Source organism: Hyaena hyaena, unplaced genomic scaffold, assembly GCF_003009895.1.
Source record: "Hyaena hyaena isolate Hyena2069 unplaced genomic scaffold, ASM300989v1 scaffold_1493, whole genome shotgun sequence".
Taxonomy (NCBI): domain Eukaryota; kingdom Metazoa; phylum Chordata; class Mammalia; order Carnivora; family Hyaenidae; genus Hyaena; species Hyaena hyaena.
This window is the reverse complement of record NW_024082125.1, coordinates 10,582-82,670: the sequence shown is the minus strand read 5'-3', so window position 1 is coordinate 82,670 and position 72,089 is coordinate 10,582. Positions and strand designations below refer to the sequence as shown.

General features: G+C 35.6%; 1 long non-coding RNA gene across 1 annotated transcript; it reads left to right on the top strand.

The window, feature by feature from the left end:
* The first annotated feature begins 15,810 nt into the window (after positions 1–15,810).
* Positions 15,811–62,446, top strand: LOC120225726. Its single transcript, XR_005526876.1, has 5 exons — positions 15,811–15,832; positions 34,940–34,960; positions 47,385–47,405; positions 61,844–61,864; positions 62,426–62,446. It is a non-coding gene; the product is annotated as an uncharacterized LOC120225726 (long non-coding RNA).
* Positions 62,447–72,089: the final 9,643 nt, after the last annotated feature.

Sequence of the window (72,089 nt, the reverse complement as noted above, 5' to 3'; positions counted from 1 at the left end):
AAATCTCCCAAAATGTCAAGAAACAACTGGAGAGAAAAGAAAACTTTGAGTAGGAAAGCTCATATAATATTACTCAATAATAACATTATTTACATGGTCAACATTACTTACATGGTTATATTACTAACACAATATACTGACTTACCATAAAAAGTAAGCCAGGCTTATAAATAAGGAGAGGGGAAGTGAATTGAGAAAGGGTATAAAAGAAGGTAAATACTTGTTATTCGTAGTTGAAATCCAATATGCATTATCTAAATTTGAGGAATCATGAAATATCATACAGACATTTTATAACTAAATATTAGTTCTAGAGCCCCCTCCACCTCCACCACACCCCCAACCAATTAAGTGCAAGTTAAAAGGAAACAGGAGGTAAGAAGCAATGGGTCAGAGAACTGTTGGTTTTATTTACATTAAATAATTTGACTTTTAAAATAATTACATTTTCTTTGATATAAAAGAAATTAAATAATTCATGTAAATTTTGCATTCTACAGATTGATTTTAGGAAGATATTAAGGAAAGTTAATCTTTTAACAGACATTCAATGCAAATTTTCTTTTTCTATTTCAGTTGTGATGTCAAAACCTGTCAGTAAGTTCTTTCAAATCTCAGATATTCTATGCTGTCATAACATCCTACAAGAGATGTTTCGTGTATACTTTGGCTGTCATTATTAATAGCTTTGTAAATCTGCTGTTTAGAGAAGTGGAGGAAAACAGTAATAACATCTTTAAGTTAGCTTACATGTTTGTTTATGTTTGTTTCTGTAGAGACGATCTCAGGACAAATGGGTAAGTTCCTTTTCTATCTCTTACTGCTAGTACACTTTTTTTCCTAAGGAATGGAAAAACATTTTTGCTCCACTAGTAATTTTCTTAAGTTTATTTTTTAAACTTTTTTTAATGTTTTTATTTCTTTCTGAGAGAGAGACAGTGTGAGCAGGGGAGGGTCAGAGAGAGAGGGAGATACAGAATCTGAAGCAGGCTCCAGGCTCTGAGCTGGCTGTCAGCACAGAGCCCGCCACAGGGCTGGAACCCATGAACCGTGAGATCATGACCTGAGCTGAAGTCAGACGCTTAACTGACTGAGCCACCCAGGCGCCCCCTGTCCTAACAGTTTAAATCCCGTCATTGTAAGTATTACTAGGGTACTAAAAAACTTCATTTTCCTCCATGCACTCTTGGAAACACACGAAATTGAAAGAAAATATTTTTAAGGCAAAATTATGATATCTAAGAAATAGCAACAGAAACAAGCAGATGAAAATTTGAAACAAAACTATTAAAGCTAAAAAGCCAGATGGATGAGTAATTGATTTAGCTATCCACAAAACATGAATCCTAAGCAAATTCAAGAGGGCTAATGATAGATAGTAGAATGAAAAGGCTCAGGATTTCCTGGGTCGACGTAACATTTTAGTCAAGTGTGTGAAGGTGGATATTAAGACTATCCACCTATTAAGAAGGTGGATGATTAGCTGATGATTTGTTAAAATAACTCTATAAAATCATCTCTTCCATTCCTCTCACTCAAGCTTCTACTCTGGTCCCACACTGTAGAGTAGAAGAAAAATGCTATATGCCCAGGAGAGATTAGATCAAAGGAGCCCAGGATACAGGGACTTTCTATACATTTAAAATCAGGGTGATATCTGACAACAGAGGGACAAAGTAAGTCTAGTTCCTACATTTGTTCCCAATGTACTCAGAAAACTCAGAAAGTATAAATAACCCATGTTTGGAGAAAATGAACTACCGCAGAGAAAAGACTGATTCTCTTTTTTTTTTTTTAATGTTTATTTTCAAGAAAGAGAGAGAGCACGCAAGCGTGAACGAGGGAGGGGCAAACAAAGAGGGGGACAGAGGATCTGAAGTGGGTTTCAAACTCACAAAACATGAGATCATAACCCGAGCCGAAGTCGGATGCTTAACCAACTGAGACACGGAGATGCTCCAAAACTGGCTGATTCTTACATGAAAGATCGTTCAGAGAAATCTGACTAGCCCAGGTGGTAATTTGCAGCCATGCACACATTTAATATAAATGGACTCCCAAGGATCATAAGACTGTAAGACAGACTTTAAACCAAAAGACCAAAACTAAACCATCATAAAGTAAATAGGAAGTCAGCAAAACCAAGAAAGTTCAGAGAAAAATGTCAACTAAAAAAATATATTTAAGATACATGAGATAATTCGCTCATAATTCAAGGGTAAAGGTGATATAAAGTACATTCAAGGAAAAAGAGAGATAGGAAATTAAAGGTAAAAGTGACATAATAATCTGTAAAATGGCTGTAAGACGATACACATATTTACAAAGGAGCTTCTGGCATGTTGATGAACACAAGGAAGAAGTGTGGGAAGAACAGTGCGCCCCTTCCCACATACCTACGTGTCTCTTCCATCCAGACATTCATCTCCATTCAGTGAGGAAATGCAACAGCAGACACAATTTCATTAAAGAGGATACTGCAAGACTGATAACTCCCTGAGGGAAAAGATTTTTCTTCAATTCCAAGTGGCTACTAAGGAGAAGAGCAGTGTGGATAAGATTTCTTAACACACGTACTTGAAAAATCCTTGTAGTCAGCACTGTTATCAAGATTGCCTCTGCAAGGGGTGCCTGGGTGGCTTAGTCGGTTAAGCGTCTGACTTTCGCTTGGGTCATGATCTGGCAGTTCGTGGGTTCGAGCCCCGCATCGGGCTCTGTGCTGACTGCCAGCTCAGAGCCTGGAGCCTATTTCAGAGTCTGTGTCCCTCTCTCTCTGACCCTCCCCTGCTCATGCTGTCTCTCTCTCTCTCCTAGAAATAAATAAAAACATTAAAAAAATATATATATATATATATATATAAGATTGCCTCTGCAAATCTGTCACATAACAAATGAGCAGTCTTTGATAACAAAACAAAACAAAACTTCCAGGGAGGCAAATGAAATAAAACACAGAAGATGGGAATAAAACAAAGAAATGGCTCCCAAAAATCTGTTCTTCTTTAACGGGAGAGTAGGACACTTATGAATTAACAACAGAGTGGTATGAAAAGCATATTAGAAGAAGATAAGAGGTGTAGGATATTAAAAATATGAAAGAATTAAATAGAAATATCTGTACAATGCTTGGAAAATTATGTCAATCAAATTCGAGAAAGTCAACTGAACCAAACAAACAAAAAATAGGAATTAAGAGGAAAAAACAGAACAATTCAGGAAGATATACTCCACCTTAACAAGAGTACCAGTCTTAGAGCAAACATTTTTTGATCAAAACACACAATTTTTGTTGGGGGTTAGGGAACGAACAGTCACATAGATTTTCATACTATGAAAGTTAAAATCGAAAGTGTCCACCAGGGCTCTTCACAATAAGTGGGAAAAGGCACCAAGGCACAGCATCATGTATTTCCGGAACACTAGAAATAAAGAAAAGTTGACCAAAACCAGGGATCAGATTTCTCAATAGTAACAGTCAAAATTAGAAAACAATGGACCACTGTTTTCAAATTATAATGTAAATAATTCCAATGGAGAATTCTGTATGCCCCATAATCTTATCAAACAAATGTGGTCAAATGATGTTGTTTTCATAAATGCAAGGGAATAAAAATTTCATCTCCCATGCCCTTATTCAGAAGAAATACGTGAATGTACTCCGTGTAAAACAAAGAAGAGAAACTCAAGAGATAAAAAAAAAAAAAAAGAAAAAAACAAACAAACATGCAATTCAATACAAAGGTCAAATTGTGTCTTCTCAGCTTGTTAGTGACAAAAATCCCAAAATGACTATTATTCGGCAAAAGATGGAACAGTCCAGTTGAAATGCTGGGGAATTTATGGAAGATGTCTTTGAAGGATAAGAACCTGGACAGATGCTTGGATGTGTTTCAACAAACTAAAACACATTAATTAGGCATTAAAACATTAATTAGGCATTAATTTTGGAGCTATATTAGTGATTACTGCAAAGAAAATTAAATGAAAAGATAAAAATATAAATTCTGGGTAATACTAAAACTTTTTAAAGAACTAAAGTTCTTTACTGATAAATTGGTTGCACTTTAATAATATTTATCTGGTCACAGTAACCAAACACAGAATAATGATTTTTAGCAGAAGTTGTGATATGTATGCAAAATGAGAAAACTGAAGCATATGATGTAGTAAGTTAAAAAACCTGAGCTACACGGCATCATGTAGAACCTACTGAAATGTCTCATTTTTCACTCCTAATATTGGTAAATTTGTGTTCTCTTTTTAGCATTCTTGCCAGTGGGTTAATGATCTTCTTTAGTCATTTTTCAAAGAACCAATTTGGGGCCAAAAGAAAATATTAAGAATAAAGAGAAGCATATCAGAGTAATACCAATTATAGAGAAAAGTCAAACATCTGCGTAATTGATATGCCAGAGGAGAAAAGAGAAAGCACAGGGAACAGAGAATACTGTAACAAGGAATTTCCTCAGTACCAAAAAGATATGTTACCACAGATGTAAAAATCCCTATTAACTCCAAACTAGATAAATTAAAAAAATATAATATCTAAGATCCCAGAATAATACTGTTAAGAAACTTAAAAAGCCGGTCTTAAAAGCAGAGAAAATAAATAGTACACCTTCAGAGATAAACTATAAGATTGAGAGCTCTCCCCTCAATAGTAACTAGGTTAAAAGAAAATGAAACCTTCAACATACTGAAAGAAAAAAACTGCAAACATTTAATTCCATACGAAACCTACATATTGTTAATATGAAGCTGAAATAAAAGCAATTCCAGGCCAAAAAAAAGTAAAATTAATTACAAAATTCCTACTAATTCTCCTAGATGAAAGTTCCAAATCTGCTTTATGGAATATCAAATCTGGCAAGGTAAATACACAATCTGAATAACTACTGATGCAAAACAGTAACATCCTGAGGGTTTTTAACATAGATGCTGATGTTTATATTTGTGTATAATTAAAATGAGTAATAACATATAAGCAGAGACAGGGATAAATAAAGTGTGCTTATTTTCTACATAGAGATAAAAATATGAATTCTATCAGACTTTGAGAAACCAAGGTTACAATTTGTAATCTCTATAGTAACAACTAGAAAATACTATACTAATATTATATAAAGCTAAATATAAAGCTAATATAAAGCTAAAGAGGCAGAATATAAAAAAATTTAAAAGTCCACCAATATTATATAAAGCTAAATATAAAGTTAATATAAAGCTAAAGAGGCAGAATATAAAAAAATTAAAAGTCCACCAATATTATATAAAGCTAAATATAAAGCTAATATAAAGCTAAAGAGGCAGAATATTAAAAAATTTAAAAGTCCACCAATAAAAGAAGAGAAGAAAGGAGGAATGAGCCAGTAAGGGAGGGAAGGAAAAAAGCCGGGGAGGGAGAGAGAAATATTACAGGTATTATGGATGGAAAGCATGTAGTAAGATGGTTTTAAGTTCAATTATATCAATAATTCCTTGAATTACAAAATGGATCAACTGCTTACCTTTAACAGACAAGGATAATCAGACTGGATTAAAACACATAAAATAAAACCCACATATTTATTTACAAGACACAAATCTAAAATATGAGGACTGCAAAAAGTTAAATTTAAAGGACGCTGAATATCATAAAACTCTAACCTTTAGACAGTAGTTATTGACATATTAATTTCCGGAATCTAAAGCAAAAAGCATTAGAGATTAAGATGAATATCACACAATGATAACACGTTCAACTGACCAGAAAAATACAGCAATTCTAAACTTGTCTACCAGGTGACCCTTGAACACCTGCAGACCCGGCACAGCAGAAAATCTGGCTCCTAACTTCTGACTACCTAAAAACTGAATAGCCTGTTGAGCTGAAGCCTCATCGATGACATAAACAGTTACTCAAACACATATTGTGTATATTACATATATTATTTACTATATTCTTACAACAAAAGTAAGCTAGAGCAAAGAAAATGTTATTAAGTAAACCAGAAGGAAGAGAAAAACGTATACGTTACTCTACCCTAAAAATCCGGAATAGAGCCACGGCAGGCAAGGAGCAAAGCCGCTTCGAAACCACTGGGCCAGAAACAGCCCGGGAATTCCGGGGACTCCCGGGAGACTTCGCACAGAGCCCCACCTACCAGGAGGGGCAGAGCAGAGGCTCAGCGGGCGGTGAGGCAGCGGCGGAGGCCCTCATCTCCCGCGCGCAGGAGGCCGGCCCCGCAGCGGGCCCAGCAGCCCGCACGGAGCGGGCCCCGCCCCTCCCTGCGCCTCTCTGGCCGCGGCAGCCCCAGCAACCCGAACGACCCTGGTACCCACGCTACCAGCGAGAGGGCCGGGACGGGCGCTGGAAGAGGCAGAGGCTCACCTTGGAGGGTGTCGCCACGCTGTCGCTGGACACCTTGCATTACTGGGACCTGGTGAAACGCACAGGAGGCAGCCACTACGGAGCCGTCCTCTGAAATTTTGGCCTCAGCGCACCCGCACATCTTCACTGCAACTGCAGGATTTGCGAGAAGTAGGATACACACTTCATTGTTCCAGCTCCTGAAGGGGAGCCCGGATAGTAACTACATACACGGTCAACACGCTCAAAGCGCAGCACACCTTCTGTGTAAGAGATGTGACGATCAGAGCTTTTCCACTCACCACTCAAACCCGGGAGGTTTCCCAATCGTCCCACAATGCCAGATGGGGGCACCACCTGCAGTGTGGTCATTGAGGAATTCAGTAGTAGCAACTGGGAGAAAACCAGAAAGGGCCACAAGACCATGTCTAAACAATGAGCTCCTGCTTCTCCTTTACTGAAAAGGAGGAATAATAGAGGCCAACAGCTTTGATGTCCACACTGCACCCTGGGGGTGCTCATCCATATGGCTGACCCAGGCTTCCGGTGCCACTGGCTTGTTGCCATCTCAATTTTTACATTTTGCTCAAGCTATCAGTTTCTTTAGGCAGCACTTTGCCCTTTCTCAGCCCAAATTTTGATTTAGGCTAGTTGACATGCTTCTTTCTCTTCCTAACTTATATGTGACCTTTTAGAAAAATAAATATTTTTAACAGTAAAGCAAAAAAAATATGTAAATGGACCCATGTAGTTCAAACATGTGATGTTCAGGACTCAACTATATATAATAGAATAACCTCAAATATATATAAAAGCAAACCATGAAGGCATAAAAAGAGCAATCCAGAATCATTTGGGAGATTTAAATGTTCTTCTTTCACTGACTGATAAAATATGTACACATAGGCACAAACAGAATAGGAAAGATTCTAACACAATTAACAGATTTGATACCGTAAACGTATATAGAATCTTACATCCTACAACAGCAGAAGGTATATGATTTTCAAATAGAAACAGAACTTTTGAAAAAAATGACCATATGCTACACCATAGATGAAGTCTCAACAATTTTCAGAGAAAAAATTACAAAGTATTTTTTCTGTTACATATGTCACCAACTTAGATTTATTCCAATAATCCAAGATTGCTTTATTATCCAATATCAATCAATGTGATTCACTACATATGTTAAATAGAATGATGCTCCCCTTACCCCAAATATGTCCATGTCCTGATACCTGGAACCCGTATGATACATTGTATGGGAAAAAGGACTTTACAGATGTGATTCATGTGGGATCTTGAGATGGGAAGATTAGCCTGAGTTATCCAGGTGGGCCCAATGTAATCACAAGAATCCTTACAAGAGGGAGGCAGGAGGATCAGGGAAGAGACACAGAGAAGTAGAAATGATGCATTCTGAACATAGAGGAAGAGGCCATGGGACAAGGAATGCAAGCAGCCTCTAGAAGATGGAGAAGGCAAGGAAACAGATTCTCCCCTAGAGCCTCCAGAAGGAACACAGCCCTGTCAATGACATGATTGTGGTCCACTGAGCCTAACTTTGGAGTCAGGACTTCAGGGTTGTTTAAGTCACTAAATTTGTGGCAATTAGTTACAGAAGCATAACAAACCAATACATCACAGATTTAAGGGGGAGAAAAAAACTTGTTTAGCAAACTAGAAATAGACGAGGACACCCTTAATCTGAAAAAGCTTTTTTAAAAAACCTAAGGCAATCTCATATTTAATTTCAAAAACTTTAAGTTCTTCTCAAAAATAAAAAACAAAACAAGGATGCCCAGTATTATCTCTTCTAACCAAGTAGAGCTGGAGGTCTGAGCCATTCAATGAAATTTTTTAAATGAAATATAAGGCATTGACATTTGAAAGAAAAAATCAACCTTGTTTTTTTCAGACAATATGATTATGCATACAAGAAATCCAAAAAACTCCACAGATAAATTTTTAGAATGAATAAGACAGTTTAACAATGTTGCTAAATACAAAGTCATTATCAACAAACTACTATTTTATACACATGTAAAGAAAAATTTAAAAATGAAATTTTAAGAAATAATACCATGTATAGTAGCATTGTAGCAGTAAATACCTAGACATGAATCTAATAAAAGATGTGCAGAGCCTCTGCATAGAAAACTACAAAACTTCACTAAGAGAAATTTAAAAAGACTTAAATAAATAGTAGTCCTATTTATCAATTGGAAAACTCAATATTATAAAAATGATAATACTTCAAAACATAAGCTCTAGATTCAATGTAATCAAAAAGCAAAGAAGCTTAATTTTGTCGAAAATGACTGATTCTAAAACATACTTATCAAAAAGTATTGGTTGGGGGAAGCAAAGAATCATGGAGTACAAGACTTAAAGAAAAACAAGCAGGAAAACTTAGACTCTATCAGTTATTGTCTTATAAAGCAACTGTAATTAAAACAGGCTAATATTGGGGTGAAGACAAATAAATCAGAACAGAAATGTGGATTGAGAAACAATTCCATGAATATCTGGAAACAGGTTTATGAATAAGGTATTGCCTCACAGTATTGAGGCAAGGAAAGTCTTTTTTCAATAAATAGTACTGGATCAATTTAATATCAATATGGAAAATAAAACTTGACCCCTCATTAGTGTAACCAACTTGTCTCATTTGCTCTGAACTTTTGTGTTTTTTTTTTTGTTTTTTTTACAAATAGTTTATTGTCAATTTGGTTTCCATATAACACCCAGTGCTCATCCCCACAAGTGCCCTCCTCCATGCCCATCTTCCCCCTCCCCCGCACATCCATCAGTCCTCAGTTTGTTTCTCAGCATTCAAGAGTCTCTCATGGTTTGCCTCTCTCCCTTTCCCCCACCATTTCCCCNCCTCCCCCGCACATCCATCAGTCCTCAGTTTGTTTCTCAGCATTCAAGAGTCTCTCATGGTTTGCCTCTCTCCCTTTCCCCCACCATTTCCCCCCTTCTTCTCCCCCATGGTCCTCTGTTAAGTTCCTCCTAATCCTCCTATTCGGGCACCCTCCTACACTGTTGGTGGGAATGCAAACTGGTGCAGCCCCAAATAGTGTGGAGGTTCCTCAGGAGAATGACAATAGAACTCCCCTCTGACCCAGCAATAGCACTGCTAGGAATTTACGCAAGGGATCCAGAAATGCTGATGCATAGGAGCACATGTACCCCAAATGTTCATAGCAGCACTCTCAACAATAGCCAAAACATGGAAAGAGCCTAAGTGTCCATCAACGGACGAATGGATCAAGAAGATGTGCTTTGTCTATACTATGGAATACTACATGGCAATGAGAAAGAATGAAATCTGGCCATGTGTAGCAACATGGATGGACCTGGAGGGTGTTATGCTGAGCGAAATAAGTTAGGCAGAGAAGGACAAATATCATATGTTTGCTCTGAACTTTTCAATTTGGCACTGAAAGTTCTGCATCCTAGGAATTCCTTTCAGTCCTTGGCAAATTGGGCTGGTCACTCAGTCTGTAAGTCACATCATACACAAAATCAGTTTTAGCCAGATTAGCTCTAAATGTGAAAAGTGAACCAAAAACGTTTACAGAAGGATTACGTAGAATGGCTTGATGACCTTAGGTTAGGAAAGAGCAGAAGACAAAAAGCAGCAACTCTAAAATAATGATGTTGATATATACTAAAAGTAAGAACTCTGTTCATCAAAAAGCATTTTCACAGTTAAAGGGGAAGACACAAGAGCTGGAGAAAATATGTATAACCCATATACCTGAAAATGCACCAATATCCACAACACAAAGGTTTCTATAAATCAATATGAAATAGATAAATAGCTCAATAGAAAAAATCACCAAGAGGGTTGAAAATGTACTTTACTAAAAGGAACATCCAAATGGGCCCAAGAAAATAAATGAAAGAAAAAATATAAAAAGGAGATGTGCTTAGTAGCTTCACCATTGGGAAAATACAAATATTGATCACAATGAGATAACTTACACACTTACAAGGATGGCTAAAATTAAAAAGACAAACAATTCCAAGTGTTGGTGAGAATAGGACGCAATAGAAACTACTACGAATGGGAGTATAATTGATGTACACTAAAGTTAAACCACTTTATGACCAAGAAACTCTACTCCTGAATTTATCTAAGATTTATTAGCTATATACATTGCACACCAAGATAAATGGGCAAAAATGATCAAAGCAGCATTATTCCTGATAGTCAAGTACTAAAAACAATCCAAAGGTGCCTGGGTGGTTGAGTGGGTTAAGTCATCAACTCGTGATTTCGGCTCAGGTCATGATTCACTGTTGGTGGGATCGAGCCCCACATGGGGATCCAGGCTGAGAGCACCGTGACTGCTTGGGATAACCCAAATGTCCACCAACAATAGAAAGGATAAATAAATTGTGGTATAGTCATACAATGAAACACTATACCACAATGAAAATAAACTATGCTGAAAAGCAATAACAGGAGAATCTCACAAACCTAATGTCAAATGAAAGACACTAGATCAAAGGGGGAAAAAGGTACTCCATGATTGCATTCATATAACTTTCAAAGCCTACGGTTTTAGAAGTCAGACTTTTATAACCGTTGGAGGAAGGAGAGTGGAGTCAGTGATTTGAAGATGCCTGAAAGATGAGCTACTACTATTGTTTTATTTCTAAATATGAGTGGCAGTTACATAGGTATGCTCACCCTGGGATATGTCATTGATAGGATAGATATAGATATAGAAAGAATAGATGTTTCTGATTTGGGCACTATTCTCTCTGTATTTATACTTAAATACAAAAGTGTTTTTTAAAGATGGAGTTACACGAGATGTATACTGCAAAACACATTTTAAAAACTTTTACATTTGTTACTATTACAGAAATAAAAGCCAAATAGTTTATGTGAATTTTTTAATGTACTTCTTAATTTTTACCATAAATTATCATCAGAGAAAACTGTATTCCATCCTAGGGAAACTTACAATATTGTATTTATTTGTGTTTATGTTTTAGTTCAGAACATAACCACGTGTTCTTTATCTCTGATAGTGTATAAACTTGTATACATGAATTTTGAACTCTGACCATTACCAGATTCAGTCATAAAACTGAAAAAAGTGTGTTATTCAGGTTTACTTTAGCACTCTAAATATATGTTTTCCTCTCCTCCCTCCTGAAACTGTGCTAAAATTATAGTAGAAGGATATCCTGGGGCATAAATTCACACAAATAAACCAAGTAAAGAAAAGAAAAAAAAAGAGAGTGAGAGAGAGAGAGGCAGAGATAAACTTCACAAAGAAATTTTAAATTACCAAAGAAATAAGGAAATGTGACCAAAGTATACTTTTTTTGGCTCAAGAGTAAAGTATTTACATAGACAAAAGAGCATGAACATTGACTATCGACTTAGCCAAAAATTATGACTAGATGACACCAGAAGAAAAAGAGAGAGGAGTGTTATGAGTGGCAGGTAAAGTTAAAAACACATCATGCATAATAGTTAATCAATAAATAACCTGTAAATTTGAAGAATCAAGAAATAGCAATTTAAGAATTTTAAGTAAAACAGATGAAAATAACATGAAAAAAACATCTAAAAGATTTGAAAGTGTTCTCCTCAAAGGGGAGGGAATTGGGAGTATGAAGCAATTAGTCAAGAGCCAACTTTCATAATGGGCCAAGGAAACTTGTAATTTTTAAAATATATATACTTTATTACAGAAAATTCCATTTAAAAGTTTTTTCATGTGGGGCACCTGGGTGGCTCAGTAGGTTAAGCGTCTGACTTTAGCTCAGGTCATGATCTCACAGTTCATGAGTTAAAGCCCCGTATCGGGCTCTGTGCTCACAGCTCAGAGCCTGGAGCCTGCTTCAGATTCTGTGTCTCCCTCTCTCTCTGCCCCTCCCCTGCTTGCACGCTGTCTCTCACTCTCTCAAAAATAAATAAACATTAAAACAATTTAATTTTTTATATGAATTTTACATTTTACTGAAAAAAGACACTGTTGAGGTACCTGTATTCTCCTCTTCATAGAATAACACTTATTTATCTTATTTGTATTTGTATTTCAGTTAAAACTAAAGGACCACTCATAAGTAAATTCGTTTTCAGTTTCTCAGATTGATCTCCTAGTTGTTTCAAAATCATTTTGCTCTCTCTGATTATTATTTCTGGTTTTAAAAATTACCTTGAAAATAATTCTTTAGAAGGAAAGAAAGTCTTTCAATCAGACTACGCTTAAGTCTTTTATTTTTGTTTGCACTTTAGTTAAGTCCCCACAATCTATTACTCAGTTCCTTTTTCAACTTTTATCTCTAATGTGCTTTAGTCTACTAATGGTGGGAAAGGCTTCTTTTTGCACACTCAGGCTTTTATCATCTCCAACTGCAAAACCACATATGAGAAAAGAATTAAAGAGGGCTTCAGGAGGATGTAACAGTTCAAGCACATTCATTTCATCCACTCTTAGGAGCACAGAAAGTGAACAGCTAAGGCAATAAAATGGCATAAAACTGAAAGAACCAATCAAGCAGTCGGTTAAAAAAAAAGGAAAAGATTAAGTGGTGGCAATACAAAGAGTTGTACATTAAGCACAATATAACCAAGTGTAATATATGCCTTAGCTGTGGAGATATGCTGGGTTATGACAATGTATCACTGGATATATTTATTTAGCAAAAATTGTGACAAACTATATTGGAAGGATTGGAGGAGGGGATGTACATGGTGGGGGAAAGAGGAAACAGTAATATTTAAAAGCTTGGTAAGAAAAGAATACAAAAACACTAACTCAAAAAGATAAATGCATCCCTAAATTTACTGTAGCATTATTTACAATAGCTTAATTATGGAATACACACACACACACACACACACACACACACACACACACACACTGAAATACTACTCAACCATCAAAAACAATGAAATTTGCTATTTGCAACAACATGGGTGAATCTAGAGGCTATAATGCCAAGTGAAGAAAGCCAGAAAAAGACCAAATCATACCATATGATTTCACTCATATGCGGAATTTAAGATATAAAACAAAGAAAAAAGAGAGACAAATCAAGAGGCAAACTCCTAACTATGGAGGACAAATTGATGGTAACCAGAGGGAGGTGGGTAGAGGGATGGATGGGTGAAGTAGGAGAAGGGGAATACATGTACACTTAGTGTGATGAGCACTGAGTAATGTATAGAATTGTTGAATCACTAGATTGTACACTTGAAATTAATATATTAGTTAGCTATACTGGAAATAAAATTTATTTATTTTTATTTTTTAATTTTATTTATTTATTTATTTTGAGAAAAAGAGAGAGAGAGACAGTGAGCAGGGAAAAAGCAGGGAAGGAAAGAGAGAATCTCAAGCAGGTTCTGCACTGTCAGCACAGAATCCGACACAGGGCTCAATCCCACCAACCGTGAGATCATGACCTGAGTAGGTATCAAGAGCCAAAAAAAAAAAAAAAAAGTCTGATGCTTAGCCAGTTGAGCCACCAAGAGGCCCCTGAAATTAAAATTACTTTTAAAATGTCAAGCCTGGTAAGAAGTCAAATATTAAGATGGAATTTTATAAATCAATATAAAACTCTATAGATATGTTATTTAGAAAAGCAGATGTAAAAACTCAAGAAAGTAACAAAAGGGTGTTAAAAGTGGTTCCTTCCAAGGATGAAAAATTGGAAAAAAAAAGGGATGGGTCAGAATATTGCAGTTTTCTTATGTTTATAAAATGAAATGAAGTTTTAAAATATATATTACTTTCATAAAACTGAATTATAAATTTTAGGATCAGGTGAATTTTTAAATTTTTTAATGTTTTATTTATTTCTGAGAGAGAGAGAGAGAGACAGCATGAGTAGGGGAGGGTCAGAGAGAGAGGGAGACACAGAATCTTCAACAGGCTCCAGGCTCTGAGCTGTCAGCACAGAGCCTGATGCGGGGCTCGAACCCACAAACTATTGAAATCATGACCTGAGCTGAAGTTGGACGCTTAACCGACTGAGCCACTCAGGCGCCCCAGGTGAATTTTTAATCTACTGGATTTTTAAAAGATTTGCAGAAAAGGCTAGTCTCCTCTTAGACCAAAACCACCTATATCTTTAAGTATTATATTTTAGTAAATACAATGGAACCCAGAGAAGTTCTTTTCCAAATATATTTTGATCTTCTACAGTGTCTGAGGAGCTTTCATTTTTTTTTTATTAAAAAAAAAGTTAATGTTTATGTGTTATTTTGAGAGAGAGACACCACACAGAGCATGAATGGGAAGGGGCAGAGAGAGAGGGAGACACAGAATCCCAAGAAGGCTCCAGGCTCTGCACCATCAGCACAAAGTCAGATGTGGGGCTCAAACCCATAAACCATGAGATGATGACCTGATCCGAAGTCAGATGCTCAACCAACTGACCACCTAGGAGCCCAAAGGGGTTTTCACTTCTAACCTCCCACATGTTTAATATTCACTCTTATCTCTTCATTCCTCAGAATTCTGCTATATTGTTAATATTTTTAATATAATCATTTCTTATATATAAAAATAGGAATAACATTGGTCTATAAAAAAGTTCCTTAAGAATGTCAATATAGGGGTGCCAAGGTGACTCAGTCGGTTGAGCGTCTGACTTTGGCTCAGGTCATGATCTCACAGTCTGTGAGTTCGAGCCTGCATCAAGCTCTGTGCTGTCAGCTCAGAGCTTTATGTATAACACTCAAAAAAAAAAAAAAAAAAAAAAGTCTAAGAGACTCAGACCAGTATGGAAATAATGATGCCAAATTGACAAAAAGGTGATTTTTCAAAGCAAGACTAGATCCTGATTCTTGGGGGCAGCTCCTGGCTCCACTAATTATTAGCTGTGTGACTTTGAGTAAAATCTATGTGCAGAATCTTCACCATGGGCAACTGAAGTTAAATAATTTTAATAACATAAAGCTCTTATACAAGTGCTTGGCACCTGGTAATTTAATCAACATAAATAGCCTGATATTAGTGTTCTAAGATAATTTAAGCCTAAACAAAGTTCTTATCAAGTATGCTAGCAAACCACATCATACTTACTCTCTTTTGTTTTATTTTAGGGAAATATTCAGCAGCCACAGGTAAGTTTTGCATTCATTAACTAATGCCCTTTACCATTTAGAATTATGAGAAATATTTGTAAACTCTACCTTAAATAAATTCAGCTTTTCACATATAAGAGCACTTATTTGCTTTAACTTCTCTCTTCCCTTCTCAGAAACTTATTTAGCATAAAAATTTAATTGTACTCATAAAATGAAAAAGAATAAATATAATCTAACTGTAAAGATAAAAACATTTTGTCCTTGGCTCATAGTACCAAGTATTGGAAGGTTTGGAGTGCTATTTCTTGACAGAGATAAGAATGTTAAGAAGATCCTTAATCTTCTATCAATCAAACCACCCTAATTTATTTGTGTTTGTATTTTAGGAAATATTGAGAGCATCCTCAGTAAGTTTCATTACCATTTCTCAGTTTGAATGGTTTCTGAACACCAAAGTGTATGAAGACCTTTTGCAAAATCTGATCATTAGCATATCAAGCTCTGCAAATCTTAATATTACTTCTCATTCCACATTGTTTTCCATTAGTCAGATTTTGTAGATTACTGATAGTATCCAGGAAATTTTAATTGCATTGATTAACTAAAAGAGGAAAAACAGAAACCTTAACAACCATTTGAAAAAATATACATTCTAGGGGCGCCTGGGTAGCTCAGTTGGTTAAGCATCCAGCTTTGGCTCAGGTCATGATCTCACCCTTCATCAGTGCAAGCCCCACCATTGGGCTCTGTGCTGACAGCTCAGAGCTTAAAGCCTGCTTTGGATTCTGTGTCCCCATCTCTCTCTTCCCTCCCCCTCTCATTCTCTGTATATATACACACACATGTATATATATTCTAGGGTGCCTGGGTGGCTCAGCCAGTTAAGCATCTGATTCTTGGTTTCCCCTCAGGTCATGATCTCACAGTTCCTGAGTTCCAGGCCCACATCAGGCTCTGTGCTGATGGTGCAGAGCCTGCTTCAGATTCTCTCTCTTTCCCTCTCTCTCTGCCCCTCCACTGCTCACTCCCTCTCAACATAAATAAACTTAAAATTTTTTTAATAAATAAAAATATACATTCTATATATTATAAATGAGGAGAGTCCAGTTTGGAGAAAAGAGAGAGGGGTGATAGAAAAGAGCATAATGTTCTATCTACTACTTTCCCTAAGTAATTTCAACCTCATCTTTGCACTGGATAGAATACAAAAGTAGCTAAAGCCTGTATCTTCAAAAGCAAGATCCACAAAAGAGAAAGCACAATGAAAGCCACCAAAGGGGTCAACTTTTTTAAAATGATAGGAAACTTTCACCTCTTTTAATTATCTTTTAAAAAACATAATTATCTCCCATTTAAAAAATTATTTGAATATCTCTTCTGTGAGGTGCCCATTGAAGTCCATGACTGACAACTTTATCCTAATCCTGAAGTCTATCTTAATTCCTTTATTTTATACCTTTCTATGTCCTAAACATACTCCATTTTTTTTTTTCCTTTTAGGTTTTAGCTCTTAGCAGAAACTTGATCATTCATTAGTAAATTACCTTCTAAAGTCCATTAGATTTGAATTACTTTTTTCCCCTTATTTCTGTTTCTGGTTCCTGTTGGGAAAAATTATTTATTCCTTAGCAATCACTGCATTCAATAAATAGAACAGAATCTTAAGGAAAAATTAAAGTACATTAATTAATAGATGGTACTAATAAGAGAAATGCTGTCCTAGGTAGTTAATTCATGTAACAGAAAATACAAATTAAATATGCAATGACTTAGTATCTATTGTATATGAGATTAACAAAACCCAATGTTGGTGGGATTATAAGGGAATAGATATGTTATTCATGTTTTTAAGAGAAAATACTGTATACTAAGACAAAATCTAGCAAAAATCTTAAACACATAGCTCTAGAGGAATAGCTAAGCAGAATGTAGTTAATAAATCCAACATACTTTATATTATAATTAGGAAAAACAATTGTGAAGATGGTTAAGTCTAGACTCTACAATGTAATAAAGAAAAGAATTTAAACTTACATGTACACTGTAATCAAAATAGGAAAACATGCACCCCAATGTTTATAGCAGCATTATCAACAATAGCCAAAATTATGGAGTAGCCAAATATCCATTGACTGATGAATGGACAAAGAAGATGTGGAATAAATTGTGTCTTTATAAACTTTGGAAACCTTATAGTGTTTTATTATATTGTGAATTCATACAAAAGATTTTTTAATTTTGTTTTATATTTGAGGCTTTCCTCTAACATTTTTATTGTTCAACCAATTACATACATAATTCAAAATGTTATGGAATTATAGTAAGGTACATCAATTTCCTACAGCAGCTTTTGACTCATTAGAATTACTCCTTAATATTTCATATTCTACTATGTCATTTTTATTTGTTTTTTATTGATTCTATTATTTATCTGTAAGGTACTTGTTTTTTTTATTTTAAATTTTTTGACATCCAAAAAACTGTACATAGTTTACATACACAACTTGATGAGAGATAACTATACATCCATGAAACCATCACCACAATCTGTACCATTAACCATCAAGAGTTTCATCTCTTTTATCTTTTTTTTTGTAATAAGAACAATTAACATAAGATCTACCCTTGAAACACATTTTGAAGCATACAATCAAAGTGACTATAGCCACTATGCTGTATAGATCTCTCAGACTTATTCATTTTGTATAACCAAAAGTTTGTACCCTTTGATTAATTAATATCTCCCCATTTCTCCTTCTTCCTAGCCCACGGTAATCATCATTCCACTCTTGCTATTATGAGCTTGACGATTTTAGATTTTACATGTAATTAAGATCATGCAGTATTTGTACTTGTATGTCTGACTTCACTTAGCATAATGCCCTCCAATTTTATTCATGTCACAGACAAGAGGACTTTCTTCTTTCTAATGGCCAAATAATACTCAATTGTATACATATTCCATATTTTCTTTATCCATTCATCTATCATTTATATTGCATCCATGAATTGGCTATGGTGAATAATGCTGCAGTAAACATGGGAGTGCAGGGTTCTCTTCGTGATACTGATTTCTTTTAGATATATATATAGAGAGAACTAGGCTTGATGGATCATTTGGTGGTTTCATTTTTTGTTTCTTGAGAAAACTCCATAGTGTTTTCCATAGCGGATGTAGAATTTACATTCCCACCAACAGTGTATGAAGGCTCCCTTTTCTATATATCCTTACTAACACTAATTGTCCTTTTTTTATATCCATCAGAACAGATGTGAAGTGCTATCTCATTGTGGTTTTTATTTGCATTTCCCTGATGATTAGTGATGTTGAAAACATTTTCATACATGCTGATCATTTGTATGTCTTCTTTTAAGAAACGTCTGTCTAGGTCCTTTGTTTTTAATCTGGTTATTTTTGGTTGTTATTGTTGTTGAGTTGTATGAGTTCCTTTAATATATTATACATTAACCCTTTATCAGATACATAATTGGCAAAATTTTCTCCTAATTTGTAGATTAAAATTGCTTCATTATTTTACATGTGGATATCCACTTTTCCCAACATCACTTATTGAAGAAACTATTCTTTCCCCCACTATGTATTCTTGGTTCTTTTGTCAAAGATCTGTTGACCATATATGGGTGAGATTATTTCTGGACTCTATTCTGTTCCATTGGTCTGTATATCCATTTTTATACCAGTATCACACTATAGCTTTGTATTACATTTGGAAATCAGAAAGTGTATTCCTCCAACTTTGTTATTGCCCAAAATTGCTTTGGTTTTTTGAGGTCTTCTGTAGTTCCATATCAATTTAGCATTATTTTCTGGAAAAAAAAATGTCAGTGGGATTCTGATGGGGATTAAACTGAATCTGTAGATCAGATTGTTTTGGGTAGTACAGACATTTTAACAATATTAATTTTTCCAATCCATGAAAATAAATATCCTTCCTTTTATTTATGTCTTCTTTAATTCCTCTCATCAGTGTTTTGTGGTTTTCACTGTATACGTATTTTTACCTTCTTGATTAAGTTTATTCCTACGTATCTTTTTTTAATACAATTGTAAATGATATAGTTTTATTAATTTCCTTTTCAGGTAAATCATTAATGTATACAAGTGCAACTGATTTTTGTATGTTGATATTCTATCCTGTAACTTTGCTGACTTCATTTATTAATATTAATAGCTTTCTGAAGAGTTAGTGAAGTCTTTAGGGTTTTCAACATACTGGCTCATATCATCTGTAAGCAGAGACCATATTACTTCTTCCTTTCAGATTTGGACACCTTCCATTTCCTTTTATTTTCTATTGCTCTGGCTAGGACTTCTAGTACTATGTTAAATAGAAGTGGTGATAAAGAGGGGATCCTGGGTTGGTTAAGCATCCAACTTCAGCTCATCACTGTGAGTTTGAGCTTCCCATTGGACTCTCTGTTGTCAAAATGGAGACCACTTTGGAGCCTCTGTCTCCCTCTCTCTCTGCCCCTTCCTCTATACTCTCTCTCTTTAAAAAATAAATAAACATTTTTTAAAAAAAATAAGCAGTGAAAAAGAGAGGGGAAAATCAAGAGGTGTCCATCAAAAGGGGCAAAGTTTCAGTTATGCAAAATAATTCAGTTCTAGAAATTCACTGTATAACCTAAGGCCTATGATTGACAATATTTATTGTATACTTAAAATTTTGCTAAGTAAATCTTATGTTAAGTGCTTTTATGACAAAAATAGGAAAAAATATATATACATATAAATTTTTTGATCAAGCATTTTATTCTATTCTTTCTCCACCTTCTACCTTTCTTCTCTTTCTTATCTTCCTCTCTCTTTATCTTGATTTAGCTTTATATCTTTTTTATTATCTGTTTGGATTTCTTTTCTCCCCTTCTATGTTTCTCTTTTTATGGGATCAGATCCACTCCCCTTTCCTTTTTTCCCCAGGGTTACTTCAACAAACAAATTAAAGCACATCTATGAAGGTCCAAACATTCCACCACTACAAACAAGAAGGAGCTCTACAGAAGACGGAGTTCTGCAGATCTCTGCAGTGGGATTTAGTAGCCAAAACACAACAACAAAGTGCATACAAAATATTCCAAAAACACTTCCATGAGTGCCAGGCCCTGGCAATATATGACCCCTTTTTAATATAGTAGTACTCTAAGGTTCAGGACACATAACAAACTTTTAAAACACACAAAAGACAGAAACATAGCCAAAATGACAAAATGGAAAAACTCTCCCCAAAAGAAAGTGCAAAAAGAAATCACAGACAGAGAATTGCTCAAAACAGATACAATATCTGCACAAGAATTTATAATAACAGCCATCAGACTACTAGCTGGTCTTCAAATAAGCATAAAAGACACCAGAGAAACTCTTACTGCAGAGAGCAAAACTAGGAACTAGTCAGGATTAATTTCAAAATGCTATAAATGAGATGTAAAATAAACTAGATACAGTGACAGCTAGAATTCAAGAAGCAGAGGAGAGAATAAGTGAAAAATAAGATAAAATTTTTATGGAAATTAATTTCCATAAATTATGTAAAATAATGAAGCTGAAAAAAGGGAAAGGAAACTACTAGATCATGATGGGAGACTTAGAGAACTAAGTGAGTCCATGAAACACTTATCATAAGAGTTCTAGAAGAAGAAGAGTGAGAGAAATGGGCAAAAGGTTTATCTGAGGGGCGCCTGGGTGGCTTAGTCGGTTAAGCGTCCGACTTTCACTTAGGTCATGATCTCGCGGTTCGTGGGTTCGAGCCCCGCGTGGGGCTCTGTGCTGACTGCCAGCTCAGAGCCTGGAGCCTGTTTCAGTCTGTGACTCCCTCTCTCTCTCTGACCCTCCCCTGCTCACGCTGTCTCTCTCTCTCTCTCTCCTAGAAATAAATAAAACATTAAAAAAAAAACATCTTAAAAAAAAAAAGGTTTATTTGAACAAATTATAGTTGAGAACTTCCCTAATCTAGGGAAGAAATAAGCATCCAAGTCCTAGAGGCACAGGAAAATCCTTTTAAATCAACAAAAACAGGCCAACACATGGACATATCATAGTGAAAATGGCAAAATACAGAGATAAAGAGAGAATTCTGAAAGCAGCTAGGACAAATGGGCCTTAACCTACAAGGGTAGGTAGAAACATAAGGTTAGTAGCAGACCTGTCCTCTGAAGCTTAGGAGGCCAGAAGTTAATGGCAGGAAATATTTAATGTGCTGATAGGAAAAATATGCAGCCAAAAATATTTTATCCAGCGAGGGGAGTCATTCAGAATAGAGGACAGATAAAGACTTTCCCAGACAAAAGAAAAAACAAAAAAGTTTGTGACCGCTAAACCAGCCCTGCAAGAGATACTAAGTGGAACTCTGCATGGAAATCAGCAAAGACTACAAAGGACCAGAGAATATCACTGAAACATGAAATTACAGAAAACATAATGGCACTAAGTTCATATCTTTCAATAATCACTCTGAATGTAAGTGGACTAAATGCCCCCAATAAAAACACATAGGGCAGCAGAATGGATAAGAAAAAACAAGACCCATGTATATGCTGCCTACAAGGGACTCATTTTAGACACAAGGACACCTACAGATTGAAAGTGAGGGGATGGAGAACCATCTATCAGGCTAGTGGATGTCAAAAGAAAGTCAGTATAGTCATACTTACATCAAACAAACTATATTTTAAAACAAAGACTATAACAAAAGATAAAGAAAGGCATATCATAATTAAGGGGTCTATCCATCAAGAAAAGCAAATAATTATAAATATTTGTGCCCCCAAATATATAAATTTATTAATCACAAACATAAGCAAAATTATTGATAATAACATCATAATTGTAGAAGATTTTAATACTCCACCTAACAGCAATGGACAGAAAATAAAAAAATTATCTAGGCAGAAAATCAATAAAGAAACAACAGTTCTGAATGACACATTGGACCAGATGGACTTAATAGATACATTCAGAATAAATATTTAATCCTAATGCAGTAGAATACACATTCTTTTTGACTGCATATGAAATATTTTCCAAAATAAATCACACATGGGCCACAAATCAACCTTCAACAGGTACAAAAAGATTGAGATCATACCATGCGTATTTTCAGATCACAACATTTTGAAACTTGAAATCAACCACAAAAAATTTGGAAAGCCCCAAATACATGGAGGTTAAAAAAACTTCCTATTTAAGAATGAATGAGTTAATGAGGAAATTAAAGATATTTAAAAATACATGGAAGTCAATGAAAATGAAAACAAAACAGCCTAAACCCTTTAGGATGCAGCAAAGGCAGTTCTAAGAGGCAAATACATTGCAATTTAGGCCTACCTCAGGAAGTAAGAAAGTTCCCAAATACACAATCTAACCTCCCATCTAAAGGAGCTAGAAAAGAAGCAGCAGATAAAGTCCAAGGCCAATAGAAGAAGGGGAACAATAAAGACTATAGCAGAAATAAATGATTTAGAATAAAAAAACAAAAAACCCAATAGAGCATATCAATAAAAGTAAGAGCCGGCTTTCTGAAAGAAAAAACAAAATTGATAAACCCCTAACCAGACTTCCCAAAAAGAAAAGAAAGAGGACCACCAATGATAAAATCGTGTATGACAGAGGAAAGATCACAATCAATAATACAGAAATACAAAGAATTATAAGAGAATACTAAGAAAAATTATATGTGAACAAACTGGACAATGTGGAAGAAATGAAACAATTCCTAGAGACTCACACACTACCAAAACTTAAATGGGAAGAAATAGACATTTTGAACAGAGCCATAACCATAAAGAAATTGAATCAGTTATCAAAAATCTCCCAACAAATAAGAGTTCTGAGACAGATGGTTTCCAGGGGGAATTCTACCAGACATTTAAAGGAAAGTTAGTATCTATTCTTCTCAGACTGTTCCAAAAAATCGAAATGGAGGTAGAGCTTACAACTAATTATATAAAGCCAGCATTACTTTGATTCCGAAACCAAAGACCCCACTAACAAAGAGAATTATAGGCCAATATCCCTGAGGAACACAGGTCCAAAAATTCTCAACAAGATACCAACAAGTTGAATTTAACAGTGTATTAAAATAATTATTCACCACAATCAAGGGGAATTTATTCCTTGGCTGCAAGGCTAGTTCAATATTTGCAAATCAATCACTGTGATAATAGAAGAAAGGATAAGAACCATATAATCTTTTTAATAGATACAGAAAAAGCTTTTGACAAAACATAGCATCCTTTCTTGATAAAAACCTTCAAGAAAGTCAGGATAGAAAGAACATATTTTAACATCATAAAAGCCATATATGATAGGCCCACAGCTAATATCATCCTCAGTGAAGAAAAACTGAGAGCTCTCCTCCTAAGACAAGGAAAATAACAGGGATGCCCATTCTCACCACTGTTGTTCAACATAGTGTTGGAAGTCCTAGCCTCAGCAATCAGACAAAATGAAATAAAAAGCATTCATATTGGCAAGGAAGAAGTAAAACTTTCACTCTTCGCAGGTGACATGATACTCTACATGGAAAACCTGAAAGACTCTACCCAAAAACTGCTAGAGCTGATACATGAATTCAGCAAAATCACAGCATGTGAAATCAGTGTACAGAGGGGTGCCTGGCTGGCTCAGTCAGTTAAGCATCTGACTTCGGCTCAGGTCATGATCTCGCAGTTTGTGGGTTTGAGCCCCACATTGGGCTCTGTGCTGACAGCTAGCTCAGAGCCTGGAGCCTGTTTCAGATTTTGTATCTCCCTCTCTATCTGACCCTCCCCTGCTCATGCTGTCTCTCTCTCTCTCTCTTAGAAATAAATTTTTAAAAACTAAAAAAGAAAAAAGAAAAATCAATGTACAGAAGTAAGTCACATTTTATACACCAATAATGAATCAGCAGAAAAAGATATCAAAAAATTGATCCCATTTACAACTGCACCCAAAACCATAAGATATCTAGGAATAAACCTAACTAAAGAAACAAAAGATCTGTATGTTGAAAACTATAGAAATCTTGTGAAAGGAACTGAAGAACACACAAAGAAATGGAGAAGCATTCCACACTCATGGATCTGAAGAACAAGTATTGTTAAAATGTTGATACTACTCGAAGCAATCTACACATTCAATGCAATCCCTATCAAAATAACACCAGCATTCTTCACAGAGCTAGAATGAACAGTCTTAAAATTTTTTATGGAACCAGAAAAGACCCAAATAGCCAAATAATGTTGGAAAAGAAAACTAAAGCTGGGAGCATGGAAATCCCAGACTTTAACCTGTATTACAAAGCTTTAGTCATCAAGACTGCATGGTTCTGGCATGAATACAGACAAACAGATCAATGGAATAGAATAGAGAACCCTGTATAAGACCCACAAATATACAGCCAACTAATTTTCAACAATGCAAAAAAGAGTATCCAATTGAAAAAAGACACTCTATAATGAGACTTTAGCAAATTGTGCTAGTAGAACTGTACTGCAACATGCAGAAGAATGAAATTGAATGACTTTCTTACACTATACACAAAAATAAATTCACAACAGATGAAAGACCTTAATGTGAGACAGGAAACCATTAAAATCCTACAGGAGAAAACAGGCAGAAACCTCGTTGACCGAGGCTGCAGCAACTTCCAACTTGATGTGTCTCCAGAGGCAAGGAAAACAAAAGTAAAAATGAACTATTGGGACCTCATCAAGATGAAAACCTTCTGCACAGCAAAGGGAACAGTCAATTAAACTAGAAGGCAAACAACAGATGGGAGAAGATATTTGCAAATGACATATTGGACAAAAGGTTAGTATCCAAAATCTATAAAGTACTTACCAAGCTCAACACCCCCCAAAGAAAACAAATAATCCGGTGGCAAAATAGGCAGAAGATATGAATAGACACTTTTCCAAAGAAGACATCCAGGTGGCTAATGGACACATGAAAACATGTTCAGCAACACTGATCCTCAGGGAAATACAAATCAAAATCACAATGAGATACCATCTCACACCTGTCAGAATGGCTAAAATTAACAACTCAGGAAACAACAGATATTGGCCAAGATGTAGAGAAAGAGGAACCCTTTTTGCATTTTTGGGAGTGCAAACTGGTGCAGCTACTCTGAAAAACCATTTGGAGCTTCCTCAAAAAATTTCAAATAGAACTATCCTATGACCCAACAACTGCATTACTAGGAATTTATCCAAAGGATATAAAAATGCTGATTTGAAGGGACACATGCACCCCAATGTTTACAGCAGCACTATCAACAATAGCAAAAGTATGGAAAGAGCCCGAATGTCCACCAACTGATGAATGGATAAAGAAGATGTGGCATATATATATATATGTATGTATATATGTATATATATGTATGTATATATGTATATATATGTATGTATATGTGTATATATATGTATGTATATGTGTATATATATGTATGTATATGTGTATATATATGTATGTATGTATATATATATAACACAGCAATGAAAAAGAAGGAAATCTTGCCATTTGCAACAACATGAATGGAACTGGAAGGTATTATGCTAAGGGAAATAAGTCAGTCAAAGAAAGACAGATATCATATGATTCTTCTGATATGCGGAATTGGAGAATCATAGCAGCTGAAGATAGGAGAAGGGAAGGAAATATAAGATAAATAGAGAGGGAGACAAACCATAAGAGACTTAAATACAAAGAACAAACTGAGGGTTGTTCGAGAATGGGGCTTGAGGGGGCATTAAGTGGTGACAGGCATTAAGAAGGGCAGTTTTGGGGATGAGCACTAAGCATCATATGTAAGATATGAATCACTGGGTTCTGCTCCTGAAACTAAGACTACACTGAATGTTAATTAACTTGAAATTAAAAAAATAGAAAATCAATAACACAAGAAAACAAAAGAGAGGAGAGAAAGATGGTGGTAGATTAGGAGGAGCCTAGGCTCACCTATCCCTATGAATACAACAAAATAACTGTCAAATCATCCTAAATACCCCAGATATCAACCTGAAGACTGGCAGAACAAACTCCACAATTAAAGGCAGAGAGAAGCTACATCAAAGAAGGTAGGAAGTGCAGAGACATGCCTTAAGAGAGAAACAGATCATGGCCACTGTGGTGGAGAGGGAGTTGTGGTCACAGAGAAGAGTGAAAGACAGACTAGCACACAAGGGAGCCCCCACTGGAAGAAGAATCCCCATAGCGATAAGCTTGCAAAATGAGAAGAATCAAATTTTATGAGTTCTTACACCAGTAGGGCTTAAAGACTAGAGTGCTAAAGGCCAGTGTGTTAGGCTCTGTGAGAGCTCAGAGGGCATTTGGGTTGCTCTTGGAAAAAGGCAGCACAAATAATCCATGGATATATAGCATGGAAACAGTAATCTGAAGAGTACCTAGGGCACACAGTGGGAAGGTTAGTTGCTCAATTTGTAGCATGTCCCAGAGGCAGCATTTACAGAGAAACTCCTCCAGAAAAAAAGGAACCATTTTCCTCCCCTTATTCTCAGCATAAAACATAAATACAACATAAATACACCTATAGTAACCAGCACAGCACCAACACTTACAACCTAACCAGGTTACACAAAGCACTGCTGCCCCTCCCATGCACTGGTAGAACTGCCCTTCCCACTCATGCTTGCCTCAGTCCCAGTAATGGGGGTTGCCTGCTCCGGAAGAGTCTACCCAACATGCATCTCCTGACCTGAGAGTTTTGTTGAGCCTCCGTTTTGGTGGCAGTAGTGACAAGCCTAATTTCATAAGCAGATCAGAGCACACCTAGTTAAAACATCACAGTCAGACCAGGGACCAAACACTGCTCACAACAGGAAAAAAGAAAAAGTGTCTGCATATGACTGGCCTGAAGGATAAGTGATCAGGACACAGTAGAGCACACATGTCATACATTGGAGACACTCCCATAAGTGCCAGGCCCTGTGGAACAGGGCACACTGCACTGCAGGAACTACAGGACCTCTTCTTCATAAAGCCATTGTGCTTGAGGATAGGAGACAAAGCTGACTTTCCTAACACAGAGAAAACAGGGCACAGACATTTATACAAAATGAGAAGACAGAGGAATTTGTCCCAAGTGAAAGAACAGGACAAGGTCGTGGTCAGAGATCTAAGTATAACAGATATATGTAACATGCCTATTAGAAAATTTAAAGCAATAGTAAGGATACTCACAGAACTTGCAAAAAGCATGGAGAACATCAGTGAGACCATTAACACAGACATAAAAAATAAGATAGCAGAGATAAAGGGCTCAATAAACAAAATGAGAAAAATGCTTGATGAAATGGACAACAGATTGGAAGAAGAGAGAAACAAAACAGTGACCTAGAATTTATAGTAAGGGAAGCTATTAAGCTAAACAAATGAGAGAGAAAAGAATTATGCAAAATGAGAACAGACTTAGAGAATGCAATGACTCCATCAAACATAATAACATTTGTACATTTGGAGTCTCAGAAGAAAAGAGGGCAAAGGGGGAAGAAAATGTTTAGAGGAAATAGTAGCTGAGAACACCCCTAATCTAGGAAAGAAAACAGGTATCCAGATTCAGAAGGCACAGAAAATCTCCATCGAAATTTATGGAAGCAGATCCAAATCATGACACTGTAATTAAAATAAAAAGTAGTAGTGATAAAAAAAATATTAAAAGTAACAAGTAAAAGAAGACAGTTACATACAAAGGATACCACACTGGCCATAGGGGATTTTCAGCAAAAACTTTCCAAGCCAAAAAGGAGTGATATAATATATTCAAACTGCTAAATGGGAAAAAAATTGCTGCCAAGAACACTCTATCTAGCAAGGTTATCATGGAATGAGAGATAGTTTCCCAGGCAAACAAACATTAGAGTTCATGACCACTAAACCACCCCTTCAAGAAATATTAAATGGGACTCCTCAAGTGGAAATGAAAGACCAGAAATGACAGTAGGAACACAAGAAACACAAAAGCAGGAAAAATGAATATTTCCATTTAAAAAATCAGTCAAGAAACTCACAAAATTAAAGGATGTAAAATATGACACATATACTTAAAATGTGGGAAGGAGAGGAGAAAAGAATGGGTTCAAACTTAAATGATCACCAACTTAGTATAGACTGCTATATGCAGAAGAGGTTATATACAAAGCAAAGTCTTTAAAACAAAGACTGAAACAAGAGACAAAGAAGGACACTAAGTGATAATAAAAGGAACAATCTAACAAAAAGATATAACAACTGTAAACTTGTATGCAGCCAATGCAGAAACACCCAAATACATAAAACAATGAATCACAAACATAAAGGAGCTAATCTACAATAATACAATAATAGTAGGGGCACCTGGGTGGCTCAGTCAGTTAAGTATCTGACTCTTGATTTCAGCTTAGGTCATGATCTCATGGTTCATGAGTTAAAGCCTCATATCAGGCTCTGCACTGACAACGTGGAACCTCCTTGGGATTCTCTCTCTCCCTCTCTTTCCTTCTGCCCCTCCCTTGCTTCTTTCTCTATGTCTCTGTCTCTGTCTCTCTCTCTTTCAAAAAAAAGAAAAAGAAAAAATATAATACAATAACAGTAGCAGACTTTAACAGTCCTCTTACAGCAATGGACAAATCATCTAAACCGAAAATCAACGAAGAAACAATAGCTTTGAATGACACATTGGAACACTTGGATTTAACATATACACTCAGAACCTTTCATCTTTAAATAACAGAATACACATTCTTTTCAAATATAGATGGGACATCCTCCAGAATAGATCACATATTAGGCCACAAAAAAAGCTGCAACATATTTAAGAAGATTGAAGTCATACCATGCATCTTTTCTATGAAACTAGAGGTCAACCACAAGAAAAAAATCTGGAAACACCAAAAATACGTGGAGGTTAAATGACATGGAGGTTATATGACATGCAACTAAACCTAATAGTAAACTTATATCAAAAACCACTAATAAATATGCAAAGAATAAAGAGAAAGAAATCCAAATAAGTCACTAAAAAAACAAAACAAAACAGAAAACCCTGAGAACAAGAGAGATAAGAAAGGATCAGAGAATCTTCAGAAACAACTAGAGGAACCAAATGAAAATGAAAAACAATGGTTCAAAACTACTGGATGCAGCAAAAGTAATTCTAAGAGGGAAGTTTATAGTAATACAGACTCACCTCAAGAAGCAAGAAAATCACAAATAAAAAACCTAACCCCACACATAAAGGGGCTAGAAATAGAAAAACAAAAGAAGCCAAAAGCTGGGAGAATGAAAGAAGGAAAGAAATAATAATGATTACAGCAGACATATATGATATAGAACCTAAATAAACAAACAAACAAAAAAAAACAGAAACAAAAACAAAAACAAGAAAGACAAAACAAAAACAGAAACATAACAGTAGAAAAGATCAGTGAAACCAAGAGCTGGTTCTTTGAAAAAATCAATAGAATTAATGAAGTTGTAGAGAAAAGGACCCAAATATATAAAATCACAAATGAAATAGAAAAAATAACAACCAATACCACAGAATTATAAGATAATATTATAAAAAAGATATGCCAAAAAATTACACAATCTCCAAGAAATGGATAAGTTCCTAGAAATATAAAACCTACAAAAACTGAAGCAGAAAGAAATAGAAAATTTGAACAGACCAATTACCAGCAAAGAAATTAAATCAATAATCAAAAAACTTCCAACAAGGGTGTCTTGGTGGCTCAATCAGTTATAAATCCAACACTTGACTTCAGCTCAAGTTGTAATTTCTTTTTGTTTTTATTTATTTTTATTTTTTTAATGTTTTATCCATTTCTAGGAGAGAGAGAGAGACAGCGTGAGCAGGGGAGGGTCAGAGAGAGAGGGAGTCACAGACTGAAACAGGCTCCAGGCTCTGAGCTGGCAGCCAGCACAGAGCCCGACGCGGGGCTCGAACCCATGAACCGCAAGATCATGACCCAAGCGAAAGTCGGACACTTAACCAACTAAGCCACCCAGGCGCCCCTCAAGTTGTAATTTCATGGTACATAAGATTAACCCCCATGTCTCTTCATCAGGCTCTGCACTGACAGCACAGAACTTGCTTGTGATTCTCTTTCCCTCTCTTTCTCTCTCTCTCTCTGCCCCTTCCCTGCACTCTCTCACTCCTGGTCTCTCTCAAGATAAATAAATAAACATTAAAAAAAAAAAAAACTCCTAACAAACCAATGACCAGGACCAGGTGGATTCACAGGTGAATGCTGCCGAAGATTTAAAGAAGAGTTAGTACCTAGTCTTCAAAAACTATCCCCCTCCCAAAAAAAGGAAAAGAAAAAGAAAACCATCTAAATTTATGCTATGAGGCCAGCATGACTCTGATATCAAAATCAGATAAAGATCTAATAAACAAACTACAGACCAACATCTCTGATGAACACTGATGCAAAAATCCTCAACAAAATACAAGCAAACTGAATCCAACAATACATTAAATAAATTATACACCCATTCACCACAATCATTTGGGATTTAATCCTGGGTTACAAGTGTGATCTAACATTCTCAAATCAATCAATGTGATACATCACATCAATAAGAGAAAGAATAAAAACATACGGTCCTTTCAATAGATGCAGCAAAAGCATCTGACAAAGTAAAACATCCATGTATAATAAAAACCCTCAAGAATATAGGTTTAGAAAATACCTACCTCAACATAATCAGGGCCATATATGAAAAAAACCACAGCTAACATCATCCTTGATAGGGAAAAACTGAGAACTTTTCCCTTAAGGTCAGGAACAAGACAAGGATGTCCACTCTGTCCACTTTTATTCAGCATAGTACTGGAAGTCCTAGCCTCAGCAATCAGAAAACATAAAGAAATAAAAGATACACAAATTGGTGAGAAAGAATTAAAACTTTGCTTATTTGAAGATGACATGATACTCTATATATACCTGAGTGATTCCACCAAAACTTTGCTAGAACTGATACATGAAGTCAATAAAGTCACAATGTACAGAATCAATGTACAGACAACTGTTCATTTCTATACACCAATAATGAGCCATCAGAAAGAGAAATTAAGAAAATAATCCCATTTACAATTGTACCCCAAATAATATGATGCCTAGGAATAAAGCTAATCAAAAAGGTAAAAAACCTATACTCTGAAAAATATTTAACATTGATGAAAGAAGTTGAAGAGGACACAAAGAAACAGAAAGACATTCCATGCATTTGAATTAGGAGAACAAAATTTTTTTAAATACCTACACTACTCAAAGCATTATATATTTAATCCAATCCCTACCAGAATACCAATATTTTCCCAACATTTTTCACAGAAATAGAACAATCTTAAAATTTGTATGGAACCACAAAAGAACCCAAATACCCAAAGTAGTCTGGAAAAAAAAAAAGGAGCAAGGCTGGAGGCATTACAATTCCCAACTTCAAGTTATATTTCAAAGCTGTAGTTAGCAAATCAATATGTACTGGCACAAAAATAGACACCTAAATCAATAGAACCGAACAGAAAGCCCAGAAATAAACCACAATTATATAGTCATTTAATCGGGACAATGCAGGAAAGAATATCCAATGAGAAAAAGACAGTCTTTTCAACAAATAGTGTTGGTAAAACTGGACAGCAACATGCAAAAGAATAAACTGTACCACTTTCTTACACCAAACCAAAAAAAAAAAAAAACTAAACTAAAAATGTCCTAAGACCTAAATGTTAATTCATGAAACCATAAAAATCTTAGAAAAGAACACATGCCATAATTTCTTTGACATCAGCTGAAGCAACATCTATCTAGTTAAGTCACCGAGGCAAGGAAAACAAAAACAAAAGCAAGGTAGTGAGACTACATTAAAATAAAACCTCTACACAGCAAAGGAAATAATCAACAAAACTAGAGGCAATCTACAGAATGGGAGAAGATATTTGCAAATGATGTATATAACAAAGGGTTAGTATCCAAAATATATAAAGAAATTCTACAACTCACTATGCAAGAAACAAATAATCCAATTAAAATTGGACAGAAGACATGAAGACATTTTCCCAAAGAAGACGAACAGATGGCCAACAGACACATGAACAGATGCTCATTATCACTTATCATCAGGAAAATGCAAAGCAAACTACAATGAACATCACCTCACACTTGTCAGAATGGCTGACATCAACAACACAGGAAACAACAAGTGTTGATAAGGATGTGGAGAAAAAGGAACCCTGTTGCACTGTTGGTGGGAATGCAAACTCATGCAACCACTCTGGAAAACAGTATGGAGTTTCCTCTAAAGGTAAAAAAATAGAACTACTCTATAATCCAGCAATTGCACTACTGGGTATTTATGCAAAGAATACAAAAACACTAATTCATGGTCGCCTGGGTGGCTCACTTTGTTAAGTGTCCAACTTCGGCTCACGTCTCGATCTCACTGTTCATGAGTCATAGCCCCGCTTTGTGCTCTGTGCTGACAGCTCAGAGGCTGGAGACTGTTTTGGATTCTGTGTCTCCCTCTGTCTCTGCCACTTCCCTCCCCCTCTCTCTCAAATATAAATAAAAACAGTAAAAAATAAAAATAAAAAAGGTAATTCAAAGGGATATATGCACCCTATATTTATGGCAGCATTATTTACAATAGCCAAAATATAGAAGTAGCCCAAGCATCTACCGATTGGTGAATAGATAAAGAAGATGTGGCATATGTGTGTGTGTGTATATATATATCCAATCAAACATTATTCAGTGATAGAATGAAATCTTGCCATTTGCAACGACATGGATGGAGCTAGATGGTATAATGGTATAATGCTAAGTGAAATAAGTCAGTCAGAGAAAGACAAATCCCATATGATTTCACTCATATGTGAAATTTATGAAATGAAACAAGTGAATAAAAGGAAGTAGAGAGAATGAGAGAGACATAAACCAAGAAAAATATTTATATCTATAGAGAACAAACTGATAGTTACCAGAGGAGAGGTGGGTGGGAGGATGGGTAAAATAGGTAATGGAGACTAGAAAGTCACTTGTCATGATGAGCATCAGTTGATTAAAATTTTAAATTTTTAAATTTTAAAAAGAATGCAAAAGAAAAAAAGAAAATAACAAAAAGTGCAGGAGGAAACTTTTGCAGGTGATGGATAATATTATGACATTGATTGTGATGATGGTTTCATTGATGTATACTTATCTCCAAACACATAAAATTGTATACATGAAATATCTATGATCTTTTTACATTAATTATACACATAGCATGAAAGTACAGCATAGGGAATACAGTCAATAGTGTTATAATAACATTGTATAATGGTAAATAGTGACTATACTTATCATGGTGAGCATTTTGTGATGTATATCATTGATGAATTACTATATTGAACACTTGAAACTAATGTAATATTGTATGTCAACTATATTTCTATTTAAAGAAGAAGAAAATACTGGTCAACAAAAAATGATTAGGAGTCAGACAAAAAGTATTCTATTCTCTAAAAAGAAGAAACTTCCAAACCAATAATGTGTAGCCAGAATAGAAGAAGATGGGGCACCTGGGTGACTCAATCAATTGAGTGGCCACTTTCAGCTCAGGTCATGATCTCATGGTTTGTGGGTTTGAGCCCAGCATCAGGCTCTGTGCTGATAGTTCAGGCTCTGTGCTAATAGCTCAGAGCCTGCTTCAGATTCTGTCTCTTCCTCTCTCTCGCCGCCCCTCCTCCATTCACACTTTGTCTCTCTTTCAAAAATAAATAAACGTTTAAAAAAATATATAAGAGGGGCGCCTGGGTGGCTTAGTCGGTTAAGCGTCCGACTTTCGTTTAGGTCATGATCTCGCGGTTGTGGGTTCGAGCCCCGCGTCGGGCTCTCTGCTGACTGCCAGCTCAGAGCCTGGAGCCTCTTTCGGTCTGTGACTCCCTCTCTCTCTGACCCTCCCCTGCTCACGCTGTCTCTCTCTCTCCTAGAAATAAAGAAAACATAAAAAAAAAAAATTAAAAAAATATATAAGAAAAAAAGTAAAATGAGTGAATAGGAAAAGAGAAAATAAGAATCAAAAATAAAAACAGTCAAGCATGAAAGGGTTTTTGCCATAGCAAAACATAAACATAAATAAAATATATTGCATAAACTGAAATGAAAGAATTTAAAATGCATATATATTAATTTTATACCTCTCAGCTCTATTTAAGGATAGAAAGGCATGGCTAAGGGGAATTATATGCTTTCATTTAGATCTCATGCATAGACTTCTCACTTGGTAAAGATACTACACAGGATAAAAAAAAAAATTGGGGTTCCTCAAGGTCCTTTCCAATATTTTAACTGTTTGTCTATTGATACTTCAAGGAGTCTTACCTGGTCAACAGCTTCAAGTCAAATGATGCAAATATTTTGGCGCCTTGTTAGTGTCATTTTTCAAAGTCCATCCTAGAAAAAATTATTGATAGACATTATGAGATATACATAAAGATCAACTGAAAACATATTTTTGTGTTGTATTTCAGAAAAAAATGCATCATCTACTGGTGAGTTATTTTACTATTTAATAACTATAAAGTACAAGTGTGTAGTAAGGGATTATAGTCACTCTGGCTATTTTCATTCATAACTGTACAAAAACTAAGAATTTCAATGAGTTATTTAAAACATCTTTGATATTTAACTCCACTGATTTCTAGAAATAATACATTGGTAATTAAGTCAACTGGCTTGTCAATAATAACTTAGAATTTTTTACTAAGAAGAACATATACAAAAGTATTTAATGAAATAAAGTGGTTCCAGAATCCAGGCAGAGATAAAGGAAAGTTTAAATAAAGCTTTGAAAAGAACAAATACTTTTATGCACAGTACAGTATAGGTTGTTGAAAGGCTGGCAACATATGAGGAAAGGAACAGAAGGACGGATATGTTTCTGATCCTTCAGATTAACAGATAATAATTTAAAAATAATAGAGAAAAGAAATTAAGAAAAGTAATAACATGGTGGTGGTGGTGATGGTAGAAGCGGTAAAAAAATTAAAAGTAGTAGGGAGGAAAACTGAAAGAGCATAGTTTGCAAAAAATAAACTGAGGATAATTCCCCACTAGGAGAAGAAGTTTAAAAACTGCTTCTCTGGACTTTGTTCCAACTGAGACAAATTAGTGAAAATGATGAGTACCTAGGGAAAAGGATCACATGAGCTTATTTATTTTTATATAAGAAGAAAGATAGAAAACCAATGTTTAGATATGTTTAAAAGGCAGATTTTAAGAATTTCAGAAAATAAATGTAGCATACTTTGTCACAACTACCATATACTAATTCCTTTATTACTATAGTCCCTAAAATCCTAGAAGAGTAAGAGTTACAAAAATTAATTAAAAAATAAAATAAAAAATCTGAATTAATATGGAATCAGTAATCAAAAAAACCTTTCTCCATGACCAGATGACTTCTCTGGTAATTCTACCAAATATTCAAAGAAAAAATAATTCCAATCCTGCACGGAGTTTTCTTGAAAATAGAAAAAGAGGGTACAGACCCAATTCGTTTTATGAGGCAATGTTAAAAAATACCAAGATGAACAGAATTAATAATAAAATTTGAGAGAACTCAGAAATGCATTACACAAATGTTCACATCATGTTTAAATAATCATAAATGTTCACAACTGTTGACATATGACAAAACTTCCCTGCAGAATGATGGATAAAGAAAAGTCTTTTTATAAATGACTTATGACAAGTGGATAACCATACAGAAAAGAATGGAAGAATGTATAACCCTACTTCACATCAAAATTCAGTCCCAGTGAATTACATATAAATATGAAAGACAAAAATAGTTTTTAGAAAATAATATCGAAATAATCATCATGAATTTGGAGTACAAAAGAATTTCTTTTAAAAGACTCAAAACCTACTTAAGAAAATAATGTGATACATGTTGGAGGGGTTCAGATTCAGAAACTTTTGTTCACCAAAAGCCACTGAGTGAAAAGGCACTAAGTAGGAAAGCATATTTACAACACATAAAAAAAAAAATAAAAAACTTTTTAAAACTGGTATCAGAATATATGAAGAATTCCTACAGAAAGAAAACAGTTTGGAGGAACCAAGACGGTGGTAGAGCAGCATCTCTTATCCCTGAAATGCAGCTAGATCAGCACCAAACCATTTTGCACACCTAGGACATTGTACTGAAGATTAGCCCAATAAGCTGCATAACCTGAGCCACAGAATCTGGCAGGTACACAGTGAGGAGAGGTGAACTGGGGGAGAGAGAAGTTGCAGAGGGTAGGGAGCTGTTTTTGTGGAGACAGAACAGAGAAAGGGGGGGAGAGAGTGTGGCACACCAGGAAAGTACAAAAAAACCCACTCCCCTCAAAAGTAGCTGGAGAGAAGGAGAAAAAGTGGAAATACAGAGGACTGAACAAGAAATCTGTTCCCCAAAACCACTGATGGGAAGAAAGGAGAGGATTTCAATACCTTTAGGACTCTATAAACAGGGGACTGCAGAGCTGGAGATTCTGGAGCTCAATACCTGGTAGTGCTCTGGTGGAGAGGAGGGGTGAAACCTCAGGAGCAGGCAGCAAGGTTAGAGGGCCACACGGGGAGAAGCATTTCACCTGCTTGGGAAGGAGGGCATTTGGTAGAGGCCGTTTGGCCTCTCCACTGACAAAGATCCCAGCAGATCTCAGGGAACAGCCACATTTGCTGGCACTGGAACAAAGACAGCAGGGTGCAGTGAAACCTAGCGCCAGTTGTTTGCTGTGATTTGCCATAATCTCTGAACTGCTGCTGCTGTGCAACTGCAGGAAATTTTGCGGGGACCAGCTGGCACCCGGCCACAATTTCTGAACCTCTGCCACAGTGCAAGATCTCATGAATTCTATCATAGTAACGTTCTCTGGAGCAAGCCAGAACCCAGCCATTGCTCAGTGAGACCCTCCCCAGAGGATCAGAGTGGGTCCAAGCTATCGGGTTCTCAGATGTGAGGGGTTTGGAAATACAGCCCTATGTGAGATAAAATTCGGGAGAGGTGCCGCCTGGCAGGCAGATGGCTTGAACAGACACAGTGTAGAAGCGAGGAGTGGACAGAATCTGGGAACAAAGAGGAATGCTTGATTGTTGGTAGGTGAGAGCTGAGTTCTTGTGCCAGAGATTGGGAAGATGAGCAAAGCAATTTTCACCTCCGATGCATGCACAAACACGCTCACGAGCACATGCGCCGCACTGATCCACCCCAGTAAGCTCAGGAGCACCACCTGGTGGAAAACGAAGCCATTACACCAAGTTCTGCCCAACTGCAGCCACCAAGCACATGCCCTAGAGGACACCACAAGGCTCTCCACCGGCTTAGTGTACTAACTATAAAGTGCTTCATAGTTTGACTTCTAGGGGAAACTGGATGTAATTTCTTTCAGATTTCATTCTGTTTGCTGGTCTATCTATTCATTTGTTTGTTTTCTCTTTCTTTTTTTGCTTTTGATCAAATTGGTTTTTTTTTCTTCCTTTCTTTTTCTTAAATACAGAAAGAGACAATTTTATTTTTATTTTCTGTTTAATTTCTTTTTAAATTATTTTTACTATATTGTTTTTATTTTTTGTAAATACTTTTGTTCTATTTCACTTTCTCCATTTCATTTTATTCTATTTTATTGTATATATTTTTTTTAATTTTTAAACTTTTTCTTACTTTTATTTTCCTTTTCTTTCCCTTTTTTCTCTATTCTACCAAACTTCTTTCAACAACCAGACAAAAACACACCAAGGATCTAGCTTCCTTTATTTGATTTTTTGTGTTGTTTTTAATTTTTAAAATTTAATTTTTATTTTATTAATTCTTTTTCTTCCTGCAAAATGATAAAACAAAGGACAAGGAAATAAATAAAGATACAGGAAGAAAATAAAGAACAGGAAGAAATGACAGCCAAGGGCTTAATCAACACAGATATAAGCAAGTTGTTTGAACTAGACCTTAGAATCACAATAATAAGAATACTAGCTGGAGTTGAAAAAAGCACAGAACCCCTTTCAGAAGATGTAAAAGAAGTAAAATACAGTCAGGATGAAATTAAAAATGCTATAACTGAGCTGGATGAAAGAGAGCAGCAAATCAGCTATATAAAAGACAAAATTATGGAGAACAATAAAACAGGAACAAGAGAGGGAAACTAAGGCACAATATAGAATTAGAGAACTCAGTGACTTATTAAAAAGGAATAACATCCGAATCATAGGAGTCCCAGAAGATGAAGAGAAAGACAAAGTGGTAGAAGGTTTATATGAGCAAATTATAGCAGAAGTTTCCTAATCTGTGGAAAGACACAGACATCAAAATCAAGAAACCCAGAGAACTCCCATTAGATTCAAGAAAGACCAACCATCAACAAGGCCTATCATAGTCAAATTCACAAAATACACAGGTAAGGTGTATAAAAGAAGTAAGGGAAAAATACTCCTGAGCCTATAAGGGAAGACTGATCAGGTTCACAGCAGACCTACTAGTCACAGAAACTTGGCAGGCCAGAAAAGAGTGGCAGGATACATTTAATGTGCTGAATCGGAAAAATATGCAGCCAAGAATTCTTTATCCAGGAAGTCTGTTATTCGAAATAGGAGAGATAAAGAGTTTCCCAGACAAACAACAACTAAAGGAGTCCATGACCATTAAACCTTCCCTGCAAGAACACTCAAGGGGGATTCTCTGAGAGGAGAAAAGATGAAACAAAACAAAAAGACCAAAGGCAAGAAAGACAAGAAAGGATGAGATAACACCACCAGAAACTCTAACTCTACAGGAAACACAGTGGCACTAAATTCATATCTTTCAGTACTCACTATAAATGTCAATGGACTAAATACTCCAATCAAAAGACATAGGGTATTAGAATGGATAATAAAACATGATCCATGTATATGCTGTTCACAAGAGAGCCATTTTAGACTAAAGACACCTTCAGATTGAAAGTAAGGGGGTGAAGATCCATCTATCATGCTAATGGTCACCAAAAGAAAGCTGGAGTAGCCATACTTATATCAGACAAATTAGATTTTAAAATAAAGACTGTAACAAGAGACAAATAGGGCATTTTATCATAATTAAGGGGTCTATCCCCCAAGAAGTTCTAACAATTATAAACTTGTATGACCCTAATGTGAGGCACTCTGATCTATAACTCGATTAATCACAAACATACAGAAACTGGTTGATAATAATACCATAATAATAGGGGACTTCAACACCCCACTTACAGCAATAGACAGACCATCTAAGCAGAAAATCAACAAGGAAACAATGGATTTGAATGACACACTGGACCAGATGGACTTAACAGATATATTCAAAACATTTAATCCTAAAGCAGCATAATACACATTCTTCTTGAATGCCATTGGAACATTTTCCAGAATAGATCACATACTGGGACATAAATTAGCCCTCAACAAATACAAAAAGATCAAGATCATACCATGCATATTTTCAGACCACTATGCTATGAAACTCGAAATCAACCACCACCAAAATTGGAAATACCATGAATACTTGGAGATTAAAAAACATCCTGCTAAAGAATTAATGGGTTAACCAGTAAATTAAAGAGAGAATTTAAAAGTGCACTGAAGCCAATGAAAATGGTAACATGACAGCCCAAAACTTCTGTAACCTCAGTCATAAGAGAGAAGTATATAGCAATCCAGGCGTTCCTAAAGAAGGAAGAAAGGTCTCAAACACACAACCTAACCTTATGCCTTAAAAAGCCGGAAAAAGAATAGTAAAGAAAGTCCCAAACCAGCAGAAGATGGTAAATAATAAAGTAAAGATTAGAGCAGAAATCAATGATCTCAAAATCAAAAAAATAGTAGATTAGATCAATGAAGCCAGGAGCTGATTCTTTCAAAGAATTAACAGACTTGATAAACCCCTAGGCAGTTTGATCAAAAAGAAAAAGGAAAGGAGTGAAATAAATAAAATCAAGAATGAAAGAAGAAAGTACAACCAACACCGCAGAAATACAAGCAATAAGAGAATATTATGAGCAACTATATCACAATAAATTGGGCAATCTGGAAGAAATAGACAAATTACCAGAAACATATAAACTGCTAAAACTGAAACAGGAAGAAATAGAAAATTTGAACAGACTCATAACCAGTAAAGATACTGAATTAGTAATAAAAAATCTCACAACAAACAAGAGTCCAGAGTCAGATGGCTTTCCAGGGGAATTCTACCAAACATTTGAAGAGTTAACACCTATTGTTTTGAATATGTTCCAAAAAAATAGAAATGGAAGGAAAACTTCCAAACTCATTCTACAAGTCCAGCATTACCTTGATTCCAAAAACAAAGACCCCACTAAGAAGAATAACTAAAGATCAAGTTCCTTGATGGACATTGATGCAAAAATTCTCAACAAGGTACTAGCCAACCAGATCCAATGATACATTAAAGAATTATACCACAATCAAGTGGCATTTATACCTGGGATTCAGGCCTTGTTCAATATCCACAAAACAATCAATGTGATACATCACATTAATAAAAGAAAGGATAAGAACCACATGATCCTCTCAAGATGTGGAAAAAGCATTTGACAAAATACAGCATCCTTTCTTGATAAAAACCCTCAAGAATAGGAATAGAAGGAGCATACCTTAAGATCTTAAAAGAGACCCACCACTAATACCATTCTCAATGGGAAAAAGCTGAGAGTTTTCCTGCTAAGGTAAGCAACACAACAAGGATGTCTATTCCCACCACTATTATGCAACACAGTGTCAGAAGTACTAGGTTTAGCACTCAGACAACACAAAAAAATAAAAGGCAGCCAAATCAGCAAGGAGGAAGTCAAACTTTCACTCTTCGCAGATGACATAATACTGTATGTGGAAAACCCAAAAAGTTGCACCAAAAAACTGTTAAAACTGATCCATGCAGTCAATAAAGTCACAGGATATAAAACAATGCACAGAAATCAGTTGCATTCCTATACACTAATAATGAAGCATCAGAAAGAGAAATCAAGGAATCAATTCCGTTTACAATTGCACCAAAAACCATAAAATGCCTAGGAACAAACCTTACCAAGGAGATGAAAAATCTATACACTGAAGACTATAAAAAGCTTATGAAAGAAATTGAAGAAGACACAAAAAATGTAAAATATTTCATTTTCATGGATTGGAAGAAGAAATATTGTTAACATGCCAATACTACCCAAAACAACCTACATATTCAAGGCAATTCCTATCAAAATAACACCAGCATTCTTCACAGAGCTAGAACAATCCTAAAATTTGTATGGAACCAGAAAAGACCCTGAATAGTCAAAGCAATCCTGAAAAATAAAACCAAAGTTGGAAGCCTCGTAATTCCAGAATTGTGTGTTACAAATCTGTAATTATCAAGACACAAAATAGATATTTTGATCAATGGAACAGAATAGAGAACCCACAAACATATGGCCAACTAATATTTGACAAAGCTGGAAAGAATATCCAATGGAATTAAGATAGTCTCTTCAGCAAATGATGCTGGGAAAACTGGATAGTGACATGCAGAAGAATGAACCTGGACCACTTTCTTACACCATCCACAAAAATAAACTCAAAATGGATAAAAGACCTACACAAAAGACAGGACGCCATCAAAATCCTAGAGGAGAAAGCAGCAAAAACCTCTTTGACCTCGGCCACTGCAACTTGATATTCAATATGTCTCTGAAAGCAAGGGAAACAAAAGTAAAAATGAACTATTGGGACCTCATCAAGATAAAAAAGCTTCTGCATGGCAAAGGAAACAACCACCAAAACTAAAAGGCAACCAACAGAATGGGGGAAGATATTTTCAAATGAAATATCAGATAAAAGGTTAGTATCCAAAATCTATAAAGAATTTATTAAACTCAATGTCCAAAAAAGAAAAAAAACAACCAAAAACAAATAATCCAGTGAAGAAATGGGCAAAAGACATGAATGGATACTTCTCCAAAGAAGACATCCAGATGCCTAACAAACACATGAAGAAATGCTCAACATCACTCATCATAAGGGAAAGACAAATCAAAACCACAATTAGATACACCCTCACACTTGTCAGAATGGCTAAAATTGACAACTCAGGAAATAACAGATATTGGCCAGGATGTAGAGAAAGGGGAACCCTTTTGCACTGTTGGGAATGCAAACTGGTGCAGCCACTCTGAAAAACTATATAGAAGTTCCTCAAAATATTAAAACTAGAACTACCCTACATCCCAGAAATTGCACTATTAGATATTTATCCAAAGGAGACAGGAGTGCTGTTTTGAAGGGCACATGCACTCCAATGTTTATAGCAGTGGTATTGACAATAGCCAAAGTATGGAAAGAGTGCAATGGATAAAGAAGTGATATTTATATACAATGGAAGATTATTTGGCAATCAAAAAGAATGAAATGTTGCCATTTGCAACACCATGGATGGAATTAGAGTGTATATGCTAAGTAAAATTAGTCAGTCAGAGAAAGACAAATATCATAGGACTTCACTCATATGTGTAATTTAAGATACAAAACATATGGGGGCACCTGGGTGGCTTAGTCGGTTAAGCGTCCGACTTTCGCTTAGGTCATGATCTCGCGGTTCGTGGGTTCGAGCCCCGCGTCGGGCTCTGTGCTGACTGCCAGCTCAGAGCCTGGAGCCTGTTTCAGTCTGTGACTCCCTCTCTCTCTCTGACCCTCCTCTGCTCACGCTGTCTCTCTCTCTCTCCTAAAAATAAATAAAACATTAAAAAAAAAGATACAAAACATATGAACATAAGGGAAAGGAAGCAAAAATAATATAAAAAAGGGAGGGGGACAAAACCCAAGAGACTTTTAAATACAGAGAGCAACTTGAGGGTTGCTGGATGGATTTGGGGTGGAGGGATGGGCTAAATGGTGGATAGACATTAAGGAGGGTACTTGTTGGGATAACCACCAGATGTTATATGTAGGGGATGAATCACTGGATTCTACTTCTGAAATCATTATTGCACAATATGCTAACTAACTTAGATGTAAATTTTTAAAAATAAATTAAAAAAATAAAAAAATTTAAAAAAAAGAATTCCTACAAATCAATTACCAGAAGATGGACCACCCAATAGAAAAAAATATTCTTCAATAGGTATTTCAAAAAGAAGATCAATTTATGGTCTAGAAGAACAATAAGATAGTAGTATTAGGGGAAACTGGGTAAAATCCACTCTCTGTAATATCTTTATAACTCTTATGTAAAACAAAACCTATTTCAAAATAATAACTTAAGAAAAATTCATCCAAAGAGGGGGGGATTAATATATCATTTTAAAGATAGTGACTAGTCAAGAATTAGAAAATTGGATAATGTTAAATTTTGGCAGGGATGCGGAAAACTAAAATATTTATACATTTCTGATATGAGTCTTAATTGCTTTAAGTCAATTGCATGTGGGCAAATAGGTAACACCTGGCGCTGTGTGTCTGTGCATGTGTGTGTATATATATGTGTATGTTTAACAAATTATATTACTAAGATGTATAGCACACTTTGCAAAAATAATGAAATATGCAATAATTTTATTGTTTTAAAAAAGCCAATAAATATATTAAAATGTGTCTAATTTCATGAATAATCAAGAAAATGCCAATTTAAAATTACAATAAAATGCAAGTATCTACTCACCAGATTGGCAAAAATGTTAAAGTATGATCAACGTGCTAGCAAGGAGATGGAGCAATGGGAACTCACATACAGTTTTAACAGTATGTAAATTGCTATAACCATTTTGAAGGATGGTTTGTCATTGTCAAGTTGAAGATACATATATTTTACAACCTAGCAATTCATTCAGAAAAATGCTACAGAGAAATTCATGCATGTGTGGAAAATGCATAAAAATGTTCAGAGCAGCACTAGTCCTAATAGTCAAAAACTGAAAACAATCCAAATGTCAACTAATAATAAAATAAATAAATACTGTGATATAAGCCTACAATAAACTCTCTAAAGCAATAAAACAATACAGATGAATCATAAGGACATAATGTAGCTCATAGGAAGCATAACACAAAAGAATATATCTAGTATGATTCAATTTATGGAACTTCCCAAATAAACCAAACTTATGCTTGCTTAGGGGTTTCACTTAGGTGATAACACTAAGAAGCAAGAATATCATTAAAAAAAAAAAACATGAAAACAATTACCTCTGGGTAGAGGAAAGGAGTTATGACACATAGTTGTCAGAAGAGAGGATGCTGGCAAAATAATATTTCTTAATCTATATGATATTAATATGTATGTTTATTTTGTATTTGTTAACACATACATTTACAGTTCATGCACTTTTCAGGAAATGGGTTTTGTTTTCCAATTTAAACCAAAAATATGAATTGCACTCATAGAAAAAGAGAGTTGCTCACCTTGCCATAGCAGCTGAGAGGAAAATGAAACAAAGGAGATTATGTCCTTTGATCATTCTTTAAAATCTACATGAAACAAAGGAAAAACCACTGTACTTCTCAAAGGATTCTATTTCTAATGCTCTTGCCCTTGATCTATAATTTCTATGAACATAAGCAGTGCTGATTTTGTTTCTTGGAGGACCTTCAGTTCCTTGCACAGTGCCCAGGACATCCTAAATGAGTATTTACTGAGGGATAAATGAATAAATGCCTGAATGAATGGAAAGGTTGTCAATACAAACTAATATGCTATGTCTGAATCACATTGAAACGTTTGTGTTTCTATTTTAGAAGGAATAACATTATAATTCATTGGTTTCTTGGCTATTTCATCTCTGTAAAATTTCCCAATCTTCCTAATGCCTGAGGGTTATCATTTCCAGTCTTTGAAAATCTTGATACTTCTTCCCCCCCCATCATTACTTAGAATTTTCCTATACCAATGACAATTTTTAATAGATAGAATAGTATGAAGTAACATTGCCCTTGGGAAATAGCTAAAAACTTTTATATCACTGGCAAACAATATTTTCCATTCTGGAAAATGTATTTAAGATTGGACATTAAAGGGGCGCCTGGGTGGCTTAGTCGGTTAAGCGTCCGACTTTCGCTTAGGTCATGATCTCGCGGTTCGTGGGTTTGAGCCCCGCGTGGGGCTCTGTGCTGACTGCCAGCTCAGAGCCTGGAGCCTATTTCAGTCTGTATCTCCCTCTTTCTCTGACCCTCTCCTGCTCACGCTGTCTCTCTCTCTCCTAGAAATAAATAAAAATATTTTTTAAAAAAAGATTGGACATTAGCATGGAAAGATGATAACTTAGAGATATAAATGATGTAGAAGGGATGAAAAAGAATTCAAGAAAACAAACGGAATGAAGATAAAGGAAGGCAATTTTATACACTGAGAATCCTTCCTGTTCCAGAAAGGTTTTCTCTAGAAACGGGTGGAGAAGAAATTGAAGGACAAAATAATCTCCCTCTATCAACGCCTCCTATCTTGGTCAGATAGGGCTGCACAGCAATACACCCTAGACTTAATAACTTAAACAACAGAAATTTATTTTCTCCTGGTTCTAGAGGCAGGAAGTCTAAGATCAGGAACTCCAGCATGGTGGAGTTCCAAAAAGGGCTCACTTCCCTGCTTGCAGATGATTGCCTTCTCACTGTGTCACCACAAGGCAGAGAAAGAGAGAACATAGTCTAGTGTATCTTCTTATAAAGGCACTAATCTTATCATGAGGGCCTTACCTTTATCACCTCATCCAACCCTAATTACCTCCCAAAGGGACCCATCTCCAAATATCATCACATTGAAGATTAGGTCTTTAACATATGAATTAGGAAGACACAAACATTCAGCCCACAACACCTTCCAGAGTTCCACCAAGTTGAGGAGCCATCAGATAAGATTGTTGAGAACTACATTTTATACCCATCATCTACTACAGGAAAATGGTGTAATGTAAATGTCCCTTAATATGTTCCTCATAGAATAATATTAGAAGAAGCGATTATTAATTCAGTGTACCCAATACAAATATATTGCATGCACACTTACTTGCATATCTGTGCTTTCTTCTTCAGAAAGAATTTCAGAATTTAAAATAAAGATTTTTTTTCCCTATTTATTTCTGATATATTCCAGTCTCTCTCTCATCAAGTCTGAGGCTATGGCTCTACTTGACCAGACCTTCAGATTTCATATTATGTGAAATTCTGTCATTTCATTATTGATTTCCCAGAAAGTAAAATTTCCATTTTCTAACAAAAAGAGAGCAACAAGATACATGTATCCAGGAGTCCATTTGAATAGGTGTTTCAACGTTCTTAAAATGAAAAGAAAGAGAAAGAATAGGATGGCCTTTTCCTCAGCCTCTCCAAAGTGTACCTTGATAGGGCTGCAATATTATGGAATTTGTCATGGGAGAGTATATACAGAGAGAGAGACTATATATATATAGACTATATATAGTCTAATGAACAGAAAGCATTAATATATAGGGGGAAACATCCTGGAAATGCTGAAAACATCTTGTAAACAACAAAAATTAACATTTTATACTAAAACTACTCAGTGATAGAAAGAAAAATGAAGATATAGTTGGAAAATGACAAAGGTAAATGAATATATAGTTGGAAAATGACAAAGATAAATAGTACGAAGAATAGATGTATTAAATATTTGTAAGCAATTTCCTTAAAAGGAGCTCAGACCTCAGAGATGAGTAAAAAACTGCAATGGAATGTCCTATCCCAAACCCCTTATGGGGTTTGTAATTGAATATTCACAGAAATCAAAGAATTAGAGCTATTCTCATATGAAAGCAGAGAATGATTAAACCCCAGTGCATTTGCCCAAAAATCTCTGACATGGAAGTTTGGGCTCTATCTTAAGAAAGTAAACACATTTGTAATGTTTTTCTAAAAAAAAAATTAGGAATTGTGTTATTAAACTGGACTATTATTGTGTAAATTTTTTCACTGTTCTATTTTTAGGCATGACTTGTCCTTCTCCTGGTAAGTAATTTTTAAAATTTATTTATTTTTTGGGGGGGGGGGCAGAGGGGAGGAGAGAGAGAAACCCAAGCAGGCTCATGCTGTCAGTGCAGAGCCCATCAGGAAGATGGGCTCCCTCTCAAGAACTGTGAGGTCATGACCTGAGCTGAAATCAAGAGTCAGTTCCTTATCCGGGCACCCCTCCCCTGGTAAGTATTTTTAATTTCAGTTCTAGTGTTCTCAGATACTCTAAGACCCTTTCCTGCACTTTCTTTTTTTTTATTTATTGATATTTATAAAACTTTGAGACTTCTCTTTTGACCTAAAGTTTAGAAAGTGAAAAGTCCAATGGGGAAGGGTACAGGGTGCAGGGAAGGAGTAATATGTTTATTTCAGCAGTGTTCTGGGAATGGTTATTAGGCTTAGCAGCCAAAATCAGTACATTTTGTGATTATATATGGTCTGAAAGAAAAGGTGGAAAGAAATGAGCTTAAGGGAAAATCCGTATAACAATGTGGAAATAACATAAAAGCTGAACAACAGAGGTGATGTGGATCTCTACCTATTATCAGCTATGCAAAACTGTGTTAGAAATTAAGCTGTTTAATCTCTCTGTGGTCAGCTTCTTGCTCTATAACATTGGAGTAATAATAGTTCCAGATCCATAGGATTAAATCAGTTAAATGACAAGAAATAGTTGGAACAATGTCTGCCATATCGTCACTTATGATTACCATTAAAGCTCAGGAAAAAACAAGTACATTAGAGTACAGGAAGTGCATTAGAATTCAGGAAAAAACAATACTGAGATCTTTAGTGTCCTCAGAGGTAAATCCAACCACATTCACCTCCTTGTATTTTATTTTAGGAAAAGTTGTAAAATCTACAAGTGAGTTCATTTTTCTATTCTTTAATTCAAGAAAGAAATCTGGGTCAAGGAGAAAAATTTGGAATTTGTCAGCATACAAATGGTATTTAAACCCTTATGATCAAGATGAGAATATCTAGAAGGTTAGTGTAGGTAGAGAAGAGAGGAAGACTAAGCCCTGAAGCCTTCTAGCATAAAAATTGAGAACTGAAAGAGCAAACAGCAAAGGAGACCAGAAGAAGCAGCCAGTAAGCAAGAACGTGTGGTCTCTGCAGAGAGTGGTGTCCCAGAAGCCAAAGGAGAAAATGTTAAGGAAGGAGTGATTAACTCTACACTCACACTTTGTCTCTTCCATAGCCACAATCCTATTAATTCATAGGAAATTTTAAAACTCGCTGATAAAAATAAATAAATATAGCCAAACATTGCTTTGGCTTTTCTCTGCTCATCCATTGTATTAGGTATGAAAATTTAAAGGCTCTTCAAATATTAGGTATTGAAACATCTCATAGAATAATATGAGTCTTAATCTCCTATCTATCAAATCACACTATTTATTTATCTTAGAGACTGACATAGACACTATCAGTAATTTTAATTTCTGTTGCTCCAATTTGAGTGACTTATGATACCTAAGTACATAAGAAGATATCCATCTCTGAAAACCTCGTTTTTTTTTCATAATTCTTAAAATTCTTATTTTGCATTCTTAGTTACTCTCTCATTAATCAGAATTTTGGAAGCTATTGAAAGGAAAGCTGTAGGCTCTGATTAAAAGAATAAGTACATAACAACAAATACAAATCTTTGTTTTAAAATATGTTTGGAGTTAATTTGTCTTGACTGAGAAGGCATGAAGAGGTTATATTTGACCTGAGACCTAATCAAAGAACCAGTCATGCAAATACCATAGCGATAAACCATTCCAGGGAAAGGAAACAAGTTCAAAGACTTTAGAAAGGGAATTAAGTTGAGAAATGAAAGAAAGCCAACATTACCTTTTGTCCAGATCCTTAATACTTGGTATTATCCAAGTGCTACCACTGTTGAGTGTAAAAAAGATAATTTATACTTTCAACATTATTTACATTATTACTGGAGATGTTAAATGTTTCTGCATATATCTGTTTTTCTTTCATGAATTTTGTTATTTCATGTTATTTCTTTTTTCTATTGAGTTTCCTGACTCCTGCTGATTTGCAGGATTCATTGTAAAATCTAGTTAATAATCCTTTGGGATTTTTAGACACTGCAAATACCTTTTCTTGGTCTACCATGTGTCTTTGAAATTTATCTATGATCCTTTTATAAAATAAGTAATTAATTCATTTTTATTCAGTTGTTCACATGCAGTTTTGTGCTTTGAGAATATTAAAAAGTCCTTCCCTACCTTTAAGGTCATGAAGTATTTCCCAAAATTTCTTCCATTATTATTATAGTTTTGTCTTTGAAATTTAGGACCTGAATCTATTTGTCCGTATTTTTCCCACTGCACCATGCTGATTTCATTAAAGACATATTAAGCCATTACCAGGTCTCTGTCATAAACGAAGATCTCAATGATTCTGTAGAGACCTGTGATAAAAGAGAATGAGGAATATCACTTCCTCCTCAGTAATCCTGTCACACTTCTAATACAAATATAATTGTTAATGTGACAAGTCAACTGCTGAGTCCTTAAGAGCAGCAAAGCCTTGCTCTACTCACTGCGTATCTGTAGCATCTGCATATATTAATCATGGCAGACATGCAAAGGACACTTGATTTTTTTATTGCTTCTCTGTACACCTTAAAATGAGGTAGGACGTTGTGGAGTCTAAAAACCTAGACTTCAGTACCAGTTCTGTCACTTATTTGGTCTGTTACTGAGCTAGGATGATAATCCTCTTTTGCCTTAAAGAATGACAAAGCCAGTGTAAGAGAAAATGAATGAAATTGGAGTAAGAAGTGAATGAAAAAAGTCAAGGAAATAAAGTTTAAAGAAAGACATTTAGAGCTAGCATGGAACTCTGAGAAGGAGACAACATAAAGCAGAGAAGGGTTTGTTCTGGAACTAGGTTGCTTGATTTTCAAATTCTGGTGGGGTTTTGGCTGTGTGATTTTGGAGATAAAAAAAAGATGAGGGGTGCCTGGGTGGCTCAGTCAGTTAAGTGTCTAACTTCAGCTCAGGTCATGATCTCATAGTTTATGGGTTCAAGCCCCTCGTTGGGATCTGTGCTGACAGCTCAGAGCCTGGAACCTGCTTCAGATTCTGTGTCTCCTTCTCTCTCTGCCCCTTCCCACTCATGCTCTGTCTCTTTCTTTAAAAAAAAAAAAAAAAAGACATGATATGAGTAAGATAGGAGTACTCTGTGAATTAAAGAATTCTAAGAATAGTGCCAGGGGTATAGAAAGTGGTCAGTATAAATTAACTACTATTATCATTCATTATTCTATAAAGGAACTAAAAGCCCAGACAAATTTACTAAAAGAATTTAGATTTCTTCCAACAAAGATATTAACTTGTTTCTAGCTTATGTTAATTAATATAGTAGAAGCAAGAGTAAACTGGTTTTTTTATTTATCTCTACATTCTATAATATTTTAGAGTAAGGATTGTTTTTTCTCTCCTGAATGTACCAATATCCAACACTGGCAATATAAACTTCTTTCTTCTTTCTTCCCTCCAATACTAAGAATCTTTTAAGAAACCCAGAAAAAAAACAAAACAAAAAAATAACTACAAAAAATTTTTTAATGACAAATGTGATCAAACCACACACCTACATATCTTTTTCTGTTATGCCATTGTAGCAAGTGTGGAGGACTCTATATTATAATGAAGTAAGATACTGAAACTCAACCTGGAGAATTATATTAGATAAACATTTAGATGCATATGTTAGTATTTTATAAACTACCAAAGGAACCTCCAAAACCTTTTACATTTCTTTTTTTAAAATAGTTTTTATTTATTTTTGAAACAGAGAGAGACAGAGCATGAGCGGGAGAGAGGCAGAGAGAGAGGGAGACACAGAATCGGAAACAGGCTCCAGGATCTGAGCTGCCTGAACAGAATAGGTGCCCCTTACATTTCTTAATTAAAGCAATTTTGGGGGAATCAAGTACATGAAAGTTTTTTGCTTAATCAGCCTGTTACAAAATCCAGCTTTGCATATCTCAATATTCTTTTAAAAATCTGCACACTGTCTCCATTAATCACCATTTTTAGAGGTGATGGTCAGTTTGTGGGGAAACTTAAATGCAGTAATTAAGTGAACAAACAACCCAAAATAAAAATAATCTTCCCCCCAAAAGATAAATTGATATACTAGAGTTCAGATAAAAATAATGTACAAGAGGGGCACCTGGGTGGCTCAGTCGGTTAAGCATCCGACTTCAGCTCAGGACTTCAGCTCAGGTCTTCAGCTCAGATGTTCAGCTCAGGTCATGATCTCGCAGTTCATGGGTTCGAGCCCTGCGTCGGGCTCTGTGCTGACAGCTAGCTCAGAGCCTGGAGCCTGTTTCAGATTCTGTGTCTCCCTCTCTCTCTGACTCTCCCTTGCTCACATTCTCTCTCTCTCTCCCTCTCTCTCTCTCTCTCTCAGAAATAAATAAAACACTAAAAAATTTTTTAAAGAAATAATGCACAAAAACCCAATAAATCACACCTGTTAATGAATTTCATAAGTTAGTAGAAATGCTGTTCTAAATTTAGTTTAAATTCCTTCTCAAAAGCAGACAAAAACAATACTAACAAGTGGTATTCACAAGTATTAAGCAAAGAATATTCAACAAAGAGTCAAATTAATGAAAATATAGTATAATGAGAAGCAGGGAATTTCAATGGCAATGACTTCTTACAAGACCTCCAAATGTAACTCATCGCAACATATGTGCAATGTTTCAACCCACTGCAATGTTTGAAGAGATGAGGCTTAAATCAATTCCTATTTTAGGGCTCCTGGGCTCAATTCCAAAGTGGGGTGTTCCCCCACACTTAAATCAATTCTGACATTACCTACCCAAGGATCATATCAGATTTCACAGGTTAAGGGTTCAGTCCTAGGAGAGTGCTATCCCCACAACAGTCTCAAGCCTAGGCTGTTACCTGTGCTTCTGATCCACCAGCTACAGACAGCTACAGACTCACTGGTTACAATGACCTCCTCCTCCCATTTGATTAAGTTACTACATTGGCATATAGAACTCAGAGAAACACTGACAGACATTTACCAGTTGATTAAAGGATAAGATAAAAGATAAAAATCAAGGGGCTCTTGGATGGCTCAGTCAGTTAAGCGACCGACTTCGACTCAGGTCATGATCCCTCGGTTCATGGGTTTGAGCCCTGCGTCAGGTTCTGTGCTGACAGCTCAGAGCCTGGAGCCTGCTTCAGATTCTGTATCTCCCTCTCTCTCTGACCCTCCCCTGCTCACATTGTCTCTCTCTCTCAGAAATAAATAAAACATTTTAAAAATTTTTAAAAAAGATAAAAATCAACAACCAGATGAAAAAATACATAAAGCAAGGTCCTAAACAAAGGAGTTTATGTCCTTGTTCTTGTGGAGATTGGGGCCCAGCTTGGTAACACAAGGAAGCACACAAATCAGATGATCAAAGATAACATTCACTGTTGGTGATGCCAGACCAGCCAAGGCCCCAAGAGGGAGGGCCTTAGTCTCCTCACTAAGAGAGTTTTGGCTTTGCCCAAGAAAGAATTCAAGAGTAATCCATTTAGAGAAAGGGATCAAGATTTATTAAGTATAGAAGCAAAAAAAAAAGGAGCTACTTCATAGACAAAGTAGTAGTTTCTCCTCCCAGGTAAGGAAGAGGACCCCTCTTTGCTTCTAGCATAGGGTTTTATATGGGTTTCTTTTAATTAGCTAATCATACAGAGAAGGGGGTTGCTCTTTAACTTTGGGTTTATCACTTACTTTGGACAGTTAGTTTTTCCATGGTCTTAGGGTTGTAGAATTATCCATAGGGAGTGATTTCAAGAATGTCCAACCTATGTGGCTTTTACTACCAGAGAGAGTGGTGTCTTATAGATTTCCACGAGTCATATCTTGTGACTCTTTTTATGACCTGCTGACTTTTAGGTTAAGGATCAGCCTAAAATCCAAAATGGCTTTACTTTGGTCAACTTATCTCCCCTCCCTCTGGCCTCATTAGCAAGGTTATAAAAATAGATAGACAAATTTCAAAGGATAACACCAAGTTTACAAAATGACTAGATATCTTGACCAAGTAACCACACATTAGATAGGAGCCAAGAAAATGAATAAGGGAAAACAAAAAAATTTAAAAATAAGCTATAAATATAACTTCAGATATAGGAAAGAAGCCGTTGTTCACCTGTGGAGAAATAATTGGGCTGTTAATATAAGGTTTTAAATTACAATTAGTAATGTCAGCTTTTTCTCTCTAAATTAGAAGTCGTGGGACTAGACAATAAGTTATTTATCTGTTTCTCACTTTGTTAGGTCATTTAGCTCCAGGTGAAAGTGAGACTAGTTTTTTCAATGTTTTTTTTTAAATTTCTATACGCAAAAACTGATTTTCTTTTCAGCTGCTTTTCAAAATTCCAAATAACAAAACTCAACATGATGATAAAAAAAAAAAACTACCAGTTTAGAAAGTAAACAAAAAGGGGCGCCTGGGTGGCTTAGTCGGTTAAGCGTCCGACTTTCACTTAGGTCACGATCTCGCGGTTCGTGGGTTCGAGCCCCACGTCGGGCTCTGTGCTGACTGCCAGCTCAGAGCCTGGAGCCTGTTTCAGTCTGTGTCTCCCTCTTTCTCTGACCCTCCCCTGCTCACGCTCTCTCTCTCTCTCTCCTAGAAATAAATAAAACATTAAAAAAAAAGAAAGTAAACAAAAAGATTAGTAAAGACAAATACTGATGTTGCTAATACTTTAGTATTTGAATTATTGGAGGATTGTGAAATAAAAGTAACTAGAGAAGCAAAGTGGGGGAGCAGGAAACACGAACAGTGAAAAGAGATAGAAAGTAAAGCTGTCAGGTTTAAATGACTAGTGTTTTGCCAAATTGTGAAAGGTTTTCAAGTCCCACAGAGAACAGGGAAAAAGCTCCAATATCTATTTATGTCTTTGTGACAACCATTCTAGGCCAAGGAGAAATGGTGACCATTAAATGGAATGAGCCTCCCTCTGATAGAGACACAAGCATAAGCTTCTCACTTGGTGGAGAATCTCCAGAGGGATGCAACAGTGTTTAGTAGCTAGATCATGAACAACTAGGATGCCTTCCAGTTCCAGATAGAATATCTTTTTTTTTTTTTTTTTTTCCAAATAAAAGAATCCCTTCTCTGGGGTTAAAGCATCAAAGTAATTAATGCAGCAATTTTGATGGTTGTTGGGTACTATTTTAAAAGACACCTAGGGAAGGGCACCTGGATGGCCCAGTTAGTTAAGTATAGGACTTCCATTCAGGTCATGATCTCACTGGTTTATGAGTTCCAGCCCCGCATCTGTGGAACACAGCATCAGGGTCTCAGCTGACAGTGCAGAGGTTGCTTCAGATCCTCTGTCTCCCTCTCTCTGTGCCTCTCCCCTGCTCTCACATGCTCGCTCTCTCTCTCTCTCTCAAAAACAAGTATTTAAAATGTATTTAAAAGGCCCTGGAGAAATACAAATCAAAACCACACTAGATACCACCTCACGCCAGTCAGAGTGGCTAAAATGAGTAAATCAGGAGATTATAGATGCTGGCGAGGATGTAGAGAAATGAGCACCCTCCTCTACTACTGGTAGGAATGTAAGCTGATGCAGTCACTCTGGAAAACAGTGTGGATTTTCCTCAAAAATTAACAATAGAACTTCCCTATAACCCAGCAATAGCACTGCTAAGAATTTACAGGAGTGCTGATGCATAGGGGCACATGTGCCCCAAGGTTCATAGCAGCATTTTCAACAATAGCCAAATCATGGAAAGAGCCTAAATGCCCATCAATTGATGAATGGATCAAGAAGATGTGGTTTATCTATACCATGGAATACTACATGGCAATGAGAAAAAATGAAATCTGGCCATGTGTAGCAACTTGTATGGAACTTGAGGGTGTTATGCTAAATGAAATAAGCTAAGTGAAGTAAGGCAGAGAAAAACCGATACCGTATGTTTTTACTTATAAGTGGAACAAGAGAAACTTAACAGAGGACCATGGTGGAGGAGAAGGGGAAAAAAATAGTTGAGGGGAGGGAGGGAGGCAAAACATGAGACTCTTGAATACTCAGAACAAACTGAGGGCTGATAGGGATGGGGGAGAGGGGAAGGGGGATGATGGGCATGGAGGAGGGCACTTGTTGGGATGAGCACTGGGCGTTATATGGAAACCAACTTGACAATAAACTATAAAAGAAAAAAATTAAAATTAAAAATTAAAAGTCATTTGTATACATTCAAAAAAATAAAATAAATAAATAAAAATAAAAGGCCCCTGGAGAAATATTAACAATGGGTAAATGTATTGTACACACAAAAGACTGACAATTTTTTGCTTGTATTTGTATTTCAGCAAAATTAGCTCCACCCTTAAGTAAGTTTATTTTTTTGTAATTTTCATAATTACTGCAGTATTACAGACTTTTATTAAACTGTTTTCCTTTTCAGTACCATAAAAGCTAACATTTTACCAAATTGTTGATGATATACTTAAAATTTAATCTTACTGAATTAATTGAGGACTTTGTTAGATCAGCTCTCTTTCCAATGTCAAAAAAGATCCCCCCAGGGAAAAGGTCCAAACCACGAAATTTTGGGTAAGATGAATTGGAAGCAGGAAAAGGAAGCTAGCCAGAGAAATAAAGAGGCAAAAAGCAAGAAAGGAATCCTGAAAAGTAAACTGTGAAAGCAACCAAAAAACTCTAAATGTAGCACCCTAATGCCTTACTGTTAAAAAACTAGAGAGTAGGAGGAGTCAATTTTTGAACTGACCATTAATGGTATCTCCACCAGGATTTCCAAATTACTTAGTTCTCCTTGCAAAGAAATAAGAATTCAGGGAAAGTAATATACAGGAGGCAAAGGTAGTAGCAAGGTTGAAACCAAGTGAGTTCTGACAAGTTTCTAAAGTACTTCTTTCATTAGAATCTCAGAAAAAGGAAGAGGATGACTCTTTCATCTCAACTAATAGAAAGTTTAGTGTGCAGCAGAAGAATACAATCTCCTTCCCCTGAGGGCTATCAGTGATAACGTTCTACAAGTCACAAGGGAAAAAAAAGTAATATGCTTCTTTGTCTTTCTATTATACAAGAAGTTCCAGCATGCAGTAAACTGGTTTCAACTTCCAATTTCTGGTTTCTTTTATGTTTTCCAGTTACTAGAATGTTGGTTCCTCTCCCTGGCATTTTCAATTATAGATAAATTCATATTATTCAATCCCACTCTTTCTGTCACAGAATCTATTATTAAAGATTATGGGAAAATATAAACTATACTGAAAATAAAGAGGAACAAAAATAAATCAGTAACATATGTGAAGTCCACATCAAATAAAGAACAACACTGATGGTATACAAAAACTTAAAAGGTTAGGTAAATGAATTAGCAAGAAAAAATAAAAATTAAGATTACAAATATTTAATATTGATAATATCATTAACATTCCTGAACTTTGTGGTGTATATGGAAGGAATAAAAAAATAGAGATTTTATCTACCAAACCTCATCCTTCCCATTCAATGATAGACTCCAAAGGTGGCACCAAATCCCAGAAGTCCCAAACAACACAGAGGTCAACCATCTAGCCCTTGTCATTTTATGTGCCCAGGAGGGATTTTGCTAGCATTTCTACCAATAGACAGTTTTATTTTTATTTCCAGTTGTTAGCAGAATGCAACAATTTACACATTCTCCAATTGTAAGAGAAAGTGCCCCTCACCCCATATCTTTCACACATCTTATTGTTTAGTTGGATAGAAAGCCACTATAAACAATCTCATATTTTTTCCTTGGGGTTTGCATTTTCTTAAAAAAAAATCATCACCCAAAATCTTTAGGATGTAAAGCAGGTTGAAGTACAGGACTCTGGCAGTCAGAGTGAAAATAGCAGGTGCAGACACATTAATTTCTGCTTTTCTGATGGGTACTTCCTCCTTCTTGATTGTTTTAATTTATATTTCCTTGATTACTTCTGAGGTGAAGCACTTCTCTACATGTACTTATTAGCCACTCAAGCTTTAACTTTTACAATTAACCTAGTCACATCCTTTGCCCATTTTCCTATTACATTTCTGGAACCTTTCTTATTGATTTTCTGGCATTATATATATTCCAGGGATTCATTCTGTGTGACTTTAACACACTGAAAATATCTTCTCCTAATGAATCATATGTCCCTGAACTTTATCTAGAGTGAACTGTCTTGAACAAAAATTCTGAGGTCAAAGACATCAACTTTTCATAATACTATTTGTGATTGAAAGTTTTAAGGAGGTTTCAGGACCAAAAAGAGGTTACACCTTCTCTTCTCTTTGCTGCAGTTTCACCTTTCACATTCATGTCTTTATACCATATATTCATACTCTTTCCACTCCCCTATACCCTAAGGCATCTTTACATTGAACCAGGCTCTCCTACTGAAGAAGTGATCTTGAAAGATATCCTAACTGGGGTCCCCTTTAGTCTTCCACTAATACCTTGCTCCACCCTCTAATAAAATACTTACACATTTCTGTGATCATTTAACATAACTGCTAACTTCAACTTTATGACATTATCAAGTCCTTCAAGGGCAGGCTCACTCTCCTCTACTCTTTTCAGTACTAAGGATGGTGCCTGCACCTTGGCATATACTTAATAAACATTTGTGAAATGGAAGAGGCTTACCAATCTCACTTTTCCCACTACTAGAAAGCTTGAAGAGAAATAGAAACATGGGGGAAGCCTGAGACTGGAAAAAAACAAATTCTAATCCCAGATTTGGCATTAAACAGCCTTGAGAGACTCCTAGTGTATAATTCTGTGGCCTCGCAGAAGGACAAAAAGATTTATTTTAAAAATAAATATGAGGGGGAGAGTGTGACTTTTATTTAATTTTATTTCTTTATTTATTAATTTAATTTTAGAAAGAGAGAGTGTGTGTGTAGGTGGGGGCGAGGAGGGCAGATGGAGAGAGAGAGAGAGAGAGAGAGAATCTTAAGCAGGCTCCACACTCAGTAGGCAGTCTGACATGGATCTTGATCCCATAGCCCCAGGATCATGACCTGAACAAAAATCAAGAGTCAGAAACATTCAACCAACTGAGCCAACAGATGCCCCAAAAGTGTGACTTTTAAACATCTACAAAATATAGAGTTTCAAAAGAGAAAGACTTAAAGCTGCAATATTATAGCCCAGATAAGTGGGATGCAGGGAAGCAGCCCCTCATTGCTGGAAGGCAGGCTCTCAGTGATTTGGCTGCTTTAGCTCAAATTAATAGCTGTGTGACTTCAGGCAACTTACTTTGCTGGACCCAGTTTCTTATCAGTCAAATGGGAAGAATAATAGGATTGTTGTGAAGATTAAGTTGGCTACTGACTTAGAACAATACCTAGTGAATAGTAAGTGATCTATAAAATTAGCTATTATGATTTCATGCTCTACATCTGCTAAAGACCAGTATCATCAAAACCTTAAGTCTCCTCTCAGGCATGTGTTTCTGCCTTAACTTAGGAAAAGGTGAGAAAAGTTGGAATTAATCCTAAATTATATGGTTAGCTTTTGTTAATCCTGGCTCCTAAGATGTCCAGATTTGTATATATCCATGTTTTATTTCTCTTTTTTAGCCTTTCTCTCATGCTAAGATCTTTTGTTTTTGTAATTAGCAAGAAATTTTATTAATTACTAACATAAAAATAATGCATATACCCACGTGTAAAACAATATTTTTTTCCCTCTTTGGCTATGCCAGCAGGACTCCAGGCTGTGGGGCTCTAAGGAATTAGATATTAAAGCTCACCTTGAAAAACACAATAGGGAGACCATTAGTCAATCCACTACACTCTTCTATTTGTTTTTGTATTTTAAGAATCCCTAAGAAGCCTACAGTAAGTCATTTTCATGTATCTCAATCTGAATATTTCCAAGATAAGAGTATATGAAGATATGTATAATATCACTTTGCAAATCATATTATTACTTCCCATTTTATGTTACATATCTATTAATCAAAACTTTGTAGATTGTGAGAGTTTGCAAGAAAGTTTAAATACCTGGTTAACTAAAAGAAACACATCTGTGCAAAATAAAAATAAAACTTGCCTCACTGTCATAGGCTGGAATCTATAAAGAGAGCCCAATTTGAGACATAAGAAGTTTGGTTTTGTTTTTAAAATTGAAATGCTTAAACAACTTACCATTTTTCTAAAAGTTTTTCCACCTTCTTCCTGCACTAGATGGGAACATAAGGGCACCCAAAGGAATTTACCCACCTCTCCCAGGGTTTCAGTAGATGTCCTCCAGCAAAGGACACAAAGACCCATCAGCAAAATGGGTGAAGTAGTAAAATGAGCTTTCACTCTAGTCTCATTTTCTGTATTCTGAGGTATTTTCTGGGAAGTGAAAAACTAATAACTTTGATTTTAATCCAGGAAGCCTACCATAATATCTCTAGAAAGGCATCCATGTCCTAAACAAGTTACATTTTTTTGGTTATGTTTTCTTTGTATCTGAGAATATCCTGAAAACACCCATCCATGAGTATGTTCATTTTCTGAATTAAGCATACTGATTACTGGATGATATGAATTACAAGAAATTCTAATCAGCTAAATTTCTTATCAGACATAATTAAATCTTGAATCCAAAGTGAATAAAAGTGAAATGAGCAGGGAATCTAAAGGATAAGAATTTTTGCTAGACTCCTAAGTGCTTTTTACCCACAGAAAAAGGTAAAGAATATAAATTAAATGGTCCCCAAAAAGAAAATTCACTTTTTTTTTCCCACAAAAGTAAGAGCATGAAATAATTGTATTTGGGAGAAAAAAGTATGATACCTATGAGAAGCCGGATTCAGTCCATTTGGAATCTCAAATGTTGTCATTATGTCAACAAGGGACATATGGAGATTCACATAGTTAAAGAATATGAGCTCTGAAGTCACTTAAGAGAACCTTTCAAGAATGAACATTAAGCATCAAATAAATGCAATTTATAACTTCACTAATTTATGATTTAGTGCTTATTAAATGAGCAAGACTACGGGCACCTGGGTAGCTCTGTTAGTTGAACATCTGACTTCATCTCAGGTCATGATCTCAAGGTTCCTGAGTTTGAGCCCCACATCAGGCTCACTGCTGTCAGCACAGAGCCCACTTGGGATCCTCTGTCTCCTTCTCTCTCTGCCCTTCCCCTGCTCTTGCTCTCTCCAAATAAATAAATAAATAAACATTAAAAAAATAAATGAGCAAGACTAAAAATGTTGTAGGAATAGAAAAGAAACAAATATGTTTTTCTTCAACTAACTAACAAGACTTCAAAATGATTAGCCACTAGCTACTCACTGAACATGAACCAAGAAAATATTACAAAAGAAAAAAATTGTAGCAAGCTATTTGCAACTGGATGAGATGTTTTAAGCATAATTTAGGAAAAGTCCCAAATAAGAAACTATAGCTTGCCTGCTAATGTAATAAAATATTATACTTTTATAATAAATGGCAATTGTTTTCTATAAATTAAGATTTGCTGAATCAGCCAGTAAGTCGTCATTTGTTTGGCTTTTTTTTTTTAATTACTGAGTGCTTCAAGCTGAAAGAAGAATCAAAACCTACTACTTTGGCATTGTATTTTATGATTATGTTATGTAGAGACCGATCTAATTTTCATTGACTTTCATTCCAACTTCCAAGCATCCCCCATTGAATTTTTCCTAACAAGGAAAAAAAGTCTACTAATTCTTAAAGGGAGAAATGAAACACAAACTAAAAGCATTTTGGTAGTAGTCCACTTTTTAAATTCAAAATTGATGACACCTGGGAAAAAAAGAAAAATAAAAAGGAAATGAAAAAATAAATGCACTAAAATAGCAAACAACCAAGGTTAAATAAGCAGTGGTTTTCCAGTCTCTGGGAATTCTGAGAGGCTGGAAAGAAAACTTAATCAGTCACTGTGGTGTGTGTGTGTGTGTGTGTGTAGGAACAGTTAAATATATTTTAGGGACCCACTGAGACTTTGTTCCTCTAATATTCTTTCCTATCCCAGGACTGTTTATTTTATACCCTTAATAAAGAGCTTTCTTCTCTGGGTTCACAAGAACAAGATGATTGTAGTTTGTTTTTGTTTTGTTTTTAATTTTTATTTATTTCCGAAAGAGAGAGAAAGAGACAGCGTGAGCAGGGGAGGGTCAGAGAGAGAGAAGGAGACAGAATCCGAAGCTAGCTGTCAGCACAGAGTCTGATGCGGGGCTCGAACCCACGAACCGTGAGATCACGACCTGAGCCGAAGTCGGACGCTTAACCAACTGAGCCACACAGGTGCCCCAAGATGATTGTAGTTTTGGTATTTCTGGCCTGTCATTTCAAAAGATACCTCAAAGGAAAATGAACAAGTGTTTAAGTCCAATAATAGGCTAATGAAAAGGGCTAATGTTTACTTGTTTTGTATTTCAGGTAGAGCTGCACCAGCTCCCAGTAAGTTTTTGTCTTATTTATAACACCAGTATGTACTAAACTACTGCAGCATGCATAACATTTTTTTCATAGATTTTTAATTTTAAGAAGATCAAAAGTTAATTTAAAGTGATCAGTGATTAACTTATAACTGAAGCCGGCTAGTTTGTACAAAGAGAAACTTATTTTCGGAGAAATACAGTTATTTTTATATCAAGAGAACTGGTTTTTTGTATTTAAAAAAATTAAATGACCATACTAGGACAGAAAAAAATACCAACATTTTAAATGCAATGGACAAAGGGAAGGAAATTAGTCTTTGAATTAAAGGAGGGGGGAGGAAGAAGGAATTAAAGAAGGAAATAAACTTTACACACAGTACACAAAATGTCTGTAAAGACATTTGAGAGGGAGGTGAATACAAGTACAATCCATAGACGTATGTTTCTGCAAGAAAATCTAAAATGAAAGGTCATCATAGCTGGCTTTGAAGCTAGATGTTAAAACAACACAAAGAAATATTTTGGGTAGGCCTCTGATAGTAGGTCAAACCAATCTCCTTTATTTATTTTTGTTTTTCAGGAACCATTGAGAACATTTCCAGTAAGTTACATTTATGTGGATACAATCTGGAAAAATATGTGCCTAAAGATCTTTTGACAAATAAGTCTGGCCATGGCCATAATCCACTTCGCAAATTTTAATGTTGTTATTTCATTTCCTGTGTTCCTCTCATATTAGTGAGCTTTTTTTAGAGATTACTGACAATTTGCTGGAAAGCTTAAAAGCATGTAATATATGACTAAAGATCACAAAACAAGTAAAAATCCTTTCCAAAACAAAATATATAAGGAACCTATAAAAAAGGCAAAAATCCAGTTTTGGAAAAAAAGGAAAGAGTGATAGATACTACTGTAACATTATACCACCTTGCTAAAAGATTTGCCCTGAATATTTCTTTGCCCTGGATAAGAAAGATAAAATACAGAAGAGTCTGTCTCAACAGAGGTTCTTCAAACAGAATATTCAAATGTCCGGGATTAATCAGATATTAAAATGATCTTTCATTAAATACAAATAGTTTCAACTGTTTTGAAATTCACTTGGCTTTTTTTTTTTTGAGGCACCCTCTGAAAATTGCATAAGTAACAATTTTCTTCTGACTCAAAACATAGAGAAATTTCTTTATTGAATATATTTTCATATACTACACCTTATTTATGTCTTTATATTTGTTTTTTCTCCTTCCTCTCCTGTTTTACAGAACCTGTATCATCTATCAGTAAGTTCATTTTGAAATCCTAAAATTTATAGAGTGTAAACTAGTTTTACTCCCTATTTCTATTATAGTGTCAATGGTCTAAAACCTCAATTCTAATATTTCTCTACTCTTCCTGTCTGTGTGAGAGATAAATAATAAATGATATTATAAAAAAATTAAGAATAAAAATTTATAGATCATATATATTAAAAGAAGTACTATTGTCAAACTGGTCTTTGACGCTGAACCCAATGTGATATTCATAAGAATAAGCAAAGAGATGAGGAAAGCTAATAAAAATATAATAAGAAGGGAGATTAAGAAGTTTAACTTCTTGACTGGTTCAAAAATGGTGTAAAACCTATTGCAATAGGCAATAATGTAAAAGCTTAATAAGCTCCAGAAAGACCATTTGCTTTGCTCTTCTACTAGAGTAAGGAGACCCTAACCCCAACCATCCTGGTCTTCCCTTAGAATACAGCAGGGACACCAACAATATCGACTATGCAGAAATGATACTGTAGACGCTAGTGCAAGTTTGACTTACCAAAAATGTTTGTGTCATTTTTATAGGTTAGACTCGTTTCTATTGAGAAATAGTAGAACATGTACAGTTAATTCACCCAACAAAAAAGTCAAGCTAAGTATCTGAAGAATGTTTAAACCTCAAAAGTCACTAAATGAATTCCAATTTTATGATGGATGTATTTCTTAATTTGTATTTCATGTGCATAAACAGATCAGAGATGCCATAGGAAAAAACAGAATAATTTTTCATGTATATTTTTAGATGTAGTTACCTCTAGATTTACAAGTAACAAGTCTTGGCACCTGAGTGGCTCAGTCGTTAAGCATCCAACTTCCATCATTATCTCACGTTTCATGGGATTGAGTCCTGCATTGGGCTTTATGCTGAAAGCTCAGAAACTGGAGCCTGCTTTGAGTTCTTTGTCTCCCTCTCTCTGTCTCTCCCCCTCTTGCACTCTGTCTCTCTCTCAATCAAAAATAATGTGGGAGCCCGACAGTGACCACAAGAAAGTGTGGTTAGGGACGCAGGGATGTGCCTGCACACGGGGCTCCCTGCCTGGGCAAGGCATTCCTGCAAACAGGATGCTCTGCCAGGAGGCCTACACACAGTATCCAAGTTTAATGGTCCGCTTGCAAACGAGGGAACATGCCCTCCTTAGAAGTAAGGAGAAGGCTGGAATTGTGAGCAGGCCTCTTAGTAAACATGTTGTGGTCGCTTCCTCCCTTTGCTCCCCGCTGTCCTTGAAATGTGTTTGGCTACTTGCCCTTAATTGGTAAAGGAATGCATCTTGTAGATTTCAGTTTGTATCCAGTTACCGGGGTATAAAATAAACCGCAAGAGGGGCTTGCGTAGAATTGTTCCTCCGGCCGGAGTTGTGTCTGTGTCTGTCTTTTGTGTGTGTCTTGTCCTTTGTGTCATTTTGTCCGCAACAAATAAACATCTAAAAAATTGTTAAGTAACAAGTATTTAAAATAATTAATTATGCATGTATTTTAGCCCAAAATTCCAATTTGGGCATTACTAATAATATAAAACAAAGGAAAAGAAAATAACTTATGAAAATATATTTGCAATAAAGTAAATATGACTAAAATCTAAAAAAAGGGTCCAGATACTTAGCCACAGAAGAATTGTTTGTTAATATGATACTATATGACATTATAATTAGAACTGACAGTAGTTTGTTTTCTGAATCAGGATTTGCTGAACCAATTGGTAAGTTTTTTTCTTTTCCTCAACTTTTATATCTTTTAGTTTAAATAATAGTCTAGAATTTATGCCAATCATTTTTTAAATTTAGAAATAATGAATATGTAACATGATATTAGTTATAGGTATACCATATGATTGTATATTTATACATATTTCAAAATGATCACAATAGGTCTAGTTAACATAGTTACAAATTATTTTCTTATCATGAAACTTTTAAAACCTACTTTCTTAGCATTTTCAAATATACCTGAGTATTATTAACTGTAGTCATCATTCTGTATGTTACAGCCCCATGACTTCTTTTTTTTTTTAAGTTCATTTATTTTGAAAGAGAGAGAGAGGAGGAGGGGCAGAGACAGAAGAGAGAAAGAGAGAAAATCCCAAGCAGGCTCCCCACTGTCAGTGCAGAACCTGACTCAGAGCTCCCTCTCAGGAACTGTGAGAACAAGACCTGAGTTGAAATCAAGGGTCTGTTGCTTAACTGATTGAGTCACCCAGGCGCATCCCTCTGACTTCTTTATTTTCTAGCTAGATGTTTGTGCTTTTTAACCACCTTCACCCATTTTACCCACTCTTTATCCTACTTCTGACAACTACAGAATGTTTTCTGTATCCAAGAGTTCGGTTTTTGTCTAGATTCCTCATATAGGTGAGATCATGCATTATTTGTCATTCTCTGACTTATTTCATTGAGCATAATGCCCTTAAAGTCCATCTATGTTGTTGCACGATTTCCTTCTTTTTGGTGGCTGAATAATATTCCTCTGTGTGTATATGTGTTGGGGAGAGGGGTACACCACATTTTCTGTTTTTAGCTGGGGATCCCCTTGCAAATTTCTCAAAGTATTGGTGAAAGATAGGTCTTCTGGACCCTCCCAGGATGGCTTTTATTTAAACTGCAGTTGGTTAACATACAAAGTAATATTTATATCAGGTGTACAATATACTGATTCAACACTACCATGCAATACTTGGTGCTCATCGCAGCAAGGGCATTCCTTAATCCTCATCACCTATTTCACCCATCACTCCAGCTTCCTGCCTTCTGGTAGCCATCACTTTGTTCTGTATACTTAAGAATATGTTTCTTGGTTTGCCTCTCTCTCTTTTCCTTTACTTGTTTGTTTGGCTTCTTAAATGCCACATATGAGAGAAATCATATGGTATTTGTCTTTCTCTGACATTTTATTTAGCATAATACCCTCTAGCTCCATCCATGTCATTGGAAATGGCAAGATTTCATTCTTTTCAAAGGCTGCGTATTATTCCATTGTATATGTATATTACATCTTCTTTATCCATTCATCAGTTTGTGGACACAAGAGCTGTTTCCATAATTTGGCTATTGTAGACAATGCTGCTATAAACCTCCGTGTGCATATATCTCTCTGAATTAGTATTTTTCTATTCTTTGGGTAAATACCTGGCTCATAGGGTAGTTTCATTTTTATCTTTTTGAGGAAACTCCATACTGTTTTCCAGAGTGGCTATAACAGTTTGCATTCCCATCAACAGTGCAAGGGGGTTCCCGTTTCTCCACATCCTCACCAACACTTGTTTCCTGTACTGTTGATTTTAGCCATTCTGACAAGTGTGAGGTGACAACTCATTGTAGTGTTGATTTGCATTTCCCAGATGATGAATGATATTGATCATCTTTTCTTGTGTCCATTGGGCATCTGTAGGTCTTCTTTGGAAAAATGTATATTCTTCCTATTTTTAAATTGGATTGTTTATTTTGGCGGTGTTGAGTTTTCAAGTTCTTTATATGTTTTGGATACTAGCACTTTCAGATATGTCATTTGCAAATATGTACTCCATTCTGTAGGTTGCCTTTTAGTTTTGTTGATTGAGCAGAAGCTTTTATGTTTATATAGTCCCAATAGTTTATTTTTGCTTTTGTTTCGTTGTCTCAAGAGACATATCTAGAAGGAAGTTGCTATGGCTAAGGTCAAAGAGGTTACTGTGTGTTTTCTTCTCTAGAATTTTTATGTGTTCATTGTGCAATTTTAAATTTATTTTTGTATTTGTCATAAGAAAGTGGTTCAGTTTCCTTCTTTTGCATATTGCTGTCCAGTTTTCCTAACACCATTTGTTGAAAAGACTGTCTTTTTCTCTGTTGGCTATTCTTTCCTGCTTCACTGAACATTAATTGAATATGTAGTTGTAGATTCATTTCTGGGTTTTCTATTCTGTTCCATTGATCTGTATTCCTATTTTTGTACCAGTATTCTACTATTTTGATCACTACAGCTTTGGAATATAACTCGAAGTCTGGAATTAAGATGCCTCCAGCGTTGCTTTTCTTTTTCAAGGTTGCTTGGGCTATTTGAAGTTCTATGCAAACTTTTGTATAGAAAATGCTGTTGGTATTTTGATAGAGACTGCATTGAACAGTTAATCTGCAATTAAACTGCAGATTGCTTTGGGTAGTATAGACATTTTAACAATATTTGTTTTTCCAATCCATGAGTATGGAATATCTTTTCATTTCTTTGTGTCATTTCAATTTCTTTCATTAATGTTTTGTAGTTTTCAGAGTACAAATCTTTCAATTCTTAGGTTTATTCTTAGGCATCTTATTACTTTGGGTACAACTGTAAATGGGATTGATTCCTTACTTTCTCCTCCTGCTGTTTCATTATTGGTGTATAGAAATGCAACAAATTTCTGTATGTTGATTTTGTATCCTGGAACTTTACTGTGTTTGTTAATAAGTTCTAGTGGTTTTTTTGGTCTTTTGGGTTTTCTATATGAAATATCTTTTCATCTCTGCAAATAATGGCGGTTTGACTTCTTCCTTGCCAATTTGGATGACTTTTTTTTTGTTGTTGTTGTCTGATTGTTGAGGCTAGGATTTCCAGTACTATGTTAAATAACAGTCGGTGAGAGTGGACATCCCTGCCTTGTTCCTGAACTAAAAGGAAAAGCTGTCAGTTTTTTCTCATTGAGAGTGATGTTAACTGTAGTTTTTTCATAAATGGCCTTTATTATGTTGAGGTATGTTACTTCTAAACCTACTTTGCTGAGGGTTTTTATTATGAGTGGATGTTGTACTTTGTCAAATGCTTTTTCTGCATCTATTGGAAGGATCACATGGTTCTTATCAGTTTTTCATTAATGTGGTTGTCATGTTGATTGATTTGTAAATATTGAACAACACCTGCAACCCTGGAAGAAATCCCACTTGATTGTCGTGAATGATTTTTTTAATGATATTGTTTGCTAGTATTTTATTTTATATTTATTTTTTAGTTTTAAAATTTATTTATTTAAATTCAAATTAGTTAACATCCAGTGTAGTATTGGCTTCAGGAGTAGAACTCCGTGATTTATCACTTACATATAACACCCAGTGCTCATCCCAACAAGTGCCCTCCTTAATGTCTATCACCCATTTAGACCATCCCCCCACCTAAGACACCTCCAGTAACCCGCAGTTTATTCTCTCTACTTAAGACTCTATATGGTTTGCTCCCTCTCTTCTTTTATCTTATTTTCCCCTCCCTTCCCTTCTCCTATGTTCATCTGTTGTGTAATAAAGCTTGAAGTCAGAACTGTGATGCCTTCAGCTTGGGTTTTGTTTTTCAACAGTACTTTGACTATTTGGGGTCTTTTCTGGTTCCATACAAATTTTAGAATTGTTTGTTCCAGCACTGTGAAGAATGCTGGTGTTATTTTGATAAGGATTCCATTAAATGTGTAAGTTGCTTTGAGTGACGTAGACATTTTAACAATATTTGTTCCTCCAATCCATGTGCATGGAATGTTTATCCATTTCTTTGTGTCTTCTTCAATTTCTTTCATGAGTTTTCTATAGTTTTCAGCATATAGATCTTTTACCTCTCTTGTTAAGTTTATTCCTATGTATTTTATAGCTATTAGTGCAATTGTAAATGGGATCGATTCCTTGATTTCCCTTTTTGCTACTTCATTATTGGTGTAAAGAAATGCCACAGATTTCTGTACATTGATTTTATATCCTGTGACTTTGCTGAATTCCTGTAACAGTTCTAGCAGTTTTTGGTGAAGTCTTTTGGATTCCTCACGTAGATTATCATGTCATCTGTGAGAAGTGAAAGTTTGGGGGCGCCTGGGTGGCTTAGTCGGTTAAGCGTCCGACTTTCACTTAGGTCATGATCTCGCGGTTCGTGGGTTCGAGCCCTGCGTTGGGCTCTGTGCTGACTGTCAGCTCAGAGCCTGGAGCCTGTTTCAGTCTGTGACTCCCTCTCTCTCTGACCCTCCCCTGCTCATGCTGTCTCTCTCTCTCTCCTAGAAATAAATGAAACATTTAAAAAAATAAATAAAATCTCTTAAAAAAATAAAAAAAAAAAAGAAGTGAAAGTTTGACTCCTTTTTTGTTGATTTGAATGTCTTTTATTTCTTTTTGTTGTCTAAATGCTGAGGCTAGCACTTCCAACACTATGTTGAACAACAGTGGTGACTTATCATGAATGGATATTGTACTTTTTCAAATGCTTTTTCTGCATCTATCTGTCATGTTCCTCACCTTAGAAGGAAAACTTTCAGTTCTTCCCCATTGAGTATACTAGCTGTGGGTCTTTTGTATATGGCCTTTATGATCTTGAGGTTTGTTTCTTCTATACCTACTTTGTTGAAGGTTTTTATCAAGAAACAATGCTGTATTTTGTCAAATGTTTTCTCCGTATCTATTGAGACTATCATATGGTTCTTATCCTTTTTTTATTAATATGATGTATCACATTGGTTGATTTGCAAATATTGAACTAGCCTTGGAGCACAGAAATAAATCCCACTTGATTATAATGAATAATTATTTTAATGTACTGTTGAATTCAATTTGCTAGAATATTAAGAATTTTTGCAACCAAGTTAGTCAGGGATATTGGCCTTTAATTATTTTTAGTGGGGTCGTCTGGTTTTGGAATCATGATAATGTTGGCTTCATAGAATGAGTTTGGAAACTTTCCTTCCATTTCTTTTTTTCTTAAGTTATTTTTATTTATTTTAAGAGAGAGATAAAGAGCAAGTGGGGGAAAGGCAGAGAGAGAAGGAGACAGAATTCAAAACAGGCTTCACACTGTCAGTGTAGAGTCTACACTGTCAGTGTAGTGTCACGAACTGTGAGATCATGACCTGTGCCAAAGTTAAGAGTTGGACACTTAACCAACTGAGCCACCCAGATACCCCTTCTTTCCTTCCATTTCTTTTTTTTTTTTTTTTTTGGAACAGTTTGAGAAGAATAGATATTAACTCTTCTTTAAATGTCTGATCAAAGCCATCTGGCCCAAGGTTTTTATTTGTTGGGAGGTTTTTGATAACTAATTCAATTACTTTGCTTATTATGAATCTGTTCAAATTTTTCTATTACTTTCTGTTCCAGTTTAGGTAGTTTGTGAGTTTGTAGGAATTTGACCATTTTTTCCAGATTGCCTAGTTTGTTGGCATATAATTTCTTGTATGTGGTGTTATTTGTGATCTCTCCTCTTTCATTTGTGATTTTACACATTTGGGTTCTATATCTTTTCTTTTTGACAAGTCTGGCTTTGGGTTTATCAATTTTGTTTATTCTTTCAAGACACCAGCTCTTAGTTTCATTTTCTGTTCTACTGGAGTTTTTTTTTTTTCTTTTTGGTTTGTTTTTATATTATTTATTTCTGCTCTAATCTTTACTACTTTCTTTCTTCTGCTGGCTTTAGATTTATATACTGCTCCTTTTCTAGCTCCTTTAGGTGTAAGATTAGATTGTGTTTTGGGGACTTTTCTTGCTTCTTGAAATAGAATGGAATTACAACATAATTTCCTCTTAGAACTGCCTTTGCTGCATCCCAAAGAGTTTGGGCTGTTGCATTTTCATTGGCTTCTATGTATTTTTTTTTAATTTCTTCTTTAATTTACTGGTTGTCTCATTCATTCTTTAGTAAGATGTTCTTTAACCTCCATGTATTTTGAGGACTTTCCAATTTTTTTTCTTATGGTTGATTTCAAGTTGCATAGCATGTTGTGGTCTGAAAATATGCATGGTATGGTCTTGATCTTTCTGTACCTGTGGAGGGCTGATTTGTGATACAGTATGAGATCTATTCTGGAAAATATTCCATATGCAACTGAGAAGAATGTATAATTCTGTTGCTTTTGAATGAAATGTTCTGAATATATCCATTTAATCCATCTGGTCCAGTGTGTCATTCAAAGCTAATGTTTCCTTGATGATTTTCTGCTTAGATGACCTGTCTTTTCCTATAAGTGAGGTATTAATTTCCCTACTATTATTTTATTATTATCAATGAGTTTCATGTTTGTTATTAATTGATTTATATATTTGGATGTTCTCAATTTAGGAACATAAATATTTAAATTGTTACAATTGTTAGATATTCTTTTTAAATCTTTAAAGTTTATTTGTCTATGTGGAGAGAGATAGATTACAAGTGCAAGAGGGACAGAGGGAGGGAGGGAGAAAGAGAGAAAGAATCAAAAAAACCAGAGGATTGAAAAACTATATGGCTGATTCTAAAGGGAAAAAAGGAAGAAAAGAAAAAGAAAGAAAATAAAGAATAAAGACATCTGAACCAGAAAAAAAATAAAAAGAAAAAAGAACCAAGAAACTAGGAGCCTGATTCCAAAAGAAAGGAGAGGGAGAGAGAGAGGGAAGGAAGGAAGGAAGGAAGGAAGGAAGGAAGGAAGGAAGGAAGGAAGGAAGGAAGGAAGGAAGGAAGGAAGGAAGGAAGGAAGGAAGGAATGTAAGGCTGGTCTTATCTCCACAAAAACTGCAGATGTCATTTTGAAGCACTGGATTTTCAGTACACTTGGTGCATGCAGGATCCTGGCTGCTCTGGAGCAGAGGCTTGCTGCGCTGGCTCAGAATCAGTCTTGCCTCAGCAAATAAGTATTTGCCAGGCATAGAGGTGCGGGATTTTATGTAAGGGAGTCCTGCCTCCACTGGGGGTGCTGTGTTGCTTTCTGATATTCCTCCATGTTGGTGTTGGCAGGGAAAAGGCGCTACCTCAAACTCTATCTCTGGGCAGACGATATCACACCCTCCACTGTTCAGGCGGCCTTCACAGAATAGTGAGGGCAGTCATCTCACCGCGTGCCACAATTCTCCTGTGTTTTTTCTTTGTCATGTAGCTGGGATTCAAAGACTTAAGATGAAGTCTTAAAGGACCCAGAACCTAATGGACCCACCCCCTCCTTCTCCAGAGTAGAGCCTCTCCTTGCAGTGTCTTAAGTCCTTTGTCCCTTAAAAATAGCCCCAG